This window comes from Amblyraja radiata, chromosome 11, assembly GCF_010909765.2.
Source record: "Amblyraja radiata isolate CabotCenter1 chromosome 11, sAmbRad1.1.pri, whole genome shotgun sequence".
NCBI classification, from domain to species: Eukaryota; Metazoa; Chordata; class Chondrichthyes; order Rajiformes; family Rajidae; genus Amblyraja; species Amblyraja radiata.
This window is the reverse complement of record NC_045966.1, coordinates 1,898,521-1,970,609: the sequence shown is the minus strand read 5'-3', so window position 1 is coordinate 1,970,609 and position 72,089 is coordinate 1,898,521.

Sequence of the window (72,089 nt, the reverse complement as noted above, 5' to 3'; positions counted from 1 at the left end):
TTGACTCAATTGTAACATGAAAAGCAGCTTCTTAATTATTCATTGTATTATTCCACCCATTGATGTCAATAGTAATTACCCAATGCATTGATCAAAGAATCTCCAGCAAACTCCCTGGTCCACAGAGCCTTGGCCTCTCTGATGACCGCTCACCTGCAGAACTCTAGCAAGCGCAGAGATGATTGGGGAAGTCGCGGGTAGTTGGTGCCACGGGACGTCGATTAAATAATCAACCCAAATTGGGAGAAACTCAGGTTATGTGAATATTGTGCTGGATACATTCTCATGCATGTATGTTACAAGACCTACACCAAACCCAAACCAATTAGGAGCAGACGAGGGCATTCGATCCAATTTGTGACCCCAGCTACAAAGACAGATGTGTACAGCAATTCATTCTTCCCCCGCACAATTAAAGCATGGAATAATCTCCACCCAACTATAGTTACCCAACCAGATGCAACTACATTTAAAGTAATGAGTTGATCATGGGGAACAAGGATATGGCGGACCAATTGAATAACTACTTTGGTTCCGTCTATCCTCCATAGATGCTGCTGCACCCGCTGAGTTTCCCCAGCAATTTTGTGTACCTTACATTTAAAGTAGCTCTTTCTTCCCAATAACCATTTCTGGCTTAAGTCCTCCCTTCACCACCTCCAGTTGAAATTCCATTTGGAATATTTTGGAGGACCAAGAATCCAAGAAGAACTCATCTCACTGCTACCATGGGGAAGAAGGTACAGGAGCCTGAAAACCGTGACCTCCAGCTTCAAGAACAGCTTCTTCCCAACAACCATCAGGCTGTTGAACACTGCACAACATTGACCTCAGCAACTGTGATCTTCTGTGGACCGTGTCTGCGGTTGCACCACCGACATTGCTATCACTATTATGGCCACCTATTGCAATGTAATTTCCCTGTGATTTATCTGGTATTTTTCCATCAATCATTGATACGTCTAAATAAGGAGATGCAGATGGCAGTGATAGAGATGTACAGTATGGAAACAGGCCCTTCAGCCCATCTTGGCCATTCCCTGAATCTCTTCTTTAAATAAGTAATTTTGTCAGTCTAAAGGGCCTGTCCCATTTAGGCGACTCTTTAAGGGCCTGTTCCACTTGGCGATTTTTTTCGGCGACATATCAGTGTCGCCCAAAAGATTTTGAACATTTCAAAATCCAGCGGCGTCAAAAAAAAATGTTGCGACGCTTGAAAAAACGCCGCGGGTCAAGACGTCATCACGCCGCGAATTTGTCGGTGACCTGATACGTCAGTTAATGATGCCGGCAGTCACCGAAAAATATCGCCAGCGTGACTGGCCCTTTATACTCCCCTTCTGATATCTCTGTACATTTTTCCCCTTTTATGGCAGGCAAGCAAACATTACACTGGGAGAATGACGTGAACATTCTTTATTCATTCTTTAATTCTTTCTTTCAGACCGTATATTCCAGATCAGAACAACTCTCTTCATTAAAACAGAACTTCTTCCATATTTTTGCTCTGATTTTGCTACCAATTACTGAACTCACTGCCACAGGGAATAGTTTCGGCTCATTCACTCTCCCAATATTCTGAAGGGGTGTAAAGTTGTTGAAACGCAAGGCCCTTCTGATAAATTTATGCCAATTAGCCCAGGATCGCTATGAATTCTGCGTTCCTGTGGACTCAAGGAAAATCAAAGGGTGAAGATATCTTTAAACTCAATATCTCAGAAGGATGGCGGTGTATTTAGTGTTTCAGCTTCATACAGCAGGCAAGACTCAGATGGAATAAATGGGCATCTGATGTCAGGGTCACTGCCCAATGTTGTCACTTTCTGCGGAAAAGTTCGTGTCCGAGTGCAAAGTGATACAACAATATATTTTTTAATTAAATGAGATTCATTAAAACAACCGTTATGTAAAAAATCCATTAAACCTGTTCCAACTATGTAAAACAGCGATTCCATTTAACATCGCACGCTGTGAATTTAGCTTAGAGCAAAAAGAAAAAGGCCATAATTAAATTTGTTGAGGTTCAGCAGGCGCTAGAATCGTGTGTGTGTGAAGTCCGTTGTAGTCGCAACAGCGTAGAAAATGCAAGCGATGGCTGGAACAACGAGAGCTAATTTAGCTTGCCCAACCTGAAGCATGCGGTAGACCATGTACAATTTGCACAACGCATGATCCCCCCCCCCCCCCCCCCAAGCTAGTTAACCCCTCGAGGGGCCGCGATATCCTCAGCTAAGATTTCTCCTTGACCCTCAAGGGTAATCAAGCAAAAACTCCCAAGGATATCAAACTAATGTTACAATTTACATCACTCGACCCTGACCAGATGCTTTTGCACAGATGACATTTGCACAGTCCCGGGTGAATGGGGAGCTCGGGGCTCCACAGAGAGCTTATTAATGAGTTCTGTAAATGTAGCACAGTGTTCATAGCACCAGAGGAGAAGCATTATGGGGCAACAATTTGTGATGGCCGCTGGCTTGCCCGCCTCCCAGCTTGTGTGCAGCAGACCAGTGTGTGACGTTGAAGCATAGATTTGTGCTTGAAAATCATTGCTTGCATTAATATCGGTTACACCTTCATGGTGAACAACATTCCGTAATGGCAAAGTATCCATTCCTCCACTCCACAGATGCTGCCTGACCCGCTGAGTTACTCCAGCACTCTGTGAAACGCCACCTATCCATGTTCTCCACAGATGCTGCCTGACCCACTGAGTTACTCCAGCACTCTGTGAAACGTCACCTATCCATGTTCTCCACAGATGCTGCCTGACCCGTTGAGTTACTCCAGCACTCTGTGAAACGTCACCTATCTATATAAAAACATAGAAACATAGAAAATAGGTGCAGGAGTAGGCCATTCGGCCATTCGGCCCTTCGAGCCTGCAGCGCCATTCAATATGATCATGGCTGATCATCCAACTCAGTATCCTGTACCTGCCTTCTCTCCATACCCCCTGATCTCTTTAGCCACAAGGGCCACATATATTCTCCACAGATGCTTCCTGACCCGCTGAGTTACTCCAGCACTCTGTGTCTATATAGCCAGCTCATGTCTAACCAGGCACAGGAACTTTATTTTAGTTTGCTTTAGAGATACAGCATGGAAACAGGCCCTTCGGCCCACCAAGTCTGCATCCCTGCACACCAGCACTATCCTTTACACACTTTTACACAATTTTACAATTTTACAAGCCCACGAACGTGCACATCTTTGGAGTGTGGGAAGAAACCAGAGCACCCGGAGAAAACCCAAGCAGGTCACGGGGAGAACGTACAAACTCCGTACAGACAGACAGGATGGAACCCGGGTCTCTGGCGCTGTGAGGCAGCAACTCTACCGCTGCGCCACCGGGCCGCACTTTCGTGAGGTTTAGCGGACAAGGGAAGAGGCTGGAAACGTGCGTGTGTGTGAAGCCCATCGCCACACAACGCAAGGAATCTCTGGAACAAGGAGAGTTGATTTCACCCAATCCAAATTCACAGTCAGAGGGAGCTTCAGGCAAGGGAGTGAGGAAATGGCATGGATGCTGAAGAATTGGCAATAAGAGATATAGTCATTGGAGCCATACAGCACGGCAACAGGCCCTTCGGCCCATATCGTCCATGCTGACCAAGGCAAGGCTGGTCCCATTTTGCCCAAGTTTGCCTCTTACCCGTCTGAAATTTCCTTTCCATGTTCCTGTCCAAATGTCTTTTAAAGTAACCCCAGCAACGGGCTGTTCCAGCTGCTACGGTCAGGCAAGTCCCTCCATGTCCCTCCGCTGTCATGCTGCGAAAACAGAGAGGATGAGACGGAGTTTCTTCCCACAGGCCGTCAGGACTGTAAACTCTGATCTCACCAGGGGCTCATTTACTGTTGTGTTGTGTCTTTGTTTGTTCTGTCGTTCTGTTGTTCTGCACAATCCCACAGACATTGCCACTCTCATTTCACTGCACATCCTGTATGTGTAGGTGACAAATAAAGTTGACTTGACTTGACTTTATGTTGCCAGGACTGGAGGCCCTGAGGCTTTAGGGCGAGATTAGGCAGGTTGGGACGTTACTCCAAGGAGCGCAGGAGGATGAAGGGTGATCTTAAAAATCAGCGGGAAATCAGCAGGGCGATTGCACAGAATTGTGGAATCATCAACCAGGGGACATTGGTTTACAATGAGAGGAACAAGATATAATAGGAATCCAAGGGGCAACTCTTCCACACAGAGGGTGGTGGGTGCTGCCAGAGCTGCCAGAGGAGGTGGTTGAGGCAGGTTCTAGAACAGCATTCAAAAGACACTCGGACAGGTACATGGAGAGGGATATGGGCCAAATGCAGGCAAAAGGGACTAGCTTAGATGGGGCACCTTGACTGGCATGGACAAGTTGGGCCGAATGGCCTGTTTCCATGCTCTATGTATGGAGTATGTCTCTATGGCTATTTGCGACTCTGTGTGCTATCACGTGAGTGGGCCTGTAAACCTGCAGCAGGTGAGAATGTCATTGTTCTGGTGTCAGTAGACAGCAGACAGTAGGCAGTAGACAGCAGACAGTAGACAGTAGACAGTAGACAGTAGACAGTAGACAGTAGACAGTAGACAGTAGACAGTAGACAGTAGACAGTAGACAATAGACAATAGACAGTAGACAGTAGACAGTAGACAGTAGACAGTAGACAGTAGACAGTAGACAATAGACAATAGACTAGACAGTAGACAGTAGACAATAGACAGTAGACAGTAGACAGTAGACAGTAGACAGTAGACAGTAGACAATAGACAGTAGACAGTAGACAGTAGACAGTAGACAGTAGACAATAGACAGTAGACAGTAGACAGTAGACAGTAGACAGTAGACAGTAGACAGTAGACAGTAGACAATAGACAATAGACAGTAGACAGTAGACAGTAGACAGTAGACAGTAGACAGTAGACAGTAGACAGTAGACAATAGACAATAGACTAGACAGTAGACAGTAGACAATAGACAGTAGACAGTAGACAGTAGACAGTAGACAGTAGACAGTAGACAATAGACAGTAGACAGTAGACAGTAGACAGTAGACAGTAGACAGTAGACAGTAGACAGTAGACAGTAGACAATAGACAATAGACTAGACAGTAGACAGTAGACAATAGACAGTAGACAGTAGACAGTAGACAGTAGACAGTAGACAGTAGACAGTAGACAATAGACAGTAGACAGTAGACAGTAGACAGTAGACAGTAGACAGTAGACAGTAGACAGTAGACAGTAGACAGTAGACAATAGACAATAGACAATAGACAGTAGACAGTAGACAGTAGACAGTAGACAGTAGACAGTAGACAGTAGACAGTAGACAGTAGACAGTAGACAATAGACAATAGACAATAGACAATAGACAGTAGACAGTAGACAGTAGACAGTAGACAGTAGACAGTAGACAGTAGACAGTAGACAGTAGACAATAGACAATAGACAGTAGACAGTAGACAATCGGTAGTGTTGGTACATAAGACATTTAAACTCTCCACTCTTCAACCTATAGCTGATAGAATTAATGCTAAATGGACAATAGACAATAGGTGCAGGAGTAGGCCATTCGGCCCTTCAAGCCAGCACCGCCATTCAATATGATCATGGCTGGTCATCCCCAATCAGTACCCCGTTCCTGACTATCTCAACATTTAAGAACTAGTTAGACAGGTACATGGATAGGACAGGTTTGGAGGGATATGGACCAAACACGGGCAGGTGGGACTGGTGTAGCTGGGACATGTTTGCCGGTGTGGGCAAGTTGGGCCAAAGGGTCTGTTTCCATGCTGTATCACTCTATGACTCTATATAAATAATTTTAACGGCATTTGGACAGCTACATAGATAGGAATGACAGAGGGATATGGGCCAAATGTGGGCAGGTGGGCATCTTGGTCAGCGTGGACAAGTCGGGCTGAAGGGCCTTTTTGTGGGCTATAAAATTCTATCTGTTGAGTGCCAACATCAAAAGGATTTGCTGAAAATATCTGGGGTTACTTGGCTTGGTGCTGTAAATGTTAATGTATTCTTTAATGCCGTTTGCAAAAGCTGGCTGGCGGCAGGTAAACCCACAGTGAGATGCGTAAGGAAGGGGACCTTCCTGTCAAGATGTTCGCTTGTGCATCAACTCACACAAGGTCAAAAGTGATAGGAGCAGCATTAGGCCATTCGGCCCATCGAGGCTACTCCGCCATTCAATCATGGCTGATCTATCTCTCCCATTCTCCTGCCTTCTCCCCATAACTGCTGATGCCTGTAATGATCAAGTATCTGCCAATCTCTGCCTTATTAATATCCACTGACTTGGCCTCCACAGCCTTCCGTGGCAATGAATTCCACAGATTCACCACCATCTGACTAAAGAAATTCCTCCTCACCTCCTTTCTAATGGAACGTCCTTTAATTCTGAGGCTGTGCCCTCTGGTCCTAGACTCTCCCACTAGTGGAAACATTCTCTCCACATCCACACTATCCAAGCCTTTCACTATTTGGTAAGTTTCAATGAGGTCTACCCCTCATCCTTCTAAGCTCTCACTCAAATGAATGTAGATAAAAATGCTGGAGAAACTCAGCGGGTGAGGCAGAGATTGAGGTCGAGACCTGAAACATCACCTATTCCTTCGCTCCATAGACGCTGCCTCATCCGCTGAGTTTTGACAGCATTTTTGATTACCTTCGATTTTTCCAGCATCCGCAGTTCCTTCTTAAAGATCTCGGATCCCGGGGGCATCTCAGGCAGCAAAGATGCTGAAAGACGCGTGGATCAATGAAAGATCTATCCCACCTTGCTTGGGAATGCGGCACCAAAGGGCCAGGCAGAGTAGACCTGACTAACACATGAAGCATGGGCACAACTCCTCATCAGTTCAAATGGCCATCTGTTCATTCCGATAATGCCTCATTTAGTGATTCATTTATTCAGTGCAACAGTGCTCTGTCATTCACGGGTGGTTAGAATGGATCCAGATGCAATTAACGCACTGCACACTGAACTAGAAAACTGGTTAGAAATGGGAGCAGCCTTTTATCCACGCCAACGTGCTAACTGTGCCTGGAAAGAATAAAGAAGCATTAACTTGTTTCATTCTGGAGATGACCTGCCATTGATGAATATAGCAAAAACAGGAAGGCAGATTATTATCTAAATGGTATCAAGTTGGGAAAAGGGGAAGTACAACGGGATCTGGGGGTCCTTGTTCATCAGTCAATGAAAGTAAGCATGCAGGTACACATTAAATGCTGGAGAAACTCAGCGGGTGCAGCAGCATCTATGGAGCGAAGGAAATAGGCAATGTTTTGGGCCGAAACCCTTCTTCGAAAGTAAGCATGCAGGTACAGCAGGCAGTGAAGAAAGTCAATGGCATGTTGGCCTTCATAACAAGAGGAGTTGAGTATAGGAGCAAAGAGGTCCTTCTGCAGTTGTACAGGGCCCTAGTGAGATCACACCTGCGCAGTTTTGGTCCCTTAATTTGAGGAAGGACATTCTTGCTATTGAGGGAGTGCAGCGTAGGTTCGCAAAGTTAATTCCCGGGATGGCGGGACTGTCATATGCTGAGAGAATGGAGCGGCTGGGCTTGTACACTATGGAGTTTAGAAGGATGAGAGGATATCTCATTGAAACATATAAGATTGTTAAGGGCTTGGACACTCTAGAGGCAGGAAACATATTCCCGATTTTGGGGGTGTCCAGATCCAGGGGCCACAGTTTAAGAATAAGGAGTAAGCCATTTAGAACGAAGACGAGGAAACATTTTTTCTCACAGAGAGTGGTGAGTCTGTGGAATTCTCTGCCTCAGAGGGCGGTGGAGGCAGGTTCTCTGGATGCTTTCAAGAGAGAATTAGATAGGGCTCATAAAGATAGCGGAGTCAGGGGATATGGGGAGAAGGCAGGATCTATCTTTCTCTCTCAACCTCATTCTCCAGCCTGCTCCCCACAACCCCTGAAACACCTCTTCGGACCTCTTCAGTCTGAAGAAGGGTTCCAACTCAAAACGTCACCTATCCATGTTCTCCAGAGATGCTGCCTGACCCGCTGAGTTACTCCAGCACTCGGTGAAACGTCACCTATCCATGTTCTCCACAGATGCTGCCTGACCCGCTGAGTTACTCCAGCACTCTGTGAAACGTCACCTATCCATGTTCTCCAGAGATGCTGCCTGACCAGCTGAGTTACTCCAGCACTCTGTGAAACGTCACCTATCCATGTTCTCCACAGATGCTGCCTGACCCACTGAGTTATGGTGCAGCAGCATCTATGGAGCTAAGGAAATAGGCAACGTTTCGGGCCGAAACCCTTCTGGAAATAGGAAACGTTGCCTATTTCCTTAGCTCCATAGATGCTGCTGCACCCGCTGAGTTACTCCAGCACTCTGTGAAACGTCACCTACCCATGTTCTCCACAGATGCTGCCTGACCCGCTGAGTTACTCCAGCACTGTGTGTCGATCTTCAGAATATAGAGCTTTCGCAAACACCAGAATGAACACACAACTCAGAACAACAGTGGAGTATATAAAAAAACTATGAGACTGAATAATGTCTCGTTAGGCAGTCAAACAAAATCAGAATTGCAATACCTATTGGAAGAAAAGCACTTAGCAATCTTGATGGGTTGTAGTTTTGAGATAAATGGGAAGAGGAGAGACATTGATGAGACAGTCATGATGATGGAACAATTCTACGCGGAGAAAACTAATGAATCTTTGTACATTAAGCTCACAACAATTGGAAGCAGGGCACTGATGAAACAATAGAATTGCATGATGCGAGATTCTACAGGGCAGCTGAGAAACCCTCTGGGGGCCGAAACTGCAGTGATTCACACAGCAAGTGTATCCAGCCTCACGCCCCCCCTTCATCTCCATCCACACTTCACGCTGACTCGGGAAAGCAGACAACATAATCAAGGACCACTCACACCCCGGTCATTCCCTCTTCTCCCTGCACCCGTCCAGGAGAAGGTACAGAAGCTGGAAAGCGCGCACCACCAGACTCAGGAACAGCTTCTTTCCCGCTGTTATCGGACTACTGAACGGTCCTTCCATAATCCAGGGCGTGGTCCCGATCTTCCTACCTACCTCATTGCAGTTTTTTAAATCTGCACTTTCCCTCTGAAACTTTAACACTGTAATACTGTACACTCTGTTCTGCACTCTGGACCTTTCCTCTTTGCTCTCTACCTGTTGTCCTTGTGTGTACTCATGTAGACTACGATTTGTCAAGATTCAAGAGTGTTTATTTGTCATGTGTCCAGATAAAACAATGAAATTCTTACTTGCTGCAGCACAACAGAATGTGTAAACATAGAGCGCTGGAAACTATATAATAAACAAGAATTCATTAAACGGGGTATTAATTATTGAAACAGAACAAGTCAGAACCCTTCTATTGAAACTGAGTATTCTATTCAAAGAATAACTGGTAGTTTTCACCTGCAGGTTCTGCTCCTTCGACAGCCAGACTACAGTATTCCTGGTCAAGCAAGACTCCGTCATCATGTTCACCCTTCGTTCATTATTGTCACGTGTACCGAGGTACAGTCAACAGCTTTGTTTTACATGCTATCGAATCAGATCAGATAATACAATGAACTACAACAGGTGGAGCAAAGGGGAAGATACAGAGTGCAGAATATAGTTCTCAGCATTGTAGCGCATCAGTTCCACAGACAAAGTCCAATGTCCACAATGGGGTAGAGGTGAGTCGGACAGTACCCTAGCTTATGGAAGGGCCGTTCAGAAGCCTCATCAGCTCCCTGCCAAAAATACGAAACGATACAATAGAACCTTAATATCCCAGAAGAGAGTTTGATCTGGGGGGGGGGGGTGGACACACACACACACACACACACACACACACACACACACACACACACACACACACACACACACACACACCCACACACACACACACACACACACACACCCACACACACACACACCCACACACCCACACACATATATACACACACACACACACACACACACACACACCCACACACACACACACACACACACACACACACACACAGCCACACACACACTCACACCCACACACACTCACAGACACCCACACACAGACACACCCACACACACACACACACCCACACACACACATACACACACACACACACACCCACACACACACACACACACACACACACACACACACACACACACACACACACACACACACCCACACACACACACACACCCACACACACACACCCACACACACACACACACACACACACACACACACACACACACACACACACACACACACACACACACACACTCACACCCCCACACACACATTAGCTACAGGGAGAGGTTGAACAAACTTGGATTGGTTTCTCTGGAACGTTGGACCTTGTGGGAAGACTTGAGATCCATGAGATGATGAGAGGCATGGATGGGCTAGACACTGGGCCTTTTACCCAAGGTGGGAACATCAAAGACTAGAGGACATAGTTTTAAGGTGTGAGGGACAAAGTTTAAGTTTCAAGGAGATGTGCGGGGCAGGTTGGGTGGAATACACGGAGGGTGGGTTCCTGGAATGCACTGCCATGGGTAGTGGTGGAGGCAGATACAAGAGTTTTTAGATCGGCACATGGATATGCAGGGAATGGTCGTAAATGGATCATGTACAGGCAGATGAGTTTGTACGTTCTCCCCGTAAGGTTTGTAGGTTAATTCACTTTGGTAAAATAGTAAATTGTCACTAGTGTGTGTAGGATAATAATAATACATTTTATTTATGGGCGCCTTTCAAGAGTCTCAAGGACACCTTACAAAAATTGAGCATGTATAGGAAAAACATGTAAGGGGAATGAAATAAATAGTAGAGACATGACTAGTACACAAAGTAAAGACAGAATTCAATACAAAACACAGCATGAGGCAATTAATGCACAGATGAAAAGGGACGGGGACGTGGGGCTAAGGATAGGCAGAGGTGAAGAGATGGGTCTTGAGGCGGGACTGGAAGATGGGGAGGGACACGGAATTGCGGATCAGTTGGGGGAGGGAGTTCCAGAGCCTGGGAGCTGCCCTGGAGAAGGCTCTGTCCCCAAAACTGCGGAGGTTGGACTTGTGGATGGAGAGGAGACCGGCTGATGTGGATCTGAGGGACCGTGAGGGTTGGTAGGGGGAGAGGAGGTCAATGAGATATGTGGGGGCCAGATGGTGGAGGGCTTTGTAGGTGAGGACCAGGATTTTGTAGGTGATCCGGTGGGAGATGGGAAGCCAGTGAAGTTTTTTGAGGACTGGAGTGATGTGATGCCAGGATTTGGTGTGGGTGATGAGTCGGGCGGCTGCGTTCTGGACCAGTTGGAGTCGGTTGATGTAGGTGGAGCTGATGCCAAGGAGAAGTGAGTTGCAATAGTCCAGTCGGGAGGAGATGAAGGCATGGATGAGTCTTTCAGCAGCAGGCGGTGTGAGAGAGGGTCTGAGTTTGGCGATGTTGCGGAGATGAAAGAAGGAGGTTTTAATGACATGGCGGATGTGAGGCTCAAGGGAGAGGGTGGAATCAAAGATCACGCCAAGGTTGCGGGCCTGGGGAGATGGGGAGACAGTGGTGCCGTCGATGGTGAGAGTGGGGTTATTGATTTTGCTAAGTGTGGCTTTGGAGCTGTTGAGTTTGAGGAAATTATGTTGCATCCAGGTTTTTATTGCTGACAAACAGGAGTTGATATGGGAGAGGGGGGGGTTGTGGGGGGATTTGGTGCCAAGGTAAATCTGGGTGTCATCAGCGTAACAGTGGAAGTCCAGATTGAAGTGGCGGAGTATCTGACCAAGGGGGAGGATGTAGATGATGAAGAGGATGGGGCCGAGTACGGAGCCTTGGGGAACGCCTTGAGTGACTGCGGCTGTAGCAGAGGTGTGGTTGTGGAGAGAGATGAAGTGGGATCTGTTGGAAAGGTAGGAACGGAGCCAGCTGAGTGCAGAGCCTTCAATGCCGAGGTCCTTGAGTCTGGTGAGCAGGATGTTATGGTTCACTGTATCGAAGGCTGCGCTCAGGTCGAGGAGGATGAGGATGTTGAGGGAACCAGTGTCAGCAGAGGTGAGGAGGTCGTTGAGGACTTTGAGGAGAGCAGTTTCTGTGCTATGGAGGGGGCGAAAGCCAGATTGGAGGGGTTCAAGTAGGTTATACGCAAGGAGGTGGGAATGAAGTTGTGACGCAACGATACGCTCCAGGGTTTTTGAAAGGAAGGGGAGGTTTGAGATTGGGCGGTAGTTAATGAGAGAGGAGGGATCAAGACCAGGTTTCTTTAAGATAGTGTTAGTGTGCGGGGATCGCTGGTCGGCACGGGCACGGTGGGCCAAAGAGCCATTTTCTGCGCTTCTTCTTCTTGCGTGTGGCGTGCACAGCCTAAAGTTGTAGGACAACTTGATCCATTTGATGTTATTTGATTGTGCATGCCAGGTTAACATAGAAACATAGAAACATAGAAAATAGGTGCAGGAGGAGGCCATTCGGCCCTTCGAGCCAGCACCGCCATTCATTGTGATCATGGCTGATCGTCCCCTATCAATAACCCGTTCCTGCCTTTTCCCCATATCCCTTGACTCCACTAGGCCCTAGAGCTCTATCTAACTCTCTTAAATCCATCCAGTGACTTGGCCTCCACTGCCCTCTGTGGCAGGGAATTCTATAAATTCACAACTCTCTGGGTGAAAACGTTTTTTCTCACCTCAGTCTTAAATGACCTCCCCTTTATTCTAAGACTGTGGCCCCTGGTTCTGGACTCGCCCAACATTGGGAACATTTTTCCTGCAACTAGCTTGTCTGGGTTGATTGCATTGGTCGAAACAGGTCGGACCACGTGAAGATTGCATTCTCCCACCCCTGTTTCCGCGCTGTATCTCTAAACTAAACTGATGAGACCAGTTTAACACGGCATTTTGTCCGGCATGGTCATTATGGGCCGAAGGGCCCGTTCCTGTGCTGTACCCTTCTATGTTCAATGATACGTTCCCATTATTCACACACTTTCTGAAAGCATTCGACCTTCTGCACAAGAAGAATGGTAATAGATCCTGATAGTGATTGCTTGTGCAGTTAATGTAAATGCACTAACAAATTTAATTGTCTCATTTTAATTACCACTGAAAATGACTTGACTTCAAAGAATATCAATGGCCAATTGCATAATGTATCTGCAAGTAATAATCAATGTAAAGTGTATTACAGGACAAAATTCAATTCCATGCTACAATGACTCCATGCAAACTTGCATCCCAGGTACTAAACTTGCAAAGTGCTGCCTGTAATTCCCTTAGGCACAGTACATAGCGAAATTACTACAGTATGCTTTATTTTAAATGGGTTTAATTTTGAACAGTGATGGAGTGTGGACGATCTTGATGTTCATTTGTCAGGGCATGTGTTAAATTATCCCAGTACTGTGTGCACAAGCCAGGCCCACATTGAGAACCCAAACCACGCTGATTACTGTGTTGTTGCCACAGCACCACCACCGAACTTCCGGCACCCTTGGTTCCAGAGGCTTGCCGGATTATCCATGTTGCCAGACTGACATACGTCACGGCCTCCGAGAGGAGTCCAACGGTACCAGAACGTTCCGCCTCGGCCGCCGAGGGGCCAAGATACTGGCCCGCAAAGTCGGACGTGGACAGACACAGAGTGCTGGAGTAACTCAGCGGGTCAGGCAGCATCTGTGGAGAACATGGATAGGTGACGTTTCACAGAGTGCTGGAGTAACTCAGCGGGTCAGGCAGCATCTGTGGAGCTAAGGAAATAGGCAATGTTTCGGGCCAAAACCCGTAAGGGTTTCGGCCCGAAACGTTGCCTATTTCCAGAAGGATTTCGGCCCGAAACGTTGCCTATTTCCAGAAGGGTTTCGACCCGAAACGTTGCCTATTTCCTTAGCTCCATAGATGCTGCTGCACCATAACTCAGCGGGTCAGGCAGCATCTGTGGGGAACATGGATAGGTGACGTTTCACAGAGTGCTGGAGTAACTCAGCGGGTCAGGCAGCATCTGTGGAGAACATGGATAGGTGACGTTTCACAGAGTGCTGGAGTAACTCAGCGGGTCAGGCAGCATCTGTGGAGAACATGGATAGGTGACGTTTCACAGAGTGCTGGAGTAACTCAGCGGGTCAGGCAGCATCTGTGGAGAACATGGGTCTCTAGTTTCCTTCCACACTCCAAAGACATACAGGTTTGTAGGTTAATTGGCTCGGTATAAATGTAAATTATCCCTAGTGTGTGTAGGATAGTGTTAGTGTGCGGGGATCGCTGGTCGGCACGGGCTCAGTGGGCCGAAGGGCCTGTTTCCATGCTATATCTCTAAACTAAACTAAACCACATGCACACACGTATGCAAGCATGCACACATACATACACACACATGCACACATACATACACACACACACACATGCACACATACATACACACACACACGCATGCAGAATGGTGGACAAACTGTCTGATCTAGGTGTTAATGCAAACACATGTGGATGGATTAAGGACTTTTTAACAGACTGCCCACAGACTGTCAGGATGGGATCCAATTACTCCCCAGCCCTGACGCTTAGCACAGGAGCGCCACAAGGTTGTGTGCTGAGTCCCATCTTGTACACAATATACACTTACGACTGTATACCAACACACAGTACAAACAGGATCATCAAGTTTGCGGACGACACGACTGTGGTGGGACTGATAAACAACAACGACGAGTCTGCCTACAGGGATGAAGTCCAAAAACTGACCGTCTGGTGTACCAAAAACAACCTGGTACTAAACCCATCAAAGACAAAAGAACTTGTCGTTGACTTCAGGAGGAAGAGGAGAGAGGAACCTGCTCCCTTATACATCAAAGGAGACATGGTGGAGAGAGTCAACGACTTTAGGTTCCTGGGAATAAACATCTCCCAGGACCTCAAATGGCGAATGAACACCGTCATTCTCTTGAAGAAGTCTCATCAGCGGCTGTATTTCCTGAGGTCTCTACGGAGAGCTAACGTCTCACAGCCGCTGCTGTTGTCCTTCTATCGATGTGCCGTGGAAAGTATCCTCACCTATGGAATCCTGGTGTGGTTTGCCAGCTGTACTGTGGCTGAGAGGAGGGCGCTGCAGGGAATTATAAAAACTGCGCAGCGCATTACAAACGCTAACCTGCCCTCCTTGGATGACATATACAAGGCCCGATGCTTGCGCAGGGCCATAAATATCAAGAAGGACACATCCCACCCTGCCAACCACCTTTTTACTCTGCTACCCTCGGGGAGGCGACTCAGGTCTCTGCAGGCTCGCACCGGTAGACTAAAAAATAGTTTCTACCCATGTGCAGTAAAAGAGCTTAACTCCAATAGTGAACACTGGGAAGCAAGAAGTAACTTCGAGGAATACCGCTAAATTCTTTTAAACTCTTTTAAAAATGTATCTATTATTTTACTATTAACTGTACATATTGTTGTTGTGTTGTATTTCTTTTAACGGAGGAGAAGCAAATGGAATTTCGTTGCTCAGTTTTGTTCAATGACAATAAACATATTCTATGCTATTCTATTCTATGCACACATGCATACACGCATGCACACACACACACACACACACACACACACACACACACACACACACACACACACACACACACACACACACACACACACACACACACACAGCTTCTCATAGTTGACACCACTGTACATTTCTTCTCCATGGTGTTTCAGTCGATGTTCATCTCCAGCTGATCCCTCACATGGGAGGCCAGCGTTCAGCTGTTACAGCTGTGGTACGCAGGTTGTTAGCTGGAGTTGATCTGGAGCAGATGTTTCACTGTTATACTGACAGCAACAGCTCTACACACAGTCTCATTCCATGAATGTCCCCACACTCTCAGCTCACTCATGCTATCACTCTGGGCTCCACAGGGCTGCTAATAACCTAAGTCATAAGGAACAGGAGTAGAATTAGGCCATTCGGCCCATCAAGTCTACTCCGCCATTCAATCATGGCTGATCTATCTCTCCCTCCTAACCCCATTCTCTTGCCTTCTCCCCATAACCCCCGACACCTATATTATTCCATATTATGTTAAATGTTTTATGTGTCATTCCTAACTGTCACTGTATGTCATGTTGTCACTTGTGGGCGGAGCACCAATGCAAATTCCTTGTATGTGAATATACTTGGTCAATAAACTTAATCATTCATTCATTCATTATTTACAAACAAACACAACGTGCTGGGAATACCAAGCATCCAACAAAAAAATCCACAAGGAACTGCATATGCTGGTATGTTGAGCAAATCACAAAGTGCTGGAGGAACTCAGCAGGTCAGGCAGCACCTGTGAAGGTGAACAAACAGGCAACGGATTGGGTTTTGAGATCCTGAAGTGTTGCCTGTCCAATTCCTCCACAGATGCTGTCCAACCTGCTGAGTTACTCCAGCATTTTCTGTTTTAATCCATAAAAGGAGTATAAAATCATGAGAGGAATAGATCCGGTAGATGGACAGAGTCTCTTGCCCAGAGTACGGGAATCGAGGACCAGAGGACATAGGTTCAAGGTGAAGGGGAAAAGATTTAATAGGAAACTAAGGGGCAACATTTTCACACAAAGGGTGGTGGGTGTATGGAACAATCTGCCAGAGGAGGTAGTTGAGGCTGGGACTATCACAATGTTTAAGAAACAGTTAAATAGGTACATGGATAGGACAGGTTTAGAGGGATATGGACCAAACGCAGGCAGATGGGACTAGTGTAGACAATAGACAATAGACAATAGGTGCAGGAGTAAAGCCATTTGGCCCTTCGAGCCAGCACCGCCAGTCAATATGATCATGGCTGATCATCCCCAATCAGTACCCCATTCCTGCCTTCTCCTGTAGCTGGGACATGTTGGCCGGTGTGGGCAAGTTGACCAAAGGGCCTGTTTCCACGCTATGACACTATGACTGGCTCATTTGCCAGGTTAAATATTTTCCTTCGCAATTGTTTATTACAACATGACTCCTTCCATTAGCACCAATTTCTTTTCCACTGTGTTTCAAACGACAGGATCATACTGCACCTACTTGTTCAATCAAATCCTTGTTAAATAATCCCTCTGTGCAGTGATTGAGATGAAGGCTACCAGAAGACAAAGTAGCATCTTAATACCAGCTATTTCCTTGTAATTACGTTACTCAGCTGTTACCAGAATTATTCCCATAAAAATGTCCTCTTAGAGTCTCAACTATAAACAGAATATATTCAATTTACAGGTAGACAAAAATGCTGGAGTAACTCAGCGGGTCAGGCAGCATCTGTGGAGAACATGGATAGGTGACGTTTCACAGAGTGCTGGAGTAACTCAGCGGGTCAGGCAGCATCTGTGGAGAACATGGATAGGTGACGTTTCACAGAGTGCTGGAGTAACTCAGCGGGTCAGGCAGCATCTGTGGAGAACATGGATAGGTGACGTTTCACAGAGTGCTGGAGTAACTCAGCGGGTCAGGCAGCATCTGTGGAGAACATGGATAGGTGACGTTTCACAGAGTGCTGGAGTAACTCAGCGGGTCAGGCAGCATCTGTGGAGAACATGGATAGGTGACGTTTCACAGAGTGCTGGAGTAACTCAGCGGGTCAGGCAGCATCTGTGGAGAACATGGATAGGTGACGTTTCACAGAGTGCTGGAGTAACTCAGCGGGTCAGGCAGCATCTGTGGAGAACATGGATAGGTGACGTTTCACAGAGTGCTGGAGTAACTCAGCGGGTCAGGCAGCATCTGTGGAGAACATGGATAGGTGACGTTTCACAGAGTGCTGGAGTAACTCAGCGGGTCAGGCAGCATCTGTGGAGAACATGGATAGGTGACGTTTCACAGAGTGCTGGAGTAACTCAGCGGGTCAGGCAGCATCTGTGGAGAACATGGATAGGTGACGTTTCACAGAGTGCTGGAGTAACTCAGCGGGTCAGGCAGCATCTGTGGAGAACATGGATAGGTGACGTTTCACAGAGTGCTGGAGTAACTCAGCGGGTCAGGCAGCATCTGTGGAGAACATGGATAGGTGACGTTTCACAGAGTGCTGGAGTAACTCAGCGGGTCAGGCAGCATCTCCGGAGAACATGTATAGGTGACATTTCGGGATGGGACAGCTTCTTCAGACTGAGTTTCTCCAGCATTTTGTGTTTAGCTCCACACATCATTCCTTGCCCTCACATTACCTGGTCAATGGCCAATGGTGCAAATAGAGTTCTCTGACTTTCCTGCGTTTGCCCCATATTAACATAGAAACGTAGAAACATAGACAATAGGTGCAGGAGTAGGCTATTCGGCCCTTCGACCCAGCATCGCCATTCAATGTGATCATGGCTGATCATGCCCAATCAGTACGCCATACCTGCCTTCTCCCCATATCCCTTGATTCCGCTAGCCCTAAGAGCTCTACCTAAATCTTTTGCATCCAGTGAATTGGCCTCCACTGCCTTCTGAGGCAGAGAACACCACAAATTCACAACTCTCTGGGAGAAAAACGTTTTCCTCATCTCAGTTCTAAATGGCCGACCCCTTATTCTTAAACTGTGGCCCCTGGTTCTGGACTCCCCCAACATCAGGAATATGTTTCCTGCATCCAGCGTGTCCAATCCCTTAATAATTTTATATTTTTCGATAAGATACCCTCCCATCCTTCAAAATTCCAGTGAATACAAGCCCAGTCTTTCATCATATGACAGTCCCGCCATCCCGGGAATTAACCTTGTAAACCTACGCTGCACTCCCTCAATATCAAGAAGGTCCTTCCTCAAATTAGGAGACCAAAACGGCACACAATACTCCAGGTGTGGTCTCACTAGGGCCCTGTATAACTGCAGAAGGACGTCTTTGCTCCTATACTCAACTCCTCTTGTTAAGAAGGCCAACATGCCATTAGCTTTCTTCATTGCCTGCTGTACCTGCGTGTTTACCTTTAGTGACTGATGTAGAAGGACACCCAGGTCTTGTTGTACTTCCGCTTTTCCTAATCTGACACCATTCAGATAATAATCTACCTTCCTGTTCTTGCCACCAGAGTGGATAACCTCACATTTATCCACATTATACTGCATCTGCCAAGCATCTGCCCACTCACGCAACCTGTCCAAGTCACCCTGCAGCCTCATAGCACATCCCTCCAACCCGATGCTTGGACCTTCTGTGCCATGTTAGGAGTGGTGACACTGCCTCTCCTTGTCTGTTGTGCTAAGATTTATCATTACACAGCTCAAGAATAAATTTCATTCACCCACTCAGTCTGTTACCACAATGATTATATCTCTCCCCTTCAATGTCCCCCATACCTTATGTCTAAATTATCAACATGAATTATAATTTCCACAGTCATAGAATGATACAGCGTGGAAACAGGCCCTTCGGCCCATCTTGCCCACACCGACCAACAATGTCCCAGCTACACGAGTCCCACCTGCCTGAACTTGGTCCATATCCCTCCAAACCTGTCCTATCCATGTACCTGTCTAATTGTTCCTTAAACGTTAGGATAATCCCACCCTCAACTACCTCCTCTGGCAGCTTGTTCCATACACCCACCACCCTTGGTGTGAAAAAGTTACCCCTCAGATTGGTATTAACTCTTTTCCCCTTCACCTTGATCCTGTGTCCTCTGGTCCTCGATCCCCCTACTCTGGGCAAGAGACTCTGTGCATCTACCCGATCTATTCCTCTCATGATTTTATACACCTCTATAAGATCACACCTCATCCTCCTGCGCTCCATGGAATAGAGAGGACAGGATAACAGCTAATGCAGCCACATTTATTTAAGGCAATTAAGTTTTATGCTTCAGCTATCAAAATTAATTCATGACCAATAAATTCCTTGGTTTTTCAGCCTCTTAACTATTTTCCAGAGAAGATGTCCATGCTTGCTCTGCACTGACGACTGCTGACAAGAATAGGTCAATCAAGGACCAGAGGACATACAGTGGGTTTAAGGTGAAGGGGGAAAGATTTAATAGGAATCTGAGGGGTGCCTTTTTCACACAGAGGGTGGTGGGTGTATGGAACGAGCTGCCAGAGGAGGTAGTTGAGGCTGGGACTATCGCAACGTTTAAGGAACAGTTAGACAGGTACATGGATAGGACGGGTTTGGAGGGATATGGACTAAACGCTGGCAGGTGGGACTAGTGTAGTTGGCCGGTGTGGGCAAGTTGGGCTGAAGGGCCTGTTTCCGCACTGTATCACTCTATGACTCTGTGACTAGTGTAGCTGGGACATTGTTGGCCGGTGTGGGAAACTTGGGTTGAAGGGCCTGTTTCCACGCTGTATCTCTAAACTAAACATTGCGGGCGTGAGCAGAGTGAATCTCGCCTGTAATGGTGACAACGCATGGCGTGTGGTCCTCGACCCCACGAGAGAATAATCAAGTGGATAGAGCAGTGAAGTTGGCACAGAACTGTATTCCAATATTAGTGATTGAGAAGAAACTTAATATACGAGTGGCTCAATATTGATGAAGATAATTATTCTATTGTGGATCCGACTAAAGTAAGCCAACATTTCATCCTAATTCATTGGTGGACTTTCAAGCATATTTTAGCCTAATATCATAAAGGCTTTTAGACACACGCGTGGCAGCAAATCTGTCATACATATTCAACTACACAGAAAAATAATGTGATTTATGCAACTGTTAAGATTCATCAAGATGACTTAGGGTGCAATCACAGAGGGATTTAAAAATCTCAAAGTAATCTGTGCCTTTCATAAACCACCTGCGATGATTAGTCTGCGTGGAGCAGTTAATTTGAAAAGACAGAGACAAATGTGATGAAAATGAATATAGTTACATTTACAGCAGTTTTGGTGAATAAGACAAGGTAAAAACACATGCATATATTCAACAGAGAGATTTCACTGGATAAAAGGCATATCAAACACAGCATTGAAATGATGGTACACAAAATTGCTGGAGGAACTCAGCGGGTGCAGCAGCATCTATGGAGCGAAGGAAATAGGCGACGTTTCGGGCCGAAACCCTTCTTCAGATTGAAATGATGGCGCAGTTCTGCTTTTGAGAGGTTGCAGTTTGACGTTAATATACATTTGAAGTGTAACAAATTTCCCTGATTTAAAGAAATGGAAGCCAGATGAGGAAATGATGACACAAACCTTTGACATGGTAATTTTTTAATAAGAAGCTTGTTTTTACATTAAAGGAAAAATGTGAGAAAATGCTTTCAGAACTTCTCAAATCTTTTGCATCGAGACGTTTAGGTTGAGGTTCATTGTTGTCACGTGTACTGAGGTACAGTGAAAAGCTTCATTAGCACGCTATCCAACCAGATCAGATAATACCACACATAAATACAATCAAGCCAAACTCCAGTACAACAGGTAGAGCAAAGGGGAAGATACAGAGTGCAGAATATAGTTCTCAGCATTGTAGCGCATCAGTTCCACAGACAAAGTCCAATGTCCACATTATATGCACCCCGTATTAGGTCAACACTTCTCCGTGGATTGTCACCTTGTCGTGGTGGAGAAGCTTGTGTGGTCCTGAGATCCTGAGAGCGATGCCGTCTGGAGCTATGCTTCTGGTAGGGCCACCCATGGCGGTAAGGTCGAGGGGGAGGTCTCTGACAAAGAGCCAATCCAACCAAGACCTCAACGGTGGAACAGGCGGAGGACGATGGCTGACCTTAGTGGAGCGTCACGACGGCTGGGAAGGCGGATGAAGGCTGCAGCAGAAAAGGGTCTCTGGTCGTCCTGGACTCCACGCCACTGGATCCTGACCCAGATCTGTCAAGGACCGTGGGGTGGCTGTCTGTGCACCAGTCTCCCCACGTTAAACAAAGTCACGCACAGGCATCCTCCAACCCTGGAGACACCCATGGTCAGCCATGATCGAAGGAGGCCTGAGAAGAATTCTTCTTCTTTAAGGTCAGCTGGGTGTATAGAACGAGCTGCCAGAGGAGGTAGTTGAGGCAGGGACTATCCCAACGTTTAAGAAACAGACAGACTGGTACCAAACCTGGACAGGTTTGGAGGGATATGGACAGGCAGGTGGGACTAGTGTAGCTGGGACATGTTGGCCGGTGTGGGTAAGTTGGGCCGAAGGGCCTGTTTCCATGCTGTATCTCTAAACTAAACTAATGAGAAGGATTGAGAGATTGTTGATGGTGGAGTTAGGCGTGGATGATGAGTTGCCAACACAGGCATAGACATTGTTGCACCACCATTGCGCTATTATTTCTCATTTTAGTTTTGAGAGATACTGCACGGAAACAGGCCCTTCGGCCCACCGAGTCCTCGCCGGCCAGCGAACCCCACGCACTAGCACTATCCTACACACACTACAATTGTAACAAGCCTACACTCCTGTACGTCTTTGGAGTGTGGGAAGAAACCGGAGCACCCGGAGAAAACCCACGCAGGTCACGGGGAGAACGTGCAAACTCCATACAGACAGCGCCCGTAGTCAGGATGGAACCCGGGTCTCTGGCGTCGTAAACAGTGTAAAGCCCCTGTCCCACGATACGAGTTTACCCAAGAGCTCTCCCGAGTTTAAAAAAAAAAACAAACTCGTGGTACTTCATCACGAGTATTTTTTTACTCTTGGGAATGTTTCACACTGTTGAAAAAACTTCACGAGTTTCACAAGCTTACCGCGTTTCCCGAGTACCTGCCGTTAGCGCCACGAGCCGCTACGAGACATCCACGAGCTCCGACGTACCTGCTACATACTTTCTACGAGTTTGATTTTTACGAGGTAATTCAAGAGTTCTCCTGAGTTTGCCGTGACTCGAGCTTGTGTAATGTACGTAGCGGGTACGTACGTAGCGGCTCGGACGAGTAAAAAGTAACCATTATTTTCATCACGAGTATTTTTTTACTCGTGGACATTTTTCGCTGGGATGAAAAAACGTCACGAGTTTACCGGATTTCCCCAGTACCTACCGTTACTCGTACGAGCCGCTACGGGACATCCACGAACTCCTACGTACCCGCTACGGACATTACACCAGCTCGAATCAGGGGAGAACTCAGGAGAACTCTTGAATTACCTCATACAGTGGGACAGGGGCTTAAGGCAGCAACTCTACCGCTGCGCCACCGTACAGGTTGTTGAATCTACAATTTGGCCTTGTATCACTGCTCCAACTAAACTCTAAGGTTGAAACGTAGCCCATGTTAATATAATTTTTCACGCCATCGTCTACATTTTCCAGGCACCATGGTTATGTCACATCCATTAACGGTGTCGAGAGGGTCGTTTTGGTTATTAAGGACTTTAATTCACATTGTTATTGCATTGTACAGAGAGTTTAATTTACTCTGTTCACCTTCATGTGAGGAAGCGTGACATGGATTCCAATGATTCTGCAGAAGATGTGCATAGTCGCTGAGTGGTTTCTGGGTGAGTAACCCTAACTATCAGCTTGGGATTCCAGTATGCTCCTGTTCCATTTATACATGTATCAGCCAAAGGAAATGATCGCAGAATTGAGAGGAATAGATCGCGTAGATGCACAGAGTTTTTTTACCCAGAGTAGGGGAATCGAGGACCAAGGTGAAGGGGAAAAGATTTAATAATAATAATAATAATAATACATTTTATTTATTGGGCGCCTTTCAGACATCTCAAGGACACCTTACAGAGATTAACAGGAATATAAACATATAATCAGAATAAAATAAATAATAAAGACATCACAGAAACACAAATTAAAAACAGAATTCAGTCCAAAAACAAAAAATCAAAAACACAATGTGAAGAGAGAGCAGCGGCAGCCAAAGCGCGCCAGCGTCCACTCTCCCTCCACGGCAGCCATCTTGGACACAGACTAACAGGATTACCATACAGACAAAAAATCATCCCCCCAACAATGGATAGCACTGTGGGGGAAGGCACAATGTCCAGTCCCCAACCCCAAGTTCACCCCAAAGTCAGGCCTATTGAGGCCACCGCAATTGCCTCTACAGAGGCCCGATGTTCCTGGCCGTTCTCACCGGGTGGTCTTGCCCCGGCGTCGGGAGAGTCCTCTCAGCAGCTGGGCCACCTGGAACGGCCGCTTTCTAGCTGGAGACCGCGGTTGCCGAAGCCGACAAGGCCGCGCCGGTTTGGAGCTCCCAGGCTCCCGATGTTGAAATCGGCGCCGCCCGCTCCGCTCCGCAGACCCGCAGCCCGGAGGTGTTGAACATGGCGGTCACAGCTCACCGGAGCTCCAGCGCGTCGATCTAGCGCGGCGACCCAGGCAAGGCATCGCCCGCTCCGCTCCACGATAGCGCTCCAGCGCTGTGCCGCCACCGAGGCCGAGGTGCTGGGCGGTCCCCGCCAGGAAACGGCGCTCCAAGCCCGCTGGTAGGCCACGAGGACGGGTCGACGGGCAGCCCGGAGAAAAAGCTGCCTCACCGACCAGGTAGGGACCTAGAAGTAAAATTGCCCCCTACCCCCCACATTAAAAAGTCCATTTCTCCAAACATCACTAAACAGGACTCACTAAAAACTTTTTTAAAAAGCGAATTAAAACGGACGGCTGCTGGCTATCAGCCGTTCCCCAAGATGGCTCCTCCTACTCGAGGAATCTGAGGGGTGTCTTTTTCACACAGAGGGTGGTGGGTGTATGGAACAAGCTGCCAGAGGAGGTAGTTGAGGCTGGGAATATCCCATCGTTTAAGAAACAGTTGGACAGGTACAAAGATAGCAGAGTCAGGGGATATGGGGAGAAGGCAGGAACGGGGTACTGATTGGGGATGATCAGCCATGATCGCATTGAATGGTGGTGCTGGCTCAAAAGGCCGAATGGCCTACTCCTGCACCTATTGTCTATCGTCTATTGTCTATTGACTATCCCAACGTTTAAGAAAGTTAGACAGGTACAAGGATAGGACAGGTTTGGAGGGTTCTGGACAAAGCGCAGGCAAGTGGGACTAGTGTAGCTGGGACATTGTTGGCCGGTGTGGGTGAGTTGGGCCGAAGGGCCTGTTTCCACGCTGTATCACTCTATGACTCTAAAGCATAGTCGTGCTATTGAAATTTTGTGACAGGCTTCACTTTGGTCACCCGACATTCTGATTGGAAATAAATGAGGGGCTGATAAAGGAATATTAAATTGACAATCAGTCAATCGACAATAAGGAACTAATACCAACAGCGACTGTGAGCCTATTGGCCAGATAGATTGGGTTTGACAATCTGTAGGAAGGAACTGCAGACGCTGGTTTACACTGAAGATAGAAACAAAGTGCTGGAGTAACTCAGCGGGACAGGCAGCATCTCTGGAGAGAAGGAATGGGTGACGTTTCAGGTCAAGTCAAGAGAGTTTTATTATCATGTGTCCCAGGTAGGACAATGAAATTCTTGCTTGCTGCAGCACAACAGAATATGTAAACATAATACAGAACAGGAGATAAAAGTTCAGTGTGTCTATAGACCATAGACCATATATATATACACAATAAATAAACAGATAAAGTGCAATAGTAATAATAGACTTATTGTTCAGAGCTTGTTTGATGTCGTGTTTGAGACCCTTCTTCAGACCGAGAGTCAGGAGAAAGGGAAACGAGAGATATAGACAAAAGATGTGGAGCGATATAGAACAAATGAATGAGAGATAAGTGAAAATCTCAGGTCGCAGTTTAAGGATGAAGGGGAAAATCCTTTAGGACCGAGATAAGAAAATCATTTTTCACACAGAGAGTGGTGAATCTGTGGAACTCTCTGCCACAGAAGGTAGTTGAGGCCAGTTCATTGGCTATATTTAAGAGGGAGTTAGATGTGGCCCTTGTGGTTAAAGGGATCAGGTGGTATGGAGAGAAGGCAGGGATGGGATACTGAGTTGGATGATCAGCCATGATCATATTGAATGGCGGTGCAGGCTCGAAGGGCCGAAAGGCCTACTCCTGCACCTATTTTATATGTTTTCTATGTAAAAAGGTAAGGATGAGAAAGCAAACAGGCCATTTGTTAGCTGTTTGTGGAACTGCAGATGCTGGAAAAAATCGAAGGTAGATAAAAATGCTGGAGAAACTCAGCGGGTGAGGCAGCATCTATGGAGAGAAGGAATAGGTGACGTTTCGGGTCATAGATGCTGCCTAACCCACTGAGTTTCTCCAGCATTTTTATCCATCATTGCTGGCTGTTTGTTGGGTGAGAACGTGTACAATGGCTGCTTCCGTTGCTCGAGTGACCTGCTTGGTTTTAATATCTAATTTCAGCTGGCACAAGACAGCTGGTTTAAATTATTCACAGGCTCCCGGTGAGTTGGGACATGCAGACATGCCCAGTTCTGCTGTAGTAATGGCAATATCTGAGGCTGGTTAAGCTGAAACACTGATTGAGGTTAAATATTTATTGGCTTATTGAAGTCTCTGAAGGCAGCAGAATGTGGTGAGATCACTAGCCCAGCTTTCCCACCATAGACCGCCTGCCCTGCATTACATGGCCACGATTATCTCTTTACAATTTCATTTTTTAATCGGCAGCTCAAATGACAACCGAGCAAAATAAATCAATTTAGTCAGAAACTTTATATGTCCAGCCACGTGTAGGTGAGAGTGAAGAAAACAGGTTGTGACTCATTTCAAGGGCACAGAATCCAGGTTTCATTAGCCGAGCCAAGCTTAAAATATTGAATTATTACTAAGTTAACAGAGTGTTTTGCATAATATGTTGGATGAAATAATTGGCTCCTGGCAGGTTCACATATATCTCTTTTGCTTTTTCACACCTTTACGTTGTCTTTGGTTGTTCTAGCAGCGCGCCACATTCTCCACAGCGAGCAGCTCGCTCCTCACCACTCATGCCCTGTAGCCCAACACATAGAAACACAAGAAGGGACTTCCAGTCACACCTTCCAGTCTTGAACCCTTCATTGCCTCCTGATTACTTTGAAGTCATAGAAACATAGAAACATAGAAAATAGGTGCAGGAGTAGGCCATTCGGCACTTCGAGCCTGCACCGCCATTCAATATGATTATGGCTGATCATCCAACTCAGTATCCTGTACCTGCCTTCTCTCCATACCCTCTGATCCCTTTAGTCACAAGGGCCACATCTAACTCCCTCTTAAATATAGCCAATGAACTGTGTGGCCTCAACTACCTTCTGTGGCAGAGAATTCCAGAGATTCACCACTCCCTGCGTGAAAAATGTTTTCCTCATCTCGGTCCTAAAAGATTTCCCCCTTATCCTTAAACTGTGACCCCTTGTTCTGGACTTCCCCAACATCGGGAACAATCTTCCTGCATCTAGCCTGTCCAACCCCTTAAGAATTTTGTAAGTTTCTATAAGATCCCCCCTCAATCTTCTAAATTCTAGCGACATCACAGACATCTCCTCGCTAATCGTCACTGCTGTTGATACATGTAGAGGGATACTGAACTGCACCCAGAATTGTTGAGGGGTGGGGGGGGTGGGGGGGGTGGGGGGGGGGTGGGGGAAGGGGACGGAGAGGGTCCTGTCACAGTGGGCTGGGTTCCTATGGATGTTTTGTAGAGCAGCATTGCGTCAGTGGAAACTGGTCCTTCAGCCCACCCTGTCCATGTACTGTTCCATCTTCTATTTGTGCTAATGTTATCCCACTTTTTAAGAAAGGCGGGAGAGAGAAAACAGGGAATTATAGACCAGTAAGCCTGACATCGGTGTTGGGGAAGATGCTGGAGTCAGTTATAAAAGATGAAATAGCCGCACATTTGGATAGCAGAAACAGGATCGGTCCGAGCCAGCATGGATTTACGATGGGGAAATCATGCTTGCCTAATCTTCTGGAATTCTTTGAGGATGTAACCAGGAAAATGGACAAGGGAGAGCCAGTGGATGTAGTGTACCTGGACTTTCAGAAAGCATTTGATAAGGTCCCACACAGGAGATTAGTGGCCAATATTAGAGCACATGGTATTGGGGGTAGAGTGGTGACATGGATAGAAAATTGGTTGGCAGACAAGAAACAAAGAGTAGAGATAAACGGATCCCTTTCAGAATGGCAGGCAGTGACTAGTGGGGTACCGCAAGGCTCGGTGCTAGGACCGCAGCTATTTACAATATACGTCAATGATTTGGATGAAGGGATTCAAAGTAACATTAGCAAATTTGCAGATGACACAAAGCTGGGTGACAGTGTGAACTGTGAGGAGGATGTTATGAGAATGCAGGGTGACTTGGACAGGTTGGGGGAGTGGGCAGATGCATGGCAGATGCAGTTTAATGCGGATAAATGTGAGGTTATCCACTTTGGTGGCATAAACAGGAAGGCTGGTTATTATTTAAGTGGTATCAAGTTGGGAAAAGGGGAAGTACAACGGGATTTGGGGGTCCTTGTTCATCAGTCTATGAAAGTAAACATGCAGGTACAGCAGGCAGTCAAGAAAGCGAATGACATGTTGGCCTTTATAATAAGAGGAGTTGAGTATAGGAGCAAAGAGGTCTTTCTGCGGTTGTACATGGCCCTGGTGAGACCACACCTGGAGTATTGTGTGCAGTTTTGTTCTCCGTGTTTGAGAAAGGACATTCTTGCTATTGAGGGAGCCCAGCGTAGGTTCACGAGGTTAATTCCCGGGATGGCGCGACTGTCATACGTTGATAGAATGGAGCGGCTGGGCTTGTATACTCTGGAATTTAGAAGGATGAGAGGATATCTTATTGAAACATATAAGATTATTAATGGTTTGTACAAGCTAGAGGCAGGAATCTTGTTCCCGATGTTGGGAGAGTCCAGAACCAGTGGCCGCAGTTTAAGAATAAGGGGTAAACCATTTAGAACGGAGACGAGAAAACACTTTTTCATACAGAGAGTTGTGAATTTGTGGAATTCTCTGCCTCAGAGGGCAGTGGAGGCCAGTTCTCTGGATGCTTTCAAGAGAGAGTTAGATAGAGCTCTTAAAGATAGCGGAGTCATGGGATATGTGGAGAAGGCAGGAATGGGGTACTGATTCTGGATGATCAGCCATGATCAGCCATGATCACATTGAATGGCTGATCATCTGGCTCGAAGGGCCGAATGGCCCACACCTGCACCTATTGTCTATTGTCTATTGTCTATTGTATGTTCCATCTTCTATTTTCTCTGTTCCATGTTCCATGTTTCATCTACCACCTTCTATATTTCATCTTAAATGTTCTATGTTGAATGTCCTATGTATTATTCTATCTACTGTCCTATTTCTATGTTCCATGTTCCATGTGTTACCTTCTATGTTTATTTTAAATTTTGTATGTTCTATGTTGTATGTTGCATGTTCTATGTTGTATGTTCTATGTTGTATTGATATGTTGCATGTTCTATGGTGAAATGTTCTATCTACTATGTTCTATGTTGTATGTTCAATCTAGTATGTTCTATGTTCCATGTTCTATCTTCTCTTCCATGTTCCACATTTTAATTCCCGCCCCCCCCCCGGCCTGTCATTTGCATTAAATGCCGTGCCCTCCCCCCCGACCCCTCTATCTTTGCCTTCGAGCTGTGCCACATGCGTGCCGTGCCACACGCGTGATCAATGTCCTCCTCTTCTCAACAGCGTCGGCTGTGGAGCTGCCCGGACAGTGAGGAGCGACTTGGCACAGACCCAGGCAGGACACGTCAGCAAAATAATTCATTCAATACATCTCATCCCAGTTGCCATTAGCATTAAATTGTCCCGGTGCGGTGACTGAGGATGAGTTCATTACATAATTCCCAAGGAGTTCATTTGTCCGTCTCTGCAGATGAGTTTGGATCATCAGGGATTCTGAGCACTAGACTTATCGTTGACACTTCACAGCCCAGCGCCATCAATAATACTGCACTAACACTGATGCACACGGCATCGGCACATCCGTGCCAACACACAGTGGCCACATTAATACACTATTTACATTTTAATAACAATATTATTTTTCATAATGAATGCTGCGTAACTAATCGCTTATGAACTGACAAAAGTTTATTCATTGCTATAATCTTGGGAGAGGCTAAAAAAACAGAACCGCTACAACACGCCCCCCCCCCCACCCCCATTCTGCACCCCACTTCTCCCCCCCCCCCCCCCCACTTCTTCCCTGGTCCCCGCACACCCATCTCACCCCTCCACACCCCCTCACCAACCCCCCACCCCCAACCCCACACCCCCAACCTCCTTCCCCACCCAGCTCCCCACTCGCTCTCCACTCCCCTCACCACCCCGCTGGGCAATGTCCTCAGAAAGATGTCGGCACAGGGGTGCGGCAGGTGGAGCTGCTGCCTCACAGCACCAGTGACCCAGGTTCGATCCTGACCTCAGGTTTGTGCAGGAAGGAACTGCAGATGCTGCCTTACACCGAAAATAGACATAAAGTGCTGGAGTAACTCAGCAGGACAGGCAGCATCTGTGGAGAGAAGGAATGGGTGACGTTTCGGTTCGAGACCCTTCTACAGACTGAGAGTCGAGGGAGAGGGTAACAAGAGATACAGACGGTGATGTGGAGAGATACGGAACAAATGAATGAAAGATATGATAAAGGAAACAGGCCATTGTTAGCTGGGCCACAGGAGGTGAAAACAAGTTCCAGATAATGAAACTTAACAAGACGACATGAAGGGTTTCGGCCCAAAACGTCGCCTATTTCCTTCGCTCCACAGATGCTGCTGCACCCGCTGAGTTTCTCCAGCATTTTTGTCTACCTTCGATTTTCCAGCATCTGCAGTTCCTTCTTAAACAAGACGATATTGACAATGACTTGGGTGGGTGGGAGGTGGGGAGGGGTGGGGGGGGGGGGGAGGGAGAGAGAAGGAATGCAACGGTGACTTGAAGTTAAAGAAATCAATATTGATAACCGTTGGATTGTAAACTGCCCAAGCGGAATTAGAATGATTTAGTTTAGAGATACAGCGTGGAAACTGGGCATTCATCGCACAACGGCCACAGTTCTCACCAGCTCGATGTAACCCCACATTCTCACCCACTCCGTTTGTGGGCGTGGATAACATGAAAGATTTTACCAGAATAATTCTGATTTTCAGATTTAATTTTCAAATGACATTTGAGTTGATCCATGGGGAAAACGTTTGGATAAGTGTGAAGCCGGTGGGATCCAGGGGGGAGGTGGGAGATTGTGTCGTTAATCGGTTGGGTAGGAGTGAACGTAAGGGCATGATCAATGGCAATCATGCTCATCGAACAGCTGGGAACCAGTAAATCTCCCTCAGCGTGTGTTCATGTCTCCTGCACAAGCTGTGATTAGGTTTGGGCCATCTCATCATCCAGAGAAATCTGCTGATGTCAGTGTTCAATCCATCACACCTTATTAGTTTATGTTGAACAAAATCTGTCCAATGATCCAGACCTGAGTGGAGGCTTCCAACCAGACACACTCCAGAATCAGCAGAACACATGTGGTGGCAGGACAGAAGGAGTCAGAATATCAACACAGAGAGTGCTGGAGTAACTCAGCGGGTCAGGCAGCATCTGTGGAGAACATGGATAGGTGACGTTTCACAGAGTGCTGGAGTAACTCAGCGGGTCAGGCAGCATCTCTGGAGAACATGGATAGGTGACGTTTCACAGAGTGCTGGAGTAACTCAGCGGGTCAGGCAGCATCTGTGGAGAACGTGGATAGGTGACGTTTCACAGAGTGCTGGAGTAACTCAGCGGGTCAGGCAGCATATTTGGAGAACATGGATAGGTGACGTTTCACAGAGTGCCGGAGTAACTCAGCGGGTCAGGCAGCATCTGTGGAGAACGTGGATAGGTGACGTTTCACAGAGTGTTGGAGTAACTCAGCGGGTCAGGCAGCATCTGATGAGAACATGGATAGGTGACGTTTCACAGAGTGCTGGAGTAACTCAGTGGGTGCAGCAGCATCTATGGAGCTAAGGAAATAGGCAACGTTTCGGGTCGAAACCCTTCCGGGTTTCGGCCCGAAACGTTGCCTATTTCCAGAAGGGTTTCAGCTCGAAATGTTGCCTATTTCCTTCACTCCATAGATGCTGCTGCACCATAACTCAGCGGATCAGGCAGCATCTGTGGAGAACATGGATAGGTGACGTTTCACAGAGTGCTGGACTAACTCAGCGGGTCAGGCAGCATCTCTGGAGAGAAGGAATGGGTGACGTTTCGTGTCCAGACCCTTCCTCAGACTCCTCATTAACAATGGACCAATGACATTCTTATTTACTGCAGCTGAACAGCCCGATCAACACAATAATACAGAGATAAATATATAATCATCAATAATGCAAAATAACTAATAACCATTATGTGAGATGACCATAATAAAGTTTAGTTTAGTTTAGCCTAGTTCAGAGATATAGTATGGCAATAGAGTCCTCGAGTCCATGCCCAACATCTAACACCTCGTTCACGCCAGTTCTATGTTATCCCAGTTTCTCATCCAGTCCCTCCACAATAGGGGAATAGTCAGAAGCCAATTAACCTACAAACCTGCACGTCTTTGGGGTGTGGGAGGAAACCCATGCGGTCACAGGTTGAACATGCAAACTCCACACACACACACATAGACAGCGCCCAAGGGCAGGATTGAACCCGGGTCTCCCCCGCTGTGAGGCAGCAGCACTACCTGCCGTGTCACTCGAGTAGATGGAGTGAGACTGCCTGAAATGAAACTGCCAGCAACCCTTGCCAAGCATAGAAACATAGAAATATAGAAAATAGGTGGAAGAGGAGGCCATTCGGCCCTTCGAGCCTGCACCGCCATTCAATATGATCATGGCTGATCATCCAACTCAGTATCCTGTACCTGCCTTCTCTCCATACCCCCTGAACCCTTTAGCCACAAGGGCCACATCTAACTCCCTCTTAAATATAGCCAATGAACTGTGGCCTCAACTACCTTCAAGGAGGAGGAGCCATCTTGGGGAACGGCTGCTAACCGCAAGCTGTGACCGCCGTGTTCAACACCTCCGGGCTGCGGGGCTGCGGAGCGGAGCGGGCGGCGCCGACTTCAACATCGGGAGCCTGGGAGCTCCAAACTGGCGCGGCCGTGTCGGCTTCGGAAGCCGCGGTCTCCGGTTAGGAAGCGGCCGTTCCAGGTGGCCCAGCCGCTGTGAGGACTCTCCCGACGCCGGGGCAACAGCACCCGGCCAGAACGGCCAGGAACGTAGGGGCCTCCGTAGAGGCAATAGCGGAGGCCTCAATAGGCCTGACTTTGGGAGAACTGGAGATGGGGACTGGACATTGTGCCTTCCCCCACAGTGGTAACCATTGTGGGGGGATGATTTTTGTGTGTAAGTGAATATTTTAGTTTGTGTCCAAGATGGCTGTCGGAAGGGAGAGTGGACGCTGGCGCGGTTTGGCTGCCGCTGCTCTCTCTTCAGAGTCTGGCAGAGAAGGTTCACCAGACTGATTCCTGGGATGTCAGGACTGTCTTATGAAGAAAGACTGGATAGACTTGGTTTATAATCTCTAGAATTTAGGAGATTGAGAGGGGATCTTATAGAAACTTACAAAATTCTTAAGGGGTTGGACAGGCTAGATGCAGGAAGATTGCTCCCGATGTTGGGGAAGTCCAGGACAAGGGGTCACAGCTTAAGGATAAGGGGGAAATCCTTTAAAACCGAGATGAGAAGAACTTTTTTCACACAGAGAGTGGTGAATCTCTGGAACTCCCTGCCACAGAGGGTAGTCGAGGCCAGTTCATTGGCTATATTTAAGAGGGAGTTAGATGTGGCCCTTGTGGCTAAGGGGATCAGAGGTTATGGAGAGAAGGCAGGTACGGGATACTGAGTTGGATGATCAGCCATGATCATATTGAATGGCGGTGCAGGCTCGAAGGGCCGAATGGCCTACTCCTGCACCTAATTTCTATGTTTCTATGTTTCACACAGTGTTTTTGATTTTTTTGTCTTTGGATCGAATTCTGTCTTTAATTTGTGTATTGGTGATGTCTTTATTATTTATTTTATTCTGATTATATGTATTTTTACTCTTGTTAATTTCTGTAAGGTGTCCTTGAGACTTTTGAAAGGCGCCCACAAATAAAATGTATTATTATTATTATTATTACCTTCTGTGGCAGAGAATTCCAGAGATTCACCACTCTCTGTGTGAAAAATGTTTTTTCTCATCTCGGTCCAAAAAGATTTCCCCCTTATCCTTAAACTGTGACCCCTTGTTCTGGACTTCCCCAACATCGGGAACAATCTTCCTGCATCTAGCCTGTCCAACCCCTTAAGAATTTTGTAAGTTTCTATAAGATCCCCCCTCAATCTTCTAAATTCTAGCGAGTACAAGCCGAGTCTATCCAGTCTTTCTTCATATGAAAGTCCTGACATCTCAGGAATTCAGTCTGGTGAACCTTCTCTGTACTCCCTCTATGGCAAGAATGTCTTTCCTCAGATTAGGAGACCAAAACTGTACGCAATACTCCAGGTGTGGTCTCACCAAGACCCTGTACAACTGCAGTAGAACCTCCCTGCTCCTATACTCAAATCCTTTTGCTATGAATGCTAACATACCATTCGCTTTCTTCACTGCCTGCTGCACTTGCATGCCTACTTTTAATGACTGGTGTACCATGACATCCAGGTCTCGTTGCATCTCCCCTTTTCCTAATCGGCCACCATTCAGATAATAGTCTACTATCCTGTTTTTGCCACCAAAGTAGATAACCTCACATTTATCCATATTATACTGCATCTGCCATACATTTGCCCACTCACCAAGCCTATCCAAGTCACCTTGCAGCCTCCTAGCATCCTCCTCACAGCTAACACTGCCCCCCCTGCTTCGTGTCATCCGCATACTTGGAGATGTTGCATTCAATTCCCTTGTCCAAATCATTAATATATATTGTAAATAGCTGGGGTCCCAGCACTGAGCCTTGCGGTACCCCACTAGTCACTGCCCGCCATTGTGAAAAGGACCCGTTTACTCCTACTCTTTGCTTCCTGTCTGCAATCATCTTTGAGGTCCTCGCCTGCTCCAGAGTAGGAACATAAAGAGATCGGGTGAGGAAGTAGACCTTCTAGCCCTTCACGGGACTTCCAGCCGGCATCAAGATCAGTTCTATCTCTGTGTTCCATCTCCACATCTGTTGACATCCTTCATGTCTAGCATATTACTAATCGCCTCTTCGAATGACAATCAATGCCTCTGGAGCGGAGAGTTCTGTGCGGAGATTCACTCAAGCCAAGGTTTGAACGCTTGTAAGATCTATACTGGTTTGCGTTGTGGTCATGCATTCACTTCAGCTCAGATATGCTTGCTCAGCCTTGGATGATATTTCATATAACGTCACATAAAGTATCTTCACACCCTCTGCTTCCATCCAAAGGGATAAAGGAGACACAGGAATGGAAGATGAACCATATAGGTTAGTCTAGCGGGACAGGCAGCATCTCTGGAGAGAAGGAATGGGCGACGGTTCTGGTCGAGACCCTTCTTCAGACTGAAGATAGACACAAAAAGCTGGAGTAACTCAACGGGACAAGCAGAGTGGATGACAGTTCGGGTCTTCTTCAGTGTGAAATATAGAAATCAGGTGCAGGAGTAGAGGCCATTCGGCCCTTCGAGCCTGCACCGCCATTCAATATGATCATGGCTGATCATCCAACTCAGTATCCTGTACCTGCCTTCTCCCCATACCCCCTGATATCTTTAGCCACAAGGGCCACATCTAACTCCCTCTTAAATATAGCCAATGAACTGTGGCCTCAACTACCTTCTGTGGCAGAGAATTCCACAGATTCACCACTCTCTGTGTGAAAAATATTTTTCTCATCTCAGTCCTAAAAGATTTCCCCCTTATCCTTAAACTGTGTCCCTGTGACCCCTTGTTCTGGAAGAAGGGCCTCGACCCGAAACGTCACCCATTCCTTCTCTTCAGAGATGCTGCCTGCCCCGCTGAGTTACTCAAGACATCGTCGGGAGCTCGCGGGTCCCAGGTTGGTGACCTGTTTTTCCGGAGCTCCCGCAACAACAGCTGGACTGGAGGGCGGCAGCTTCGGCAGCTTCGACCACCCCGGGCCGCGGAGTTTGAACCGGCCCGCTCACGTAGCTGGATTCAGCCGCGGGACTGACTTACCATCACCCGGTGGGGTCACAACATCGGAAGCCTGGATCGCCTCAACGCAGAGGGAGAACAAGGAGGGAAGAGTCAAAGACGTTAAGATTTTTGCCTCCCATCACAGTGAGGAGGTGCCTGGTGAACACTGTGGTGGATGTTACATTTGTGTTTATTGTGTGTTTTTGTTATTTTTATTATATGTATGACTGCAGGGCACAACATTTCGTTCAGACCGAAAGGCCTGAATGGCAATAAAGGATGCTTTGACTTTTGACTTTTGTCTGTCTTCGGTTTAAACCAGCATCTGCAGTTCCTTCCTACACGTATTCAAGTTAATCTAGTGTGACCTCGGAAATATTGGAGCTTTGAGTTTCTTGGGAGATTGGGAGGGAACATGAAGCATTTGCTGCACGTCCGTGCGATGTGAGGAGCCGTACATGGTGAGAAAGGGATTGAGGAATCATCAGGCTTTCTCCAAAGGTCATCCAAATGACCTGTCTTATCGGCAGGTGTCTTCCTTGATGTTGGCTGCTTGCTTTGCCTGCTGTTTCTTATGCTTACACACAATGAACTCCTTGGTTCTATCTAGAGAATTACCTCTCATTGAAACATAAGAACACAGGAAATAGGTGCAGGAGTAGGGCCATTCGGCCCTTTGTGCCAGCACCGCCATTCAATATGATCATGGCTGATCATCCAGAACCAGTACCCCGTTCCTGCTTTTTCCCCATATCCTTTGACTCCGCTATCTTTAAGAGCTCTATCTATCTCTCTCTTGAAAGTATCCAGAGAACCGGCCTCCACCGCCCTCTGAGGCAGAGAATTCCACAGATTCACAACTCTGGCTGAAAAAGTTTTTCCTCATCTCAGTCCTAAATGGCCGACCCCTTATTCTTAAACTGTGTGACCCCTGGTTCTGGACTCCCCCAACATCGGGAACATTTTTCCTGCATCTAGCCTGTCCAATCCCTTAAGAATGTTATATGTTTCTATAAGAACCCCTCTCATCCTTCTAAATTCCAGTGAATACAAGCCCAGTCGACCCATCATATGACAGTCCCACCATCCCGGGAATGAACCTGGTGAACCTACGCTGCACTCCCTCGATAGCAAGAATGTCCTTCCTCAAATTAGGAGACCAAAACTGCACACACTCTCAGATCACAAGTGGGGCCAAATATAGACTTGCCTCTAGGATATGAACAATGGTGGGTTCTCAAGGTTGGACAAAGCCTGAACAAATAGATCCTGTTTTCTGGAATGAAAATTGAATATTTGGATGTTTTCTCTTGTCCTCTCAAGAGAATTTGGATAATTTATTGATGAGCCTGTGCCTTAATGAAAAACGGCGCAGTTGGCTAAAGAGCGTTTTCTTCATTGAGTAGTGGATTGCAGTACTGGTGTGCCAGGGCAGGCTGGTGACTCCCTGTGTATCTACCTTCGAGCTTCAATATGATCATGGCTGATCATCCAACTCAGTATCCTGTACCTGCCTTCTCTCCATACCCCCTGATCCCTTTAGCCACAAAGGCCACATCTAACTTCCTCTTAAATATGAGAAGTACAGGAGATGATCACAGTTAACTTTGTGTAGAACTCTGAATCTCTGTGCCAGTTTGATATTAAATCAATCATTTAGAAATGGCACTAATCCTGTTTTAATGAACAGCTGTCATAAAGGAATAATTTGCGATGGAACAACACTTGCTTTGGTTTGAGATTTTCACTTTATTTCTGCAGTCAATGTTTGAGTCAGGAATGACTGAAGAGAAAGTTAGGGCAGAGTTTCATGATGATGAAGAGTTTACCCCTGACACACGTGTTCCTGGGAGAAAGATCGCTTTCAGAAAATGTCTTTCCCAAAATAATGTGCGACCAAAAAATATCTTCACATGAGGGTGAAGGAAGGAACTGCAGATGCTGGTTTAAACCAAAGATAGACACAAAAAAGCCAGAGTAACTCAGTGGGACAGGCAGCATCTCCGGAGAGAAGGAATGGGTGACGTTTCGGGTCTGAAGAGAGGGTCTCGACCCGAAACGTCACCCATTCCTTCTCTCCAGAGATGCTGCCCGTCCCGCTGAGTTACTCCAGCTTTTTGTGTCTCAACAAGAGGGAGCAGGTGCTGCAAATTATTACTGTAGAAGCGAGAGGCGGCACGGTGGAGCAGCGGTAGAGTTGCTGCCTCACAGCGCCAGAGACCAGGGTTCGATCCCGACTACGGGTGCTGTCTGTACGGAGTTTGTACGTTCTCCCCGTGACCTGCTTGGGTTTTCGCTAGGTGCTCCGGTTTCCTCCCGCACTCCAAAGACGTGCAGGTTTGTAGGTTAATTGGCTTTGGGAAAGATTGTAAATTGTTCCTAGTGCGTGTGTAGGATGGGGCTAATGTTTGTGGATCGCTGGTCAGCACAGACCCGGTGGGCCGAAGGGCCTGTTTCCATGCTGTATCTCTCTCTCTCTTAAATGGGATCTGCTCCGTGCCCTGTGGAATTCACCGCAGGAGGTTGTTCAGCCCATCTAGCCCATGCTGGCCATTGACAATGGTGTGTGGAGTGCAGTGTCTGAGACCCAGATCAGCACTAGCTCAAGTCAAGTCAAGTCAAGTCTATTCGTCACATACGCATACGAGATGTGCAGTGAAATGAAAATTGGCAATGCTCGCGGACTTTGTGCAAATACAAACTACAAAACAGAATGGAACAGAATCACATAGAAACATAGAAACATAGAAATTAGGTGCAGGAGTAGGCCATTCGGCCCTTCGAGCCTGCACCGCCATTCAATATGATCATGGCTGATCATCCAACTCAGTATCCCGTACCTGCCTTCTCTCCATACCCTCTGATCCCCTTAGCCACAAGGGCCACACCTAACTCCCTCTTAAAGATAGCCAATGAACTGGCCTCGACTACCCTCTGTGGCAGAGAGTTCCAGAGATTCACCACTCTCTGTGTGAAAAAAGTTCTCATCTCGGTTTTAAAGGATTTCCCCCTTATCCTTAAGCTGTGACCCCTTGTCCTGGACTTCCCCAACATCGGGAGCAATCTTCCTGCATCTAGCCTGTCCAACCCCTTAAGAATTTTATCTTTCTATAAGATCCCCTCTCAATCTCCTAAATTCTAGAGAGTATAAACCAAGTCTATCCAGTCTTTCTTCATAAGACAGTCCTGACATCCCAGGAATCAGTCTGGTGAACCTTCTCTGCACTCCCTCTATGGCAATAATGTCCTTCCTCAGATTTGGAGACCAAAACTGTACGCAATACTCCAGGTGTGGTCTCACCAAGACCCTGTACAACTGCAGTAGAACCTCCCTGCTCCTATACTCAAATCCTTTTGCTATGAAAGCTAACATACCATTCGCTTTCTTCACTGCCTGCTGCACCTGCATGCCTACTTTCAATGACTGGTGTACCATGACACCCAGGTCTCGCTGCATCTCCCCTTTTCCTAGTCGACCACCATTTAGATAATAGTCTACTATCCTGTTTTTGCCACCAAAATGGATAACCTCACATTTATCCACATTACACTGCATCTGCCAAACATTTGCCCACTCACCCAGCCTATTCAAGTCACCTTGCAGTCTCCTAGCATCCTCCTCACAGCTAACACTGCCCCCCAGCTTAGTGTCATCCGCAAACTTGGAGATATTGCCTTCAATTCCCTCATCCAGATCATTAATATATATTGTAAATAGCTGGGGTCCCAGCACTGAGCCTTGTAGTACCCCACTAGTCACTGCCTGCCATTGTGAAAAGGACCCGTTTACTCCTACTCTTTGCTTCCTGTTTGCCAGCCAGTTCTCTATCCACATCAATACTGAACCCCCAATGCCGTGTGCTTTACATATTTGTGGGAGAGAAAAAAAAAAGAAGAAACAGCAATTTAAAAAGACACCACACACCAGTAGAATGGTTCAGTATAGTTAGTCCCTGGTGAGATAAGAGTTTACAGTCCTAATGGCCTTTGGGAAGAAACTCCTTCTCATCCTCTCCGTTTTCACAGCATGGCAACGGAGGCGTTTGCCTGACCGTAGCAGCTGGAACAGTCCATTGAAGGGGTTCTATGTTATCCCACTTTCTCACCAACTCTCTGAGCACCAGGTTGCAATTTACAGAGAGCCAAATAACCCTCAAACCCACACGACATCGGGATGTGGGAGGAAACCGGAGCACCCGGACAAAACCCATGCGTTCACAGGGAGAACGTGCAAACTCCACTCAAACAGCACGGGAGGTCAGGATTGAACCCGGGTCTCCAGCACGGTGAAGCAGCGGCTCCACCGTGCCAACTCCTGCGTCTACAGTAATTATTTTCAGTAACTGCTTCCTCTTCTTAAGATATTTTGAGGTGGCAAAGTTCCACTTCACCGTTTAAGGCGGCACTTTAGGTCCCGCAGCTTACAGTTAATATCCCTGGTCGTGGATGATAATTGAACACTTTCCTTCTCACAAGTTGCCCTTTCGAAAAGGAGTTAATATTGTGCCATTGAATGCAGCGAGATTCATGCTCAGTGGTTCTGCCAAAGACTTTAGCTGCTCCATCATCGAATTAACGCTAACCCAATGAGTAGACTAATTCCTGCTTGTTCATCTAATTCCCTCTTGCAGAAAACTGCCAAGACTTTCTCCAAAAGCTCATTAACTACCCTGTATCAAGCAACGGAATATTTCTCAAAGAAATATTGGCACCAAATTGCTCTTACATGCTGACAAACACATGAATCCAGCTTATCTTTTCCGTCAATTTTAATGAACTGCCATCATTGTTTTCTATTGGAGTAGAGTCCCCGAATAGCTTTAAGTTGCAAAGTCAAAATATATTAACATTGGAGAAATCTCCTGGTCACTTCCCTTCTCCCACGACCAGTGTCGTTCTGCTCCATCCAAACTACAAACCGCTTTCAAACTCATCAACTTTGACCTCCCGTGCTGTTTGAAGCTGGTCTCTCAATCTGTCTCTGTGTTTAAGAAGGAACTGCAGATGCTGGAAAATCGAAGGTACACGTGTACACGCTAGAATTTAGAAGATTGAGGGGGGATCTTATAGAAACTTACAAAATTCTTAAGGGATTGGACAGGCTAGATGCAGGAAGATTATTCCCGATGTTGGGGAAGTCCAGAACTAGGGGTCACAGTTTAAGGATAAGAGGGAAGTCTTTTAGGACCGAGATGAGAAAATCATTTTTTACACAGAGAGTGGTGAATCTGTGGAACTCTCTGCCACAGAAGGTAGTTGAGGCCAGTTCATTGGCTATATTTAAGGGGGAGTTTGATGTGGCCCTTGTGGCTAAAGGGATCAGGGTGTATGGAGAGAAGGCAGGGATGGGATACTGAGTTGGATGATCAGCCATGATCATATTGAATGGCGGTGCAGGCTCGAAGGGCCGAATGGCCTACTCCTGCACCTATTTTCTATGTTTCTATGTTTCCCCTTCAATAATCCAATCACATTTCATTTTTAACCTCCATGCAAACACCAACAATTGTGATCTAACCCTTTGCGAGCTGTGTGTTGAGTTTGCGCCTTGCAAAGAACATTGCAAGTGGGACAATGTTCGACAATCCGTGAAGAACGAGACGGATTGTGTACCTTCGATTTTCCCGCATCTGCAGTTCCTTCTTAAACACGAGACGGATTGAGAGACCAGCTTGCATCAAAGTTGATGAGTTTGAACACGGTTTGCAGTTTGGAGGGAGCAGAATGACACTGGTTGTGGGAGAAGGGAACGAGAAGGTCACTTCAAGGTGGAAACACAATCAATTGCATTTTACCCACTGTTTTATGTTCATATTCAAGTTCAATTACAACCAATAATATCTGCAAGGTATAACCACGCATTGAAGGCTGCCAATGACGATAGCTCTGGTCTCACCAACACATACATATTCATTGCCTGTCTGATTCAGGGTAACAGAAATCCTATGTGTCTAATTCTAATCAGCAATAGACGTATGTAACTTGTAACTGGAGAATTGTACAATATCTTTCTCGCAAGGTTGGTTGAGTCACCAAATGCCACGCGCTAGAATCTTTCATCTGCACTATAATCCACTGAGGGCTTAAGTTCCTGAAACACTATCTTATTCTTCACTTCCAATCAATGCCATATGAAGCCAATGCACAGTCTGCGATAACTGTTATAAACCCACCAGGTGGAATAATGGGAAATGAGACGACTGGTCAATCGATGTATTAGCTGGAGAATTCCACTGCACTCTCCGTTATTTCAGCCCAGTCTCCTTCTTCTGACAAAATAAACATCAATTCTTTCCATTCATTTTTAAAATTCCCAGTGCGCTTTTTTAAGATGTGGCCTGGCCTTTCCTCAGGGAGTTAGCTCACGCCTTGCTTTACGCAACTTGTTTTATTGTACAGACACGAAGGGGTCGATTTAATTTATGCATGAGAAAGAGTGAGCTAGTTAGTGGCGGCTGGGAACAAAGGGGTTGATGAAACTAAAGGATTAATAACGCAAGGTGGATTAGCATTGATGATGTTTCATATCCAGAATGCTGCAGCGTGCAAAGAAACACGCTATAAATTTGTCAGAAGTAAAAGATTTAATACTGCTGCAGTAAGCCTGATTGTTAGCATGGAGGTCAGTCCTGTGATGGACCTTCGATAGCATGGAGGTCAGTATCTGTGATGGACCTTCGATAGCATGGAGGTCAGTCCTGTGATGGACCTTCGATAGCATGGAGGTCAGTATCTGTGATGGACCTTCGATAGCATGGAGGTCAGTATCTGTGATGGACCTTCGATAGCATGGAGGTCAGTATCTGTGATGGACCTTCGATGGTGGGGAGTCAAGTCAAGTCAAGTCAAGTTTATTCGTCACATACACATGCGAGGTGTGCAGTGAAATGAAAAGTGGAAATGCTCGCAGATTTTGTGCAAAAAGACAAACAAACAAACAACCAAACAAACTACAAACAGAATGGAACAGAATCACATATTTTTCATATTAAATATTGTGAGCGGAAGGAAAAAGGGGGAAAAAACAGCGATTTTAAAAAAAAGCAGTAGAGTGGTTCAGTAAAGTTAGTCCCTGGTGAGATAGGAGTTTACCGTCCTAATGGCCTCTGGGAAGAAACTCCTTCTCAACCTCTCCATTCTCACCGCATGGCAACGGAGGCGTTTGCCTGACCGTAGCAGCTGGAACAGTCCGTTGCAGGGGTGGAAGGGGTCTCCCATGATTTTATTGGCTCTGGAGTTGCACCTCCTGATGTATAATTTATGTATATGTCAGTATCTCAGGTCAGTATCTGTGATGGAGCTTCGATGGTGGGGAGGTCAGTACTGTGATGGACCGGGCAGTGTCCACCACTCTCTTGTTAGGACATGAAATCTGTTTCTCATACTGGACATGGGGGAAACAAGTGAAGCCACCTGATGCCCAAGATGTGGACCTTTAGTCTAGTTTAGAGACACAGGGCCTTTGGCCCCACCAAGTCCTTGTCAACCAGCGATCACCAATTACACTAGTTCTACCCCACACACTAGGGACAAGTTGAAAGCTTTACAGAAGCCAATTAACCTACAAACCTGCACGTCTTTGCAATATCGAGCGAAACCGGAGCGCCCGAAGAAAACCCACGCAGTCACGGGGAGAACCTACAAACTCCGTACAGTCAGCACCTGTGTTCAAGATCGAACCGGGGTCCCCTGGTGCTGTAAGGCAGCAACTCTACCGCTGCGCCACCGTGCCATAAGTTTCTTCACCTCCTGATAGACATGATTAATATATGATTAATATATGAGGGCGGCCCAGCTCGAGGGTAACGGCGCTCCCGTGGGGGCGGCCTGGCGCGGGGCTGAGACGCTCACGTGAGGGCGCTGGAACGGTGCTCCGGTGGCTGAGGCGGCGTTCTGGTGGCGGCGGCCTGAGTCCGGGGTTCGGCCGCGGGCCAGTGGACGACGTCATCAACAGCTGCGTCCGCTGGACTGGAGGGCGGCAGCTTCGACCACCCCCGGGACGCAGTGTTTGAACCGGCCCGTTCGCGGGGTTCGGTGAGCCGCGGGACTGATTTTTACCATCGCCCGGTGGGGAATCGCCTCAGCGCAGAGGGAGAAGAGGAGGGAAGAGACTGCAGCCCTAAGATTTTTGCCTCCATCACAGTGAGGAGGTGCCTGGTGGACTCACTGTGGTGGATGTTAATTTGTTCTGTTGTCTATTATTGTATGTATGGCTGCAGGTAACGACATTTCGTTCAGACCATAAGGTCTGAATGACAAATAAAGGATCTAATCTAATCTAATCTAAAATCTATATATATATGTGTATTTATGATTATGTGTGTATATATACACACAATGAACTTTCTGTTCTCTCGTTTCTTACATCGGTCACAGAGTTCTATGTTTACATATTGTGTTGTGCTCCAGCAAGTATTGGGCCTGTCCCACTTGCGCAACTTTTTCGGCGACTGCCGGCACCCGTCATAGGTCGGTGAAAATGTTCAACATGTTGAAATTCCAGCGGTGACCTGAAAGACGCTACGACTCTTTGGGCGACTGAGGAGACGACTCACGGCCGTACGGGCGACATGTCGCGGGGTGAAGCCCGTACGGTCGTGAGTAGTCGCTCAAAGAGTCGTACCTTGTTCTGGTCGCCGCTGGATTTTCAACACGTTGAAAACTTTCGGAGACCTGCAATGACCTATAACGGGTGCCGGCAGTCACCGAAAAAGTCGCGTAAGTGGGACAGGCCCTTAAGAATGTCATTGTTTTAACTGGGACATATGACAATAAAATACTCTTGAATCTTGACTCGAAGTCCACGGCTGTTTCACTATACCGACAAACTCTTTCATTCTGCCTTGAAACGTCTGTCTTCTCCATGGTAACAGTGGTGAATATAAACTCACCACGGACACAGAGCGAGAGAGAGGGAGAGATAGAGAGAGAGCATTCTGAGGGTCAGATGCCCTTCCCAGAGCTGTGTGCAGCAACTTATTGAAAGCTGCACCTGATTGAGTGTGGACAAAAGTGCTGGAGAAACTCAGCGGGTGAGGCAGCATCTATGGAGCGAAGGAAATAGGCAACGTTTTGGGTCGAAACCCTTCTTCAGACTTCTGATTGAGTGTGGTCGGGTCAGGATCCATGGATATCCCCGATACATATTTCCGGGGGGAACCTTGTCTGGAGCAGTTCCCAACTGCGTAGCCACGGTGGTTTGCAGGGAAACAGACTGGGTACTTGTGCCACAGACCACGTCTGTCCAACACACCAAAGGATGAAGTCCAATGTCTGGACAACCCTATCCAAAACAAAACACTGAGGAGGCTGAGAACTTGATGGATGTGTGCGTCTATTCACTGATAGTGTTCAAATGTAGGGTCATTTTTCATTCAATGTAATCTATCATTGTGATGCCATATTTCCATCTTTGCCATTTCTTTGTATATCTTCATTATACGTCACCTTCAGCAACGTAACCTTTCAGATCATCCAAACCTTTTGGAACATCGTGACTTTCCTCTGCTATGAAGGGTTTAACTCCTGGCGGCTGGTTTTCACTGAGGCACTTGTGGGACCAACTCACTGCTCATGGCACCTCTGTGGCCTCTCGTCTATCTTCAGTTTCTTTCCTCACTCCAAAGACGTACAGGTTTGTAGGTAAATTGGCTTGGTATAAATGTAAATTGTCCCTAGTGTGTGTAGGTTGGTGTTTGTGTGCGGGGATCGCTGGTTAGTGCGGACTTGGTGGGTCGATGGGCCTGTTTCCGCGCTGTATCTCAAGTTCAAGTTACATTTATTGTCACGTGCACCAATTGATACAGTGGGATGTGAGTTACCGTACAGCCGCACGAATAAAAATAACACAACACACGATAGACAGCGGTGGAGGCCACAAGTCAGTGGATATTTTTAAGGCGGAGATAGATAGATTCTTGATTAGTGCGGGTGTCAGAGGTTATGGGGAGAAGGCAGAGACTGTCAGGGTTGAGAGGGAGAGATAGATCAGCAATGGCAGAGTACACTTGATGGGCCGAATGGCCTAATTCTGTTGCTATCACATGAATTTATTAAAGCCAGGGTCGCAGGGAGAACGTGCAAACTCCGTACAGACAGCACCTGAGGTCAGGATGGAACCCAGACTGTGGCCCCTGGACCCAGACCGTGGCCCCTGCACCCAGACCGTGGCCCCTGTACCCAGACTGTGGCCCCTGCACCCAGACTGTGGCCCCTGTACCCAGACTGTGGCCCCTGCACCCAGACTGTGGCCCCTGCACCCAGACTGTGGCCCGCTGCACCCAGACCGTGGCCCCTGCACCCAGACTGTGGCCCCTGGACCCAGACCGTGGCCCCTGCACCCAGACTGTGGCCCCTGCACCCAGACTGTGGCCCCTGCACCCAGACTGTGGCCCGCTGCACCCAGACTGTGGCCCCTGGACCCAGACTGTGGCCCCTGCACCCAGACCGTGGCCCCTGCACCCAGACCGTGGCCCCTGCACCCAGACTGTGGCCCCTGCACCCAGACCGTGGCCCCTGCGCCCAGACCGTGGCCCCTGCACCCAGACTGTGGCCCCTGCACCCAGACTGTGGCCCCTGCACCCAGACTGTGGCCCCTGCACCCAGACTGTGGCCCCTGCACCCAGACTGTGGCCCCTGCACCCAGACCGTGGCCCCTGCACCCAGACTGTGGCCCCTGGACCCAGACCGTGGCCCCTGGACCCAGAATGTGGCCCCTGTACCCAGACTGTGGCCCCTGCACCCAGACTGTGGCCCCTGCACCCAGACTGTGGCCCCTGTACCCAGACTGTGGCCCCTGCACCCAGACTGTGGCCCCTGCACCCAGACTGTGGCCCCTGTACCCAGACTGTGGCCCCTGCGCCCAGACTTGTTTGCAAATCGAGCCGCATTTCACTCAAGAATCTATCGCATCAATCGGCGATTCATTGCGTTGGACCTATTGTGAGCTCCTGAATATATAACGTGCCACTCTTACTATTGTTTCCCTTCGGTACAAAGAATGAAATGAAATAAAAAATAAAAAATAATTCCCGCTTTCTCCCTGATGGTCACCAAGAGAAAAAAAAAAAGTAATGAGTCCAAGTGCAACATAAAAATGAAAAGAAAATGAAGTTAAAAAAAACCTGATTAATTTAGGTCGAAACCAATTTCATTCAGTAAGTAGTAGTGGAGGCAGGCTGGGCTCGTCGAATGAATGCTGCTACAAGATTAAGCAGGCTGTCTTTCAATAAGAAAGTGCCTGTCTTTGACTAATGCTTTGAAGATGATGAATGATGAGGAAACTGAGGGATTACTTACCAAATCTATCTGGCTCTAAATGGCATCTGAAATGAATGTAAATAAAGTTAGATTAAGTTCCCCCCCCCCCCTATCTCCAAGTAACACTGCACACAAGAAGATAGACACAAAGAGCTGGAGTAGCCCAGCGGGACGGGCTGCATCTCTGGAGAGAAGGAACGGGTGACGTTTCACAAGTTCACAAGTTATAGGGGTAGAATTAGGCCATTCGGCCCATCGAGTCCACTCCGCCATTCAATCATGGCTGATCTCTGCCTCCTTGTCCCATTTTCCTGCCTTCTCCCCATAACCCTTGACACCCGCTCCAATCAAGAATTTGTCCATCTCTGACTTAAACATATCCACCAACTTGGCCTCCACAGCCCACTGTGGCAATGAGTTCCACAGATTCACCACCCTCTGACTAAAGAAATTCCTCCTCACCTCCTTTCTCAAAGAGCACCCTTTAATTCTGAGGCTGTGCCCTCTGGTCCTAGACTCTCCCACCAGTGGAAACATCCTTTCCGCATCTACTCTATCAGTTTGAAGAAGGGTCTCGACCCGAAACGTCACCCATTCCTTCTCTCCAGAGATGCTGCCTGACCCGCTGAGTTACTATAGCGTTTTGGTGTCTATCTTCGGTTTATAGAAGATGCACCAACAGACTGTGATATTCCCTGCTGGCTTTGTATCTTCAAGAAACATCATCTGCTGTTTATAGATGCGTGTCGTTTGTGAACTCTGATACCAGTGGCTTGTTGATTTCTGCTGCCCTGCTGAACACTACGAGAGGTCAACCCGACTACTTGCTCACGGCTTCAGTGACCACTGCCGTTGTCATTTGTAACGTTGCATCTGTCACTAGTTTCAGTATGAATGTTGATTTAATGTAACCCTTGCATCCCCCTCTACCCCATCCTCATGGTCCTACAAGTCCCACTCTTCGCATTCCTGTATACCTCTCCTGATCATTGAGTCTGAAGAAGGGTCCTATATGAAGACGTTACCCATTCCTTCTCTCCAGAGATGCTGCCCGACTCGCTGAGTTACTCCAGCATTTTGTGTCTATCTTTGGGGTAAACATAGAAACATAGAAACATAGAAATTAGGTGCAGGAGCCTAGCACCTTCGAGCCTGCACCGCCATTCAATATGATCATGGCTGATCATCCAACTCAGTATCCCGTACCTGCCTTCTCTCCATACCCTCTGATCCCCTTAGCCACAAGGGCCACATCTAACTCCCTCTTAAATATAGCCAATGAACTGGCCTCGACTACCCTCTGTGGCAGAGAGTTCCAGAGATTCACCACTCTCTGTGTGAAAAAAGTTCTTCTCATCTCGGTTTTAAAGGATTTCCCCCTTATCCTTAAGCTGTGACCCCTTGTCCTGGACTTGTGTGCACTTGTTTTCTTGTGTGCAGTGTTACTTGAAGAGGGGAGTGGGGGGGGGGAACTCAATCTAACTTTATTTACATTCATTTCAGATGCCATTTAGAGCCAGATAGATTTGGTAAGTAATTCCTCAGTTTCCTCATCATTCATCATCTTCAAAGCATTATTTCCTACACACCACAGATCATCTCTGGCCTGTGGAGGCATCAGTAAAAGGTCACCCAACTCCACGCCAGCTCTGTGTCATACTTAAGGTAAATAATGGCATATTATAGTCAGTAGCAGAATATATTATTATTTGATGATGTTCCAGGCAAGATGCAGTCTAAAAATTAGCACCAGAGATAGATCAGCTATGATTGAATGACAGAGCAGACTTGATGGGCCGAATGGCCTCATTCTGCTTCTATCACTAATGACCTTATGATGCCAGTCTATGATCATCGCCTTGGCCCGCCTTTGGCCCTCTATGCATTTCCTATGCCAGAACCTTTAGACTTTAGAGATGCTGCACAGAAACAGGCCCTCCGCTCCACCGAGTCCATGCGACCAGCGATCACCCCTTACACCAGCACTATCTCAACACTTAACAAGCCAATTAACCTACAAACCCGCACGTCTTTGGAGTGTTGGAGGAAACTGGAGCACCCAGAGAAATCTCAGCAAGTCACGGGGAGAACGTGCAAACTCCGTACAGACAGCACCCATAGTCAGGATCGAACCTGTGTCCCTGGTGCTGTGAGGCAGCAACTCTACCGCTGCGCCACCGTGCCGCGCCAGCGCAACACCTTTTAAACATTGTCATTGGTTTGAAATAAAAACTACAGATTCTTGATTAGTGCGGGTGTCAGGGGTTACGGGGAGAAGGCAGGAGAATGGGGTTAGGAGGGAGAGATAGATCAGCCGTGATTGAATGGTGGGGGAGACTTGATGGGCCGAATGGCCTAATTCTGCTCCTATCACATGAACTGATAAATGAACTGAGGAATGTGGAGGAGTCAGTTGCTTTTTATTGGTATGACTGAATGGCAAATCAAATTCCTTGTATGTTGCAAAACATAGTTGGCTAATAAAATATTATTATGATAAAACATTCATCTGCCTTAATTCAATAGTTTAATCAACGAAAATATAGAAAGCATCGATAGAACGAGGATGATAAATATTTTTATATTAAATGCCATTTAACCTCATTTTACTTCTTGTTAGACAACAGACAATAGGTGCAGGAGTAGGCCATTCGGCCCTTCGAGCCAGCACCGCCATTCAATGTGATCATGGCTGATCATCCCCAATCAGTACCCCGTTCCTGCCTTCTCCCCATATCCCCTGACTCAGCTATTTTTAAGAGCCCTATCTAGCTCTCTCCTGAAAGCATCCAGAGAACCGGCCTCCACCGCCCTCTGAGGCAGAGAATTCCACAGACTCACCACTCTCTGTGTGAAAAAGTATTTCCTCGTCTCCGTTCTGAATGGCTTACCCCTTATTCTTAAACTGTGGCCCCTGGTTCTGGACTCCCCCAACATCGGGAACATAAGACAGAGGAGTAAATGGGGAAGTGATACAGATATTAAACAATATTCATGGATAATTCTTAATTATTCTCAAAATAAATGGCAAAATGTTACTAAAACAGCATGGGGAGTGGAGTTAACAATGGAGGCGAGTCTCTCTTCAAGAGTGTTTCATTGCCATGAGTACTGACAATGGAACAATGACATTCTTACTTACTGCAGTATACAGGCCCATTAATGCAATAACTCCCAGGTAAATATGTAATAATCAATAGTATAATCAATAGCTGTAGCACTGGTGACCATGATGTAGCAAAAATGTCATCCATACTGCTGCTAAATTCACAGGCATACTTGCTGATTGTAGAAGATCACAGTTGCTGAGGTCAGTGTTGTGCAGTGTTCAACAGTCTGATGGTTGTTGGGAAGAAGCTGTTCTTGAAGCTGGTTTTCAGGCTCTTGTACCTTCTTCCCCGTGGTAGCAGCGTGATGAGAGCGTGGCCAGGGTGGTGTGGGTCTCTGATGATGCTGGCTGCCTTATTGAGGCAGCAACTCCTGTAGATCCCTTCGATGGTGGGGGGGTCAGTACTGTGATGGACCTTCGATGGTGGGGGGGTCAGTACTGTGATGGACCTTCGATGGTGGGGAGGTCAGTATCTGTGATGAACCTTCGATGGTGGGGGGGTCAGTGTCTGTGATGGGCCTTCGATGGTGGGGGGGCCAGTACTGTGATGGACCTTCGATGGTGGGGGGGTTAGTACGTGATGGGCCTTTGATGGTGGGGGGGTTAGTACGTGATGGGCCTTCGATGGTGGGGGGGTCAGTACTGTGATGGACCTTCGATGGTGGGGGGGTTAGTACGTGATGGACCTTCGATGGTGGGGGGGTCAGTACTGTGATGGACCTTCGATGGTGGGGGGGTCAGTACTGTGATGGACCTTCGATGGTGGGGGGGGTCAGTACTCGTGATCAAACTAACCTACGAGGGCTCAGCATAGATGAATAGAAACTGCAGACATACCAGCAGTACATGGCACTGTTGAGAACACACCAACAGTATAACACATTGCAGAACGCAGGTAGGAAGTCAAAGTGAAAGTGGGAGTTTAGAAGAATGAGGGGAACTCATTGAATCTTACTGAATAGTGAAAGGCCTGGATAGAGTGGATGTGGAGAGGGTGTTTCCCAGAGTGGGAGAGTCTGGGACTAGAGATCATAGCCTCAGAATCAAAGGCCGTTCCTTTAGGAAGGAGACTTTAGGAGGAGGAATTTCTTTAGTCAGAGGGTGGTGAATCTGTGGGATTCTTTGCCACAGACGGCTGTGGAGGCCACAAGTCAGTGGATATTTTTAAGGCAGAGGTAGATAGATTCTTGATTAGTGTGGGTGTCAGGGGTTACGGGGAGAAGGCAGGAGAATGGGGTTAAGAAGGAGAGATAGATCAGCCGTGATTGAATGGCGGAGTCGACTTGATGGGCCGAATCAAGATCCTATCACTGCTCCTATCACTTATGACCTTATGAACAAAGAACATACTCTATGGATGTATAAATGACTAAATGAATTCAGGTATAAATAGACCAAGTAAGGAATTGTCACCATTAACTCACGGCTAATAGCTGAGTGTGGATAATCAGCCGTGATCACATTGAATGGTGGTGCTGGCTCGAAGGACCGAATGGCCTACTCCTGCACCTATTGTCTATTGTTAAACCTGTTCCATCTGCATTCCAGTCAAATTACCACAGCACCGATGGCAGAAAAAATCATCCATATTCAAGTTGCGGCGGGAAATATGTGAAAGTTGCAAATGCCGCAAGGGTAAGGTGAGGGTACAGATACGTGTCTTTCCCCAGGTTGGTGGAATCAAGAACAGGAGGACATCGGCTTCAAGTGAGAGCGGAAAGATTGGACAGGGGCAGAGGGACGAATATTTCACACAGTGTGCAGTGGGGGTATGGAACGAGCTGCCAGAGGTACTAGTTGAGGCACAATATTTAAAAGACACTTGGACAGGTACATGGACGTGGTCAAATGAGACCAGCTTAGATGGGACCTCTCGGTCAGCATGGACGAGTTGGGCCGAAGGGTCTTTTGTCGTGGACAACGACTCTATGACTCTATTGTGATTTATGGTGCAGACCAGAGTTTCACTCTGTACTATGTTACCCAAAGGTTCATCAATCACTCTCCTGTTAGACACAACCTGCTGGAGTAACTCAGAGGGTCAACTGCACCCAACGGTGAAGCCCAATAAAGGCAAATATTTGTGCGCAAGTCACAGAAGCAGATCCACAAACCCACGTCACAATCGCTGCACACTCGTAAATCTCTACTCCTACAGCAACATACACTGGAATTTAGAAGGATGAGAGGTAATCTTATTGAAACATATAAGAATACTGGACTAACTATTCCAAACCAAAGGCAAGACAGTTTTAGCATTTACAAACCAAACCAACACAGCTTTAGCATTTCCAAACCAAAGGCAACACAGCTTTAGCATTTCCAAACTATATTTTCAAACCACATTAAGGGCACTGACAGGTCAGTAAAACCACTCACAGTTTAGTAGACATGTGTTCAGTGTTATTCACAGCTCAACACTTCCAGGTTTTATAGTCCCTCCTCAACATTTTTTAAACACAAATAATTCTTTTAGTTTTCATCGATGGGAAAAATTATCTTGTCCTGCGCAGCGGAGGGGGACTCTGAGTAAGATGGTCAAAAATCACAGCCGTAAGTGGCAGCGTTTTTTCTAAAATCAATATACAGAACAGGAAGTGGTCAAGATCAGACTTTTAGTAATATAGATTAAGGGTTTGGACAGAGGCAGGAAACATGTTCCCGATGTTGGGGGAGTTCAGAACCAGGGGCCACCGTTTAAGAATTAGGGGTAGGTCATTTAGAACGGAGATGAGGAAACACTTTTTCACCCAGAGAGTTGTGAATCTGTGGAATTCTCTGCCTCAGAGGGCGGTGGAGGCCGGTTCTCTGGATACTTTCAAGAGAGAGATAGATAGAGCTCTTAAAGATAGCGGAGTCAAAGGATATGGGGGGAAGGCATGAACGGGGTACTGATTGTGGATGATCAGCCATGATCACAGTGAATGGCAGTGCTGGCCCGAAGGTTCGAATGGCCTACTGCTGCACCTATTGTCTATTGTCTATTGTCTAACATGTCTCCCTTATCATGTATCAATATACTGTAAATGAATTTATTGTAATCATGTATTGTCTTTCCGCTGACTGGTTAGTACGCAACAAAAGCTTTTCACTGTACCTCGGTACACGTGACAATAACCTGTATATTGTATAGGTTAATTCCCGGGATGGGGGGACTGACATATGCTGAGAGAATGGAGCGGCTGGGCTTGCACACTGGAGTTTAGAAGGATGAGAGGAGATCTCATTGAAACATATAAGATTGTTAAGGGCTTGGACATGCTCGAGGCAGGAAACATGTTCCCGATGTTGGGGGAGTCCAGAACCAGGGGCCACAGTTTAAGAATTAGGGGTAAGCCATTTAGAACGGAGACGAGGAAACACTTTTTCACCCAGAGAGTTGTTAGTCTGTGGAATTCTCTGCCTCAGAGGGCGGTGGAAGCCAATTCTCTGGATGCTTTCAAGAGAGAGATAGATAGAGCTCTTAAAGATAGCGGAGTCAGGGGATATTGGGAGAAGGCAAGAACGGGGTACTGATTGTGGATGATCAGCCATGATCACAGTGAATGGCGGTGCTGGCCTGAAGGGTCGAATGGCCTACACCTGCACCTATTGTCTATTGTCTATTGTCTAACATGTCTCCCTTATCATGTATCAATATACTGTAAATGAATTGACTGTAATCATGTATTGTCTTTCTGTTGACTGGTTAGCGCGCAACAAAAGCTTTTCACTGTACCTCGGTACACGTGACAATAAACTAATCTGAACAGTACAGGCTGTATCTATGGAAGGAATGGAAAGACGACGTTTCGAGTCGGGTCCCAAAGGCATGTATAGAGGGTAGAAGGATGTGAAATCAGTGATCTCCAGGTTCAGAAGCAATCTCACCCCAACAGCTATCAGGCTATTGAACAAGACAAACACCAATGAACCATCAAACTGCCAACTGTCTTGTGTGCTCCAGGGAATTCAGACAATTATTTTATTTTTCACTATATTGTTCTTTATAATTGGAGTTTGTTGCATGTTTAGAATGCTACCTATTGTGTGCTGTGTTTATGGAGCTTCTGTGCTGCGGCAAGCAAGATCATTGTTCACATTCAGACACAAACATGACAATTGAGGACTCTTGACTCCAGATGGCCATCATTCCCCATTCACCCAGTGCTTTAGCTGCTGGAAGCCAGTGAGGCATCATCATCATCGGCGTTCACTCGAAACAAGTATGACTGTCCTCTCGTGGAGGACGCCTGCCTGTGCGTGACTTTGTTTAACGTGGGGAGACTGGTGCACAGGCAGCCACCCCACGGTCCTTGACAGATCTGGGTCAGGATCCAGTGACGTGGAGTCCAAGACGACCGGAGACCCTTTTCTGCCGCAGCCTTCATCCGCCTTCCCAGCCGTTGTGACGCTCCACTAAGGCCAGCCATCGTCCTCCGCCTGTTCCACCGTTGAGGTCTTGGTTGGATTGGCTCTTTGTCAGAGACCTCCCCCTCGACCTCACCGCCATGGGTGGCCCTACCAGGAGCATAGCTCCAGACGGCATCGCTCTCAGGATCTCAGGACCACACAAGCTTCTCCACCACGACAAGGTGACAATCCATGGAGAAGACGAGTGAGTGTTTACTTACTGAGGGACCACATCCCTTTCACTCCACATCCTTCATAGAGTCATCCTCTACTGCTCCAAAGCAAAGATTATAGAGGAGCAAGATAGACCACTTTTCGAAAAACGCGTAGTATGACGTGTGTGATTGTCGACGCCATTTTATTGGGCATTTTATTGGGCTGTCATGGCGTCCTCATCTAACTCTTCATCTCACTGCTCCGCTATCAATTGTTCTAATCGTAAATCTAAACGACCCGACCTGTCATTCTTTAGGTTCCCCGATAAAAAAGAAAGGAAAGAAAATATTATTATTATTTTTTGTCGATATTCTGTCGTGAAAATGTTATTTTCTGTTCTCCCATCAACGGCCATTGGGAAACTAGGTTTGTCGGTACATTAGAAAGTTAGTAGACTTATTTTTAATAGATCTTTACTTACCACTACAATAAAGACAATTTTAACACTTCTGTACGTTTTTGGTTTTGTTCTTGTAAGGGATTGGTCTCCAAAATATGGCCCGCGGGACACATTGGGCCCAGTGACCAGGAGATTTTTCGAGCTCAGATTCAAGTCCGAGAACGCGGCGGCTGTTACCCGTTATGTCCCTCGAATTGTCGAGACATCACAAGCAAAGATCACAAGCCCGCCGTGAAGAAAGGTGCAATCAAAGATTATACAACTCTGCTCTATCATCTTTGGGTGCAATGGTGGGCCGTGGCGTTCGGCGGCGGCGGCGGCGGCGGTTGCAATCAAAGGTACTAGAGGACTCTGCTCTATAATCTTTGGTCGGAATGGGACGGCTGAACGTTATAATGTGCTATCGTTCCACCCTCCCTCTCCCCCTTCTCCCTCTCCCCCCTTCTCCCTCTCCCCCCTTCTCCCTCTTCCCCCTTCTCCCCTTCTCCCTCTCCCCTCTCGATCCCTTTCCCTTCTCTCGATCCCTCTCTCCCCTCTCTTCTCTTGATCCCTCTCTCCCCTCTCTTCTCTCGATCCATCCCTCCCCTCTCTTCTCTCGATCTCTCTCTCCCTCTCTTCTCTCGAATCTCTCTCTCCCTCCCTTACGCTTAAAGAAATGGCGGCCGTGACGTTCCATCACGTACTACACGTCAGTCCATTGGATTTCGGAGGAGTGGTCTATCTTGCTCTGCTATAAGATCTTTGCTCCAAAGTACTGCTGCTGCCAGCAACTCTGCCACCGATCAGCCTGCCTTACAAACTCCCACCTCCACACACACCCTGTGAACCGATAGACACAGAGTGCTGGAGTAACTCAGCGGGTCAGGCAGCATCTGTGGAGAACATGGGTAGGTGACGTTTAATAATAATAAATAATAAATTTTATTTATGGGCGCCTTTCAAGAGTCTCAAGGGACGTTTAGGCACAAGACCCTTCTTCACACCACAGATCTTCGGTTTAAACCAGCTACCGCGGTTCCTTCCTGCACATTTCATCCGCTCCACTGTGAAATCTCCTCAAGGTGTGTCTACTTTGTAGAAGTTCTACTCCTCTCTCCAACAAGAGTTCTGCAACACACTCTCTCTCGCAGCCCCCCCCCTGTGATTCTTCCTGCTCGTATTCTGAAGGGTCTCGACCTGAAACATCACCCATTCCTTCTCTCCAGAGATGCTGCCTGTCCCGCTGAGTTACTCCAGCATTTTGTGTCTATCTTTGGTGTAAACCGGCATCTGCAGTTCCCTCCTACATGCCCAGTAAACTGATACTTTCTACCCTCTGCGTTCAGCTACAATAATCTTTTACAATCAATCTCCCTTCTCTGTACAACACCTGTACGAGCTGGCTGGCGTCGACGAACCATCTCGTAGATGTGATCGTGTAGCTGCAGTAGAATGGTTCAATGTGAACACAGACCCTCGTCACCCCGTGCACAATCACCAACACGCCATGAAACGCTAGAAGAGTCGGAACAGCTTCATGGAACTAGAGCCAACAGCACCAGGCACCAAAACCAAACCACACATGGCACCAGGACACCACCTGCATCAGGGCACCACCTGCACCAGGACACCACCTGCACCCCCAGGACACCACCTGCACCAGGGCACCACCTGCACCAGGGCACCACCTGCACCAGGGCACCACCTGCACCAGGACACCACCTGCACCAGGGCACCACCTGCACCAGGACACCACCTGCATCAGGACACCACCTGCACCAGGGCACCACCTGCAACAGGGCACCACCTGCACCAGGGCACCACCTGCACCAGGGCACCACCTGCACCAGGGCACCACCTGCACCAGGACACCACCTGCACCAGGGCACCACCTGCCTTATACTACCTGGAAAGCCCTAAACCGCCTCCGCACCGGAGTGGGACGTTGCGGACTCCGCCTGAAGAAGTGGGGCTGCTCGGACTCTGACAAGTGCAACTGTGGAGAGGTACAGACAACGACCCACCTACTGACTTGCAGCAGGGAGGCATGCCCTGTGAGGACGATCCCCGCAGAGGCACAGATGCAGCACTGGCTGTGGCAAAGCGATGGCAGAACGTTGTCTGATACACGAGGGAGCGAACAAACTCTCCTTTCCCACCACAGTCCACTCTGACATTGGTCCCTGCCTCTAGTTTTCCTGTTTATTCCTCCATTGGTTTATTTACTTTGTGCTTTCGACTATATTTATAAAACCCATCAGACTCCGACATTTCACATCCCACAATTCATCATGGCCTTTCCTTCACCACCTAATCGTGACATGTTTTACTTCACCAGAACCCAGGAGTTTGTGAACAACTAGTGATTATTTATTGTCTATTTGTTTTCTACTAAAAGAAGGATTCATTACCAAAATAAACCCACTCAAAACAATTAATTAGTGATCACCTTCCAAAGGGCACGTAGCCTTAGCTATTTAACATGCTCCTTCTCCTGGCTTGTGACATTGAGTAGGTTAAATGCTTAAATTTCGTTATATATGATGCTTCAAGTTATATCCCTGAAGCTCTGTCCTGGTCCAAGTGGCGGAGTGTGTTTGTCTGTCTCGTTGTCAGAGTTTGGATCATCCCGACGAGAGGGTCTGTACATCGGGCTGTCCGTAGCGTTGACTGTGGAGGGGTTATGGCCCTGACCACGGATGAACAAAGGAGGAGGACCGGCTGAACCTTGTTGCCTTCCACTACAGTGAAGGATGCTGTGGTGGATGTTGGTGTTAAATTCTATTGTGTGTTCTTTTTTAAGTGTATCGCTGCTGGCAAATTCATTTCACTGTACCTTCAGGTGTATGTGACGAATAAAACAGACTTTGACTTTGACTTTGGTCCCAGCACATTGATGCAATCACTAAGAAAGATTATTAATGCATTGGGCGGCACGGTGGCGCAGCGGTAGAGTTGCTGCCTCACAGCGCGAGAGGCCCGGGTTCCATCCTGACTGCGGGCGCTGTCTATACGGAGTTCGTACGTTCTCCCCATGACCTGCGTGGGTTTTCTCCGGGCGCTCCGGTTTCCTCCCACACTCCAAAGACGTGCAGGTTTGTAAGTTAATTGGCATCGGTAAATTGTCCCCAATCGTGTGTAGGATAGAACTTGGTCGGCATGGGCGAGGTGGGCCGAAGGGCCTGTTTCCGTGCTGTACACCTCTATGAGTCTGTAACACTATGACTCCATGTATCAACTGTCCACAAAAGATTAACAAAAGTGAAATCAATACAAATAGCTCGGAGACCTCACGACCCAAATACTCTTTTTGTAAAACCTGTCGACAGAAATGATCACGCAAATAAAGGAATAGGTAAAGGAATATTAAACAAAGGCGATTGTAAACTGCTAGCTGTCTGACTGGGGTTACGTCTAAAACAGCGGATGTGAAGATTGAGTGCTTTCTACAATGGGGAACTAAGTTACAGCAGCACTTCTGGGTCGGGTGACAAGTTGGATGACAGGCGTTCAATTATTCAACAAATAAACCTACGATCCTAAACACTGGGGAAGAACGATGGCATTCGGCAAATCAGTCGTGATCCAAGATCGTGCCCGACTCAGGCATCAGACTGAAGAAGGGTCTCGACCCGAAACGTCACCCATTCCTTCTCTGCAGAGTTGCTGCCTGTCCCACTGAGTTACCCCTGCATTTTGTGTCTATCTTCGATTTAAACCAGCATCTGCAGTTCCTTCCTGCACCACTGGTCACACACGTGGACTCACGCCCACATCACTATCTCGTTTAATCTCCACTCCGACAGCAACATTTCTCACTTGAACCATGCCATTCACAATGTTCCCTTTAACCTGTATCTGTACACTGTGGACGACTCGATTGTAATCATGTATTGTCTTTCCGCTGACTGGTTAGCACGCAACAGAAGCTTTTCACTGTACCTCGGTACACGTGACAATAAACTACACTCAAACTCACATTACCCAGCGGCGCGGTGGCGCAGCGGCAGAGTTGCTGCCTTACAGCGCTCACAGCGCCAGAGACACGGGTTCGATCCTGGCTACAGGTGCTGTCAATAGACAATGTGCAGGTTTGCAGGTTAATTTGTTAGGTGAAATTGTAAATTGTCCCTAGAGCGCAGAATAGTGTTAAGTGTGCGGGGATCGCTGGTCGGCACAGACTCGGTGGGCCGAAGGGCATATTTCCACGCTGTGTCTCTAAACTAAACTAAAACTAAAAGTGATTGTTGTCAGTCAACAGTCTACAACTCAGAACAATATTGCCTGTTTAACTGTGAGGGAAGACACTTGGTTTGAAGATAGACTCAAAATGCTGGAGTAACTCAGCGGGTCAGGCAGCATCTGTGGAGAACATGGATAGGTGACGTTTCACAGAGTGCTGGAGTAACTCAGCGGGTCAGGCAGCATCTGTGGAGAACATGGATAGGTGACGTTTCACAGGGTGCTGGAGTAACTCAGCGGGTGCAGCAGCATCTATGGAGCTAAGGAAATAGGCAACGTTTCGGGTCGAAACCCTTCTGGGTTTCGGCCCGAAACGTTGCCTATTTCCAGAAGGGTTTCAGTTCGAAACGTTGCCTATTTCCTTCACTCCATAGATGCTGCTGCACCATAACTCAGCGGGTCAGGCAGCATCTGTGGAGAACATGGATAGGTGACGTTTCACAGAGTGCTGGAGTAACTCAGCGGGTCAGGCAGAATCTCTGGAGAGAAGGAATGGGTGATGTTTTCGGGTCGAGACTCTTCTTCCTTTCGACCTAAAACATCACCCATCCCTTCTCTCCAGAGATGCTGCCTGACCCACTGAGTTACTCCAGCACTTAGTGTAAACCAGCATCTGCAGTTCCTCCCTACACAAGACACATGGTTTATACTGTATACTCTGCCCATTCACACCATTTCTCCTGGTGCATCTTTAATAATCAAATCGCAGTTGTGGACAAGAATCTGACTGTTTCTTCCCTGAAAGCATTCTTGTTACATTACTCACGCTGGTAATGCCTTTGATGAGATCACTAGATTTGTACTCAAATAAATCATCCGGAATTTCCCCGTGTCCTTTGGTTATTAATTTGTAAATGTGTCCCTGTGTGTCGGAGGGGGGACCTCATTGAAACGTACCGAATAGTGTAAGGCCTGGATAGAGTGGATGTGGAGAGGATGTTTCCACTAGTGGGAGAGTCTACAACTAGAGGTCACAGCCTCAGATTTAAAATATGTTCCTTTAGACTTTAGACAATAGATAATAGACAATAGACAATAGGTGCAGGAGTAGGCCATTCGGCCCTTCGAGCCAGCGATGCCATTCAATGTGATCATGGCTGATCATCCCCAATCAGTACCCCGTTCCTGCCTTCTCCCCATATCACCTGACTCCGCTATCTTTAGGGAGGAGTTGAGGAGGAATTTCTTCAGCCAGAAGGTGGTGGACCTGTGGAATTCTTTGCCACAGAAGGCTGTGGGGAACAGCGACGAGGACCAGCTTTAGCAGAAAGGTTCTGCTGGGTTCCCACCAGAGTGTGGCCTGCAGGGACATCCTCCACCATCTGCTCTGTGGCCCTGGCAGAGATGGTCAACGATTCTCATCCAATGCTTGGTCATCTGGAGCTGCCGCCTCCTAAAGGGAGCATGAAGGGTAGAGGCTTCAGGCCACCGGCAGAGAGTCCAGATGTAGGGACTCCAACACAGGAAGATTAGATGTGACATCCAACCTCCCTTAGATTGGGTTGAAGAAGCAATTAACATTGGGAGGTCAAAACACATCTGACTGATGTAACATTTGGCCACGAGACGTCGAGATCCTGTAAGTGTATCATGCTCACACAAGCTGTGCAATGAATCGGGATGTACCTGAGAGTCGGGACGTAGCAGGCGGTTGTCCAGTCCAGGTGGTTCTTCCACCAGGTACATCACACCTGTAGGAGGCTGAGGGGCGTGTCAGATGGTGAGGGGCGTGGATAAAGTGAACGCTCACAGTCGTTATCCCAGGGGTAGAGGATTCTAAACCTAGAGGGCACAGGCTTAAGCTGAGAGGAGAAAGATTTAAGCCTGACCTCAGGGGCAACGTTCTCACCTGGAGAGTGGTCAGTATCGGGGATGAGCTGCCAGAGGAAGTTGGAGAAGTGAATATAATTCTGACTTGTAAAACACAATTCGATAGATGACTGGATAGAAAGGGTTTAGTGGACTATGGGGCAAGTATCAACAAATGGGACAATATGCCAGTTTGGAAGGTAGGGATAAGATGGGCTGAAGGGCCTGTTTCCATGCTGTACAGCTCTATGTCGAACACACCAAGGGAACAGGAGATATGCAGTGGTAGAGGTGCTGCCTCTCAGCGCCGGAGACCCGGGTTCGATCCTGACTACGGGTGCTGTCTGTACGGAGTTTGCACGTTCTCCCCGTGACCACGTGGGTTCTCACCGGGATCTTCGGTTTCCTCCCGCACTCCAAAGACGTACAGGTTTGTAGGCTAACTGGCTCTGTATAGAATGTAACTTGCCCCTAGTGGGTGTAGGATTATGTTAGTGTGCGGGGATCGTTGGTCGGCACGGACTGGGTGGGCTGAAGGGCCTGTTTCCCTGCTGTATCTCTAAATTAAACTAAACTAAACTCAAACTAAGATGGAAGTTGACACATGCATGGCTTGAGCCGTTGTAGACCTCTGTGTAGAAGCAAGGGCCATCATGGAGACACCCTCATCAGTAATCTGAATGGGTTCCATCCCATGGAGTTTTGTTTCATGGTTTGAACCCATGACACCCGTTTCAGATAAGATGCGACTTTCACAGACTTGTTCAGTGTTATATTACCTTTAACAAATTAATATTCTCCGATGGTGCAAATGTTTTAAAATGTGTTTATTCTACTTTTACATTGAATTTGCCTCCAATCACAAACGTCTCTTAAAGAATGACTTGTTTTGTGAGGTCTGGATTCTGGAATGCTGCTGAGCTAAATATATCCAAACCTGAGACCCCTTAATGCACTTTTACATAGACCTTCATTGGTTGCAGAGCCAGAAACAAAATGCTGGAGTAACTCAGCGGGACAGAGAGAGAGAGAGAGTTAGATAGGGCTCTTAAAGATAGCGGAGTCAGGGGATATGGGGAGAAGGCAGGAACGGGGTACTGATTGGGGATGATCAGCCATGATCACATTGAATGGCGGTGCTGGCTCGAAGGGCCGAATGGCCTACTCCTGCACCTATTGTCTATTGTCTATTGTCAGGCAGCGTCTCTGGAGAGAAGGAATGGGTGACGTTTCGGGTCGAGACTTGTGTCTGAAGAAGGGTCTCAATCTGAAACGTCACCCATTCCTTATCTCCAGAGATGCTGCCTGTCCCGCTGAGTTAATCCAGCATTTTGTGTCTACCTTCGATTTAAACCAGCACCTGCAGTTCTTTCAATACCATTTACAAAGCATAGAGTAAATTGTCAAAACAATCTCTTGATAAACAGCAGAGAGGGGAACTTGGTTGAAGCATCTTGAACGATGATACGATAACATGGCTGGTAGTAAATTGAATGAATGAATAAGTTTGAAGTCTGAAGAAGGGTTTCGGCCCGAAACGTTGCCTATTTCCTTCGCTCCATAGATGCTGCCGCACCCGCTGAGTTTCTCCAGCATTTTTGTGTACCTTCAATTTTCCAGCATCTGCAGTTCCTTCTTAAACAGAATGAATAAGTTTATTGGCCAAGTATTCACATACAAGGAATTTGCCTTGGTGCTCCGCCCACAAGTGACAACATGACATACAGTGACAGTTAGGAATGACACATAAAACATTAAACATTAATAATAAAACATTATTGATTAAACATGTGAAGGAAATAAAATACCAGATCAAATGGAGGCTACAGGTTTTTGGTTATTGAGTAGAGATACTAATCCATCCTGTAAATTCCATCCTGTGATCTAAGTCTATGGTGTATTTATAATAACATTCTTATAGATGGTAGACACTACACTTTAACATGCAGAGAAGATCCATTTATCCCATCGGTATAGATACAACAACACAGAACAAACAAATGTGAAATGCTGAATTTATCCAAACTCCCCAAGCTGTCGATAACCTAGGCTGAATGTTGCAGTTTGTGTTTGTCCAGTGTTTAGTTGCTAATTCTCTCTGGCTAATATTAATTGAATCTCTAACATTATTCCGTGGCTTACGTGGTGATCTGTGCAACAAAATATCAAACCAGGCGCTTAAATCTCTTCCAATCACTTGTCTGAGATCAACGCTACTTTAATGAGAAGAGCGGTGATCCCAACTTTGGAGATTGGTTTCAATGCTGAGCATCGCAAACAAAAGCCGGCACCTTGCATTCAGCGCCCATAAGGATCAAGTTAATTACATTGTAATTGATCCTGTGGATGTGAAGGGCTGGGATAAAGGGCTCGCTGCCTGGTGGGTCTCCGCAGAGCTGGGGAAAGCGTGGGCCAGCACTGCCATCAAGTGGAGAGAGAGAGAGAGAGAGTCAAGCTGCATGTTTGTGGTTCTGGCAACAACAGCTATTTCACATTCCACACAAGCCCAGTTTAGTTTAGTTTAGTTTAGAGATACAGCGTGGAAACAGGCCCTTCAGCCCACCGGGTCCGCGACGACCAGAGATCCCCGCACACTAACACTATCCTACACACACTGGGGACAATTTTACATTTACACCAAGCCAATTAACCTACAAACCCGCACGTCTTTGGAGTGTGGGAGGAAACCGAAGATCTCGGAGAAAACCCACGCAGGCCACGGGGAGAACGTGCAAACTCCATACAGACAGCACCCGTAGTCGGGATCGAACCTGCTCTCTGCATTACATCTACAGACTCTGCTCAAGGCAGCTTTAATGCTGGAGCAACTCAGCGGGTCAGGCAGCATCTCTGGATGGAAGGAATGGGTGACGTTTCGGATCGAGACCCTTCTTCAGAATGAGTCAGGAGAGAGGGAGACTAGAGATATGGAAGGGTATGGAAGGGTAAAAAGACAGATCAAAGCAGATGATGGTCCAGGAAATGTAGAATGGTCCGTTGTTGTCTGAGGGGAGGGTGAGGTGGGGGGGTACAATCGATAAACTCAGGAGGACAGTGAAACTCGTTAGAGAGCTAGGATGGAGAGGGACGGAGAGAGAGGGAAAGCAAGGGTTACTTGAATGTAATGCAGTTCAGTTTTACAGGTGAATGCATGTTTCTGTACTCCTTGGAATGAATAATTCTGAACTAAGAATGGGCAATGGTGATAAAAGAAAGTATCAAGACATGGAACCACAACATGAGCCACTTGTATTTATGTGGAGACTTTAACATGGCAAACAGGATGTTATACATGTAAGGCAATAGACAATAGACAATAGGTGCAGGAGTAGGCCATTCAGCCCTTCGAGCCAGCACCGCCATTCACTGTGATCATGGCTGATCATCCACAATCAGTACCCCGTTCCTGCCTTCTCCCCATATCCCCTGACTCTGCTATTTTTAAGAGCCCTATCAAGCTCTCTCTTTAAAGTATCCAGAGAACCTGCCTCCACCGCCCTCTGAGGCAGAGAATTCCACAGACTCACCACTCTCTGTGAGAAAAAGTGTTTCCTCGTCTCCGTTCTAAATGGCTTACCCCTTATTCTTAAATTGTGGCCCCTGGTTCTGGACTCCCCCAACATCGGGAACAAGGCGGTGGGTAGAGTTGCTGCCTCACAGCGCCAGAGACCCGGGTTCCATCCCGACTACGGGTGCTGTCTGTACGGAGTTTGCATGTTCTCCCTGTGACCGCGTGGGTTCCTCTGGGTGCTCCGGTTTCCTCCCACACTTGTAAGTTAATTGGCTTCTGTAAATTGTAAACAGATACAAAATGCTGGAGTAACTCAGCGGGACAGGCAGCATCTCCGGAGAGAAGGAACGGGTGACGTTTGGAGTTGGGACCCTTCTTCAGACGACTTTTAGTTCCTGTCTTCGGTTTAAACCAGCATCTGCAGTTCCTTCCTGCATATTTAATCTGTAAATTATAAGTTGTCCCTAGTGTGTGTAGGATAGTGCTAGTGTACGGGGTGATCGCTGGTCGGCACGGACTCGATGGGCCGAAGGGCCTGTTTCCGCACTGTATCTCTAAAGTGTAAGGGAATGTTGTGAGGATTGACTGGCCTCTAATGCAGAGGGAATGTCCAATGCGGACATTTGTAAGTTATAATGCTTAAATCCCGTAAAAAGATCAACTAACGCGGTGAATCGCTGAGGACCCATTAATTTCTATTATGTAATAAGACAAAGTATAATGATAGCATGAATTAAATGTGATCAGAGCTGTAACTCTGCTTGCCAACATAGTGTGAATCACACCAAGTTAATGATTCCTAGCTGGCCCACACTTCACTACAGCTTTCCACGAATAAAATAGGGTCATTAATTCATCAAGGTTTTCCAAACTGATACATTACCAATTGGTTTCAAATATTTCACTCCGGAGATTGCTGATTCCATTCAAGTTATTTCAACTTTAGTTTAGAGATACAGCGCGGAAACAGGCCCTTCGGCCCACCGAGTCCGTGCCGACCAGCGATCCCCGCACATTAACATAGAAACATAGAAACATAGAAAATCGGTGCAGGAGTAGGCCATTCGGCCCTTCGAGCCTGCACCGCCATTCAATATGATCATGGCTGATCATCCAACTCAGTATCCTGTACCTGCCTTCTCTCCATACCCCCTGATCCCATTAGCAACACAAGGGCCACATCTAACTCCCTCTTAAATATAGCCAATGAACTGGCCTCAACTACCCTCTGTGGCAGAGAGTTCCAGAGATTCACCACTCTCTGTGTGAACACTACCCTACACACACTAGGGATAATTTACAATTTTACAGAAGCCAATTAACCTGCAAACCTGCACGTCTTTGGAGTGTGGGAGGAAACCGAGGATCTCGGAGAAATCCCACGCAGGTCACGGGGAGAACGTGCAAACTCCGTACGGACAGCATCGGTAGTCAGGATGGAACCCGGGACTCTGGGGCTGTGAGGCAGCAACTCTACCCGCTGCGCCACCTTGCCGACCTGTAAGGAAGTGAAGGGGCTCGCCAGGAGAGAAGGGAAGTGGTGGTCAGTCCAACACTGGCCATTCGGCCCATCAAGTCTACTCCATCATTCAATCGTCTCTCCCTCCTAACCCCATTCTCCTGACTTCTCCCCATAACCCCTGACACCCGTACTAATCAATAATCTATCTAACTCTGCTTACATATTAATTGACTTGGCCTCCACAGCCGTCTGTGGCAATGAATTCAAAAAATTCACCACCCTCTGACTAAAGAAATTCCTCCTCATCTCCTTTCTAAAGGAACGTCCTTTTCTAAGTCTATGTCCTCTGGTCCTAGACTCTCCCACTAGTGGAAACATCCTCTCCACAACCACTCTATCCAGGCCTTTCACTATTCGGTAAGTTTCAATGAGGTCTACCCCTCATCCTTCTAAACTCCATCGAGTACAGGCCCAGCGCCGACAAACACTAACGGTGACAATAGCAATCAAATAAACATTCTTCATTTGCGAGCTCAGTATATTGAGGCTCGGCCACTAACGCAGCCTCTGCAATCTGTGCAAGATTGGAACATGAGGAAATTTGTATTAAAGTGCTTCACAGTAAGCACAATCTGGTTGTGTTAAATAGCATTAGTGTGTTCGAGATTGCAAATTCTATGTCTATTTCTCAGGCATCTCAAAATAAGAATCAAAGCAGATTTAGTGCATTGATAGTAAGTACCTTTTGGTTGGAAGGGATTACAATAACACACAGATGTAGCCGGCACCATCCTTGAAGCCAACACTAATAGATATTCAGACAACAATGAAAGCAATTCCACTTATTTAGTAACACAGCCACTCAAGCGTGGCACAGAATGCCTGCGTTGGCAGAATGTTCTCAACACTCCGCAGCACGAAGGGAATTATATGTAATTGTTGAAAGGCAGCACGGTATAAACAGAGTCTTTGAGATGCGAGAGAGACCACAGCTCAATGCGACCTGGAATAAAGTGGGAGTTAGGGGACCAACGCAAGCATAGTCTGAATCACCAGTTACATATCTCACCGGTTCTTACGTTAACGACTCAGGCATTCCAGCTGAATGAAAGGTAGACACACAGTGCTGGAGTAACTCAGCGGGTCAGGCAGCATCTGTGGAGAACATGGATAGGTGACGTTTCACAGAGTGCTGGAGTAACTCAGCGGGTCAGGCAGCATCTATGGAGCTAAGGAAATAGGCAATGTTTCGGGCCGAAACCCATAAGGGTTTCGGCCCGAAACTTTGCCTATTTCCAGAAGGATTTCGGCCCGAAACGTTGCCTATTTCCTTAGCTCCATAGATGCTGCTGCACCATAACTCAGTGGGTCAGGCAGCATCTGTGGGGAACATGGATAGGTGACGTTTCACAGAGTGCTGGAGTAACTCAGCGGGTCAGGCAGCATCTGTGGAGAACATGGATAGGTGACGTTTCACAGAGTGCTGGAGTAACTCAGCGGGTCAGGCAGCATCTGTGGAGAACATGGATAGGTGACGTTTCAGGTCGGGGCACCACCCAAATTTTAGGAAGAGTCAATTCAAGAGCCAAGAGTGTTTTATTGTCACAGGCACTTGCTACCTGTCCACAGGTACATGCTACCTGACCAGGTACGACGTGGCCACAGGTCCATGCTACCTGGCCACATCCCTGTCCAGGTACGACCTGACTGAGCAAGATGCTCCTGTTGCCACTTGCCTGCAAACAGTGTTTTGATTGCAACAGTTTAATCCCAATATATTAGTAGAAATAATTAGGCAATTAAGCCGGCAAATAGAGAGAAAACATTAGTCAAATAAATCCGATGGAGCAAATGTGTCTTAGCAACTCACTTACAGTTTTGTACATACCTGTCTTCCTGTGCTTTGAAACCGCTGGGGCGTAAAATTGGCTTCAGTGGAGAAATAAACACAGTGACGTGGAACAGGAGCGGCAGTGGCAACTGTATCCCACTGGCAATGAGTGTTGGAATGACACTCGGGTATATGAGATGCTCATTGACACTAGACCCTCACGAGATGCTGCTTCACACGAGCCCCTCACGTCAACAGCAAGATGCATTTATGTATTCAAATACTACAGGACATAGTTGTAGATCGAGAGGGGCTAAGTTTGAAGGACATGAGTCAAGAGTGTTTCATTGTCCATGTTTCTGAAACAGAACAATGGTCTGTCTGGTCAAGGAGGTTGAAAGAAATATCTAGGGGGGTTACATAGAAACATAGAAATTAGGTGCAGGAGTAGGCCATTCGGCCCTTCGAGCCTGCACCGCCATTCAATATGATCATGGCTGATCATCCAACTCAGTATCCCGTACCTGCCTTCTCTCCATACCCTCTGATCCCCTTAGCCACAAGGGCCACATCTAACTCCCTCTTAAATATAGCCAATGAACTGGCCTCGACTACCCTCTGTGGCAGAGAGTTCCAGAGATTCACCACTCTCTGTGTGAAAAAAGTTCTTCTCATCTCGGTTTTAAAGGATTTCCCCCTTATCCTTAAGCTGTGACCCCTTGTCCTGGACTTCCCCAACATCGGGAGCAATCTTCCTGCATCTAGCCTGTCCAACCCCTTAAGAATTTTGTAAGTTTCTATAAGATCCCCTCTCAATCTCCTAAATTCTAGAGAGTATAAACCAAGTCTATCCAGTCTTTCTTCATAAGACAGTCCTGACATCCCAGGAATCAGTCTGGTGAACCTTCTCTGCACTCCCTCTATGGCAATAATGTCCTTCCTCAGATTTGGAGACCAAAACTGTACGCAATACTCCAGGTGTGGTCTCACCAAGACCCTGTACAACTGCAGTAGAACCTCCCTGCTCCTATACTCAAATCCTTTTGCTATGAAAGCTAACATACCATTCGCTTTCTTCACTGCCTGCTGCACCTGCATGCCCACTTTCAATGACTGGTGTACCATGACACCCAGGTCTCGCTGCATCTCCCCTTTTCCTAGTCGGCCACCATTTAGATAATAAATGGGTTCTTGGTTCTTGGTTTCTTGGTCCTCCAAAATATTCCAAATGGAATTTAAACTGGAGGTGGTGAAGGGAGGGCTTAAGCCAGAAATGGTTATTGGGAAGAAAGAGCTACTTTAAATTTAGTTGCATCTGGTGGGGTAACTATAGTTGGGTGGAGATTATTCCATGCTTTAATTGTGCGGGGGAAGAACGAATTGCTGTACACATCTGTCTTTGTAGCTGGGGTCACAAATTGGATCGAATGCCCTTGTCTGCTCCTAATTGGTTTGGGTTTGGTGTAGGTCTTGCAATCTATGTCGAGCTGACCATTTAACATTTTGTAAAAACAGGTCAAACGGTGAGCTTCACGTCTGTCTGTCTTGGAGAGGGTTCCTTCCACCCCAGAGAATTCAGAAGTTTGGTGACACTCGCTTCTCTCTCATAGGTGTTAGTAACAAATCGAACTGCCTGTCTTTGGACACGTTCGATGGAAGAAATGTTTTTATTTGTGTATGGGTCCCATGCTGCAACTGCGTAGTCCAAATGAGGTCTAACGAGGGTGAAGTACAGCTTCTCCTTGACAGAAGTTGAACAATGATGAAAGTTGCGCCTCAGAAAGTTTAGGACACCTGTTGCTTTCACCGTTGCATGATGAGTCTGACCATTCCAACGCAGATCATTCTGCAATTTGATGCCAAGATACTTGGTTTGTTTGGATTCTTCAAGGGTGGCACCTAGTATATTGTAAGATGTTTCGCCTGGATTCCTCTTTCTGGTGACACGCATGGTTTCACATTTGGAAGGGTTGAACTGCATGCCCCATTGTTGTGACCACTCAACCACAGTATTGAGATCCTTTTGGAGAGCATCATCATCATCAGTTGACTTAATTGGACGGTACAGCAAACAATCATCAGCGTAAAGTCTGGTCGTACTTGCGACTTTTTCATGGATGTCATTTATATAAAGCGGGTTGCAGCGGGTAGGGCTGCTGCCTCACGGCGCCAGGGTGCTGTCTGTACGGAGTTTGTACCTTCTCCCCGTGACCGCGTGGGTTTTCTCCGGGTGCTCCGGTTTCCTCCCACACTCCCACAAAGACGTGCAGGTTTGAAGGTTAATTGGCTTCTGAAAATTGCAAATTGTTCCCCAGTGTGCGTAGGGTAGTGCTGATGTGCAGGGATCGCTGGTCGGTGTGGACTGAAGGGCCTGTTTCCGCGCTGTATCGCTACAGCCTAAAGTCTAAGGCAGACTGGGTAAGGACAGTGAAGATTCTTCCCTGAAGGTCTTTGACAAAATAAAATGGATTTGACAACAATCTGCTGGTGTCATGGTTCCAAATATCGATACAAGGGGTGATGAATTTAACTGTGGCATTTCACAGTATTAACAGGGATTTGCTTGTCTCTTGTAAGCTGCATTAGGAAGCTTGAAATTGAAAAACACCGTATTGTTTAAACTGACTTTAAAAACAGCTTTGGCCGACTTCATCACATACAGTACTTCAGTGTTAGTGGACTTTAGTGAACACTTTGCTTTTATACACACCGGCACTTAGCAACACTGCTGAGCACGGTGGCGCAGCGGTAGAGTTGCTGCCTTACAGCACTTACAAGTTTGCGGATGACACTAAGCTGGGGGGCAGTGTTAGCTGTGAGGAGGATGCTAGGAGACTGCAAGGTGACTTGGATAGGCTGGGTGAGTGGGCAAATGTTTGGCAGATGCAGTATAATGTGGATAAATGTGAGGTTCTCCATTTTGGTGGCAAAAACAGGAAGTAGACTATTATCTAAATGGTGGCCGCCTAGGAAAAGGGGAGATGCAGCGAGACCTGGGTGTCATGGTACACCAGTCATTGAAAGTAGGCATGCAGGTGCAGCAGGCAGTGAAGAAAGCGAATGGTATGTTAGCTTTCATAGCAAAATGATTTGAGTATAGGAGCAGGGAGGTTCTACTGCAGTTGTACAGGGTCTTGGTGAGACCACACCTGGAGTATTGTGTACAGTTTTGGTCTCCAAATCTGAGGAAGGACATTATTGCCATAGAGGGAGTGCAGAGAAGGTTCACCAGACTGATTCCTGGGATGTCAGGATTGTCTTATGAAGAAAGACTGGATAGACTTGGTTTATACTCTCTAGAATTTAGGAGATTGAGAGGGGATCTTATAGAAACTTATAAAATTCTTAAGGGGTTGGACAGGCTAGATGCAGGAAGATTGCTCCCGATGTTGGGGAAGTCCAGGACAAGGGGTCACAGCTTAAGGATAAGGGGGAAATCCTTTAAAACCGAGATGAGAAGAACTTTTTTCACACAGAGTGGTGAATCTCTGGAACTCTCTGCCACAGAGGGTAGTCGAGGCCAGTTCATTGGCTATATTTAAGAGGGAGTTAGATGTGGCCCTTATGGCTAAGGGGATCAGAGGGTATGGAGAGAAGGCAGGTACGGGATACAGAGTTGGATGATCAGCCATGATCATATTGAATGGCGGTGCAGGCTCAAAGGGCCGAATGGCCTACTCCTGCACCTAATTTCTATGTTTCTATGTTTCTATGTTTACAGCAGCAGAGACCCGGGTTCCATCCCGACTACGGGTGCTGTCTGCACGGAGTTTGTACGTTCTCCCCATGACTACGTGGGTCTTCTCCAAGATCTTTCAAGAGAGAGCTAGATAGGGCTCTTAAAAATAGTGGAGTCAGGGGATATGGGGAGAAGGCAGGAACGGGGTACTGATTGGGGATGATCAGCCATGATCATATTGAATGGCGGTGCAGGCTCGAAGGGCCGAATGTCCTACTCCTGCACCTT